Below are 57,490 nucleotides of genomic sequence, written 5' to 3'. Positions count from 1 at the left end.
CTCTGGCCCATTTGTATAACATGAACACATATATTCATACACAGAATCATACTGCTATTGGTAGTGTGATGTCAGCTTGGGAAGACACAAACAATATACGGATACCCCATAATGTTGTCATCAAAGCGTATGAACATTTTGAGGCCTTGACGGACCATGATTATACTTTCAATTGTGTAATTTGTGGCAGTAACCCGCCCGTCATCATTACTGATTTGCAAAGAAAGGCATGCTTCAGGATGGATGGTAAGCATGTAGTGTAGTGAATATATTTAAAATATGCAACGTTAAGTTAATTGCTAATATGAGGTCTAAACATATGTTTAGTTAGAGATGAAATACTGCAATGTTGAGTTTTCATTCAAATGATTTTAATAAACAATAAACCCTACATTATTTTTTTCTAAGTGTCTAGTCTCAAATTACCGGATGTTTGTGAAGATTCTGATAAAGTTGATGTTGAAACATTCTGGAAAAAGATCGAAATGGAGAAGTTAGTGAAACCGCTCATTAGATGTAAGATACATATTTTATTATAATATAATTACCCAAATGATTGTTTGTATTTTTAATGTTGTAATGTGACATTGTTTTGTATACTAATTAATGTGTCTTTTTGTTTTCCCACTGTTTTGCTGGCAGTTCTTATGATATCTTTATTTTGGTTCGTTCCTAGCACAAACATAAAGATTATGTAAATGTATATTATGGTTATATTGTTACAGATGGCGAAAAAAATCCATTCCAAATGACACCATCCTATTCAGCATGGGCACCATACATTGGACGAGCTACCCGTGGGGAAACAGTATGGAATACAGAGCACAGAAAAGTGATAAGAGAAACTGAAAGACTTGAAACAGACTGTCGTGATATGTCCGAGGAGCGTTTAATAGAACTCCTGAATTCTTCAAGCATCACGGTAAATGATGTTTACTATTATTTAACCACAAAGTAGAGAAAGTAGACCAGACTAATTCCAATTCATATTTGTTATTATTTTGTATGTACGGTGTGTAAACTAATGATATTTGATTTGTACTGATAGACCTGAACTGACATTTAATATACTAGTATATGAATTGAAACATATGCTAAGCTTTCATATTAATATTTGTTTCGAAAGGTTGCAAAGGTGAAAGAAATATGTTCAACTTGCAATATTGCAGCAACCGGATCAAAATATGATATGGTATTGCGTATTCGACAGGCACTGATTAAAAATGATAATATAATGAACAAAGTATTCCAAAAGATATGGGGTGCTTCTGGTACGTACACTTTGAAATCTATGCACAATTTACTAAATATACTATCGAGCAATACTCAAATTTAAATATAGACCCACGAAAACAAAATTAGGGAATAATAGAATGCATAATGTAACTATTGTTAATGGAAAATTTATCATTGACCAAATTTTGTGCGGAAAAATATTCATATATGTTTGTATTTATTAAGGTGGATGGCTTTCAGCAAGCTGCCCTCATCGTATCGTATATGCAGTTAAGTTTCTTATTCGGGCTGAGAGTCCGCGAGATCACGTTGACCTTATTAGATCTTTCAAGGTTCAACCATCTGTTGTTATCGTTGATATGCCACATATGGTAGCAAGACATGGAAATATTAGATATCCGCAGATGTTTCATCCCTATGACGGCAGAGTTGCAGAAAGCACATCAGAAAATATTATGCTAGCAACAGAAGGAAAATTGGAGGTACACCTACCTTGGCTATATGGTCGGCAGCAGTCCAGTCAAGGAAATCATGTACTAGGAGATGATGTTCATCTGTGTTTATATGATGTATTTCACCAGCAAAATACATCCAAGGAAGAGGAAGTATTGCGACGTATTTCAAATATTCCGGAGTTGCACGGCATTGTAAATAGTCAGGTAGCAGAACAAATACACAACTCAAGAAAGAGGGACATTCATTTCCTAAATACTATGGGAGCTACAACACATATATTTATATTAATGAATGTTATTCACTCACATAACATGAAAGTGAACGCCGATACCATGGCCAAAATGACAGACGTATTCAAGGCCCAAGTAACCTTCGATAGCTTGGGACGTGCAGTTATCAGTAAGTTTATTGTTTCACTACAAATGTGTTTACTCATGTATCTATAGTGATTATTTATGTTTCACATGTTAATGAAAGTATGTATTACATACTCGTGTTTTCTTTCCCACACAGGTCATTCGACTTCAAACCATTCCGCTATTGACCACATTTCCAATGTTACCGAACACGTAGACAGTTTATCGGAGCAAGGCGATGTCACAGGTATGATAATTGCATATCTGATTTGGGTTATATTTGATTTTTTTAACTGTAATTGTTAGTTCAGTACATAAATTTCATACTTTTCACTTAAATCATTTCATGTACATGTTACATTTTTATGTTTTCTTTTCCACACAGGTCAGTCGACTTCAAACCATTCCTCTGTTGACCAAATTTCCAATGTTATCGAACACGTAGACAGTTTATCGGAGCAGGGTGATGTCACAGGTATGATAATTGCATATCTGATTTGGGTTATATTTGATTTTTTTAACTGTAATTGTTAGTTCAGTACATAAATTTCATACTTTTCACTTAAATCATTTCATGTACATGTTACATTTTTATGTTTTCTTTTCCACACAGGTCAGTCGACTTCAAACCATTCCTCTATTGACCACATTTCCAATGTTACTATCATGATTTATATTTCAGTCAGTTTGACAGTGGTTGTCATGACATATACTGATAAAGGTTAATGACAAGACCAGATGGCGAGCTGGTCGAAATCAACCAAAAACATCTTATGACTCTGCAGTTTTTAAGATACAAGACAGTAGCTGTAATTCTAAACCAATGTTGTTTGCGAGTTTAAAAAAGGTAGTATCTTGGTGGAATGTTAGTGCGAGATTATTACCCCATCAATATTAGTTAGCGTTGACAATGTATAGAAATGTTTTCTCTAGACAGCTTGACGAGTAATTAATTGATTATGATGTGTAAAACTTTCATGTGATTGGTTGTTTGTTTGAAGGCAAGGCCTTGGAGTCTCTTATACTGATTGTAATTGGTTAAGGGGTGACAAGAAATAAAGATGGATTTAATGCTGTCTCGGGTGAAAACCAGGGACTTGGCAGAGAATCGTTTTGGGAACATGAACGAAGCTTGTGTGTGTCTTTTGTCAGCCTAGCGTGGAAACGACCGAATCCCGGTTACCTAAGTGAAAGGTTTTTAACCATCAAAAATACCTATCACATTACCGTACACGTCGAAAGTTTATCGGAGCAGGGTGATGTCACAGGTATGATAATTGCATATATGACTGCACAACCTTGTTGATTTGAGCCATATTTGATTTTTATAACTGACTTCATCTACGTGTTTGAATTATATGTTTGTTTGTTTATCACATGTTCCTCATAATTTGTATTTCAATCATCCAATACAGATAATATACCAGAGCATTCAGTTATAGACCTTGAAGTTGCAAAGGAGATACTTGGTTCTATAGCAATGGACCAAACACAAGGTAATTGACCATGATATGGAAATACGGAATGTATTCTTGAGATACATCGTTGATATAAAACATATTGGTGTTCACTGACTCGAGAGCCCATTATATTAATAAGTATTAATCTCATTATTTAGGTTACAATAATCAAGTGATTGATATTATGAGGGTTCTGCGTGAGTCACGTGAAACTGCTGAGAAAGAGACAGAGAATATCACTCGTCTGAGGGATGCCCTACTCAGAGAAGGGCTGGAAGAATGCCTACCGCCAACACCAATGGATGGGAATTGCTTATTCCACGCACTGTGTGAACATATTTGTAGAGTTAAGGACATCCCACGGACAGAACTATCTCACTACGAGTTACGCGAACTCATTTTAAACTTCATGTCGGAATCAAAAACTGAGCTTCAGGTAAGAAATAGCATATAGCATTTGTGTTCAGTTACATTCTCATAGATTTCTGTGAGACGAGTCGCAAACATGTATTAACATTACGGCAAATAGTAGTTTCTTCATGCTCAATATTTGAATGACAATATAGTTATTAATATCCAAAAACAATGCAGTTAGTATTATTGAGAGTATATTGAGAGTTTTTATCCTTAAATTTTAATAATTAACATAAGTCATTCCCGATTAAAAAATAATATGATAAATGCAGTTTAGTATCATGTTGTACCGTGGGATTTGTTTGTGTCTTTTTTATTATTATTTGTTATTCCATGTGTCGTTCAACTATGTAAATTATACATAATATGTAACATAATATTTAGGGTTTTGACAGAATCAGAAAATTGTATAAATACAAATAAAGACAGTCATTGCGCATTATTAATACTAAACAATTATTGCATAATTTATTTTTCTCTGATTTTCTAAAGGGCTTACTATGTGTTGAACTACGTAATATGAAAACAACTTTTGAGAATTACATCGACTACATGAAAGGACCGAGCGTTTAGGGTGACCAGATTATACTTGTTGTTGCTTCAATTATGTTACAATCGGAAATTAAGCTTGTAACCCCAACTTATACCAGGATCATAAGTCCGCCACATGACGTACCACTTAATGAGATGATATACCTAGGGTATCTGCCAAACCTTCATTACATGGCGGTTAAACCTTTACAAGGTCAGTGTGTACAATAATCATTCATTTTTAAACTTTCTTTAAAATTCCTGTTCTTTGTAAATTAACAAGACTTCATGCTGTATTGTATTATGCAGAAATTAACAAGGATACAATGAAATACAATCTACGAGTTAATCCATCAAAGGTAATTATACGCAGTGAATGCTGTAAAAAATGTGTAAATCAATCTGAATTACGAATATGAGCTTCATATTTCTCGTTGTTATGGTTGAATGTAGAAATATTTTACACTGTACTAGTATACATCGACGTATTGTTTTATTACAGAAACGCTTTTCTGATAAGTGGATAACAGAGACTGTAAAGAAGAAAAAAACTGCGGAAAGGTACGAAGCTCTAAAATAACAATAAAATACGAGATAACTGTTCTGTAATTTTTCAACACAGCGTGCCAAGGATATTTTAGATATGGTATATACGTTAGTTAATCTCATCTATGTTTGAAATTCTATATTATTTCAGTGACATTGCTATTATTATCGGGGACAGCGAACAGGATCATCAAAAACCAACATTAGGTAAGTAAGTACAAATCTAATGTGCCACCCAAGATAAATTGTGTTGTGCAATTTATTCAGTTTTTGAGCTTACCAAATAATGCAATAACGAATTGAAAGGCAATAAGAATGTATGGTATTTGGCCTCAAATTGGCGCCAGTACAGTCCCCATTGTTCCATTGGCGGCTCCTTTGTAAACTTTACCCCATGACCTCAACTTGACTTCGTGACCTTGATCAGGCCTCTGGGGCACCTTGGTTCTTTGAAACACATGCGAACACCAACACACATTTACATATTAGATTTTTTTTCCAGAAACCTCAGGTCTGTCACAAATGCATAGGCGAAATGATGAAGTACGTATAGATTAATTAATTTCATGAAAATTAATTGCATTTATTGTTACATACTAGTATGTACAAATATACAACCTAAATATATGTACTACCGGGAATTATATGTTCAAGGCATGTCAATGTAATATGTAATATGTGAAGCTAGGCGATTAGGTGCCGTACGCGAGCGCCGGTTCGAGTCACGCACGCAGTACGTGTTTACTATAATTAGACATAGTCTTTACCTTGCCGTTTATTCGGTGTTATTTGCTTACTTTACTTCCTATGTCGATAGCAACTATGAATGTAATATGTATATGATTTGTAATCACAATAATTCGTTTATAAACTAATGAATAGAATCCTGATGATGTCAGTACATGTGTCGATGCCAATGATGTAACTGAGGATAATAGTAATGCCATAGAAAGTAGTGAACCAAAGTTTGTATTCCAGAAAAGAGATATCATTAGAGAGGTAGGTTACACAAAACCTGCGAATTAGCTAACAGTCAATTCAATAAATTCAGTCATGCAATATCGGAATATTCAAACTTAGCGAAAGTGAATATCCCTGTCTTATAAATGTTTTCTTGCATATTATTTCTTGATAGTTACCTTCTTATCATTGGTATATGGAACATATAATAATGTCACATTGTGAACAGAAAAGGTAAATTATATTTTAATACTTTTATGTTAGCAGTTTTAAGTACACACACATTTTTCTTTCGCATACTTCAGAATAGTTTTTTCTCAAATTTGACGGTTTTTCTTTGATGTTTTGACAGAGAGTTGCCTGAGGCAAAAAGACATGTAGAATGTCTCGAAGGTGACAGAGAGAAAACCCGCCTGAAGTATTGCTTTGGACTCGATCTTTTCACCCTCGAGGTAAGCTGACTATAAGCTAATCAGTGTTGCTAACTTGAATCTGTTTAATATAGAATAGAGACTTAACAAGACCTGGCTTTAATTTGTTACAGGCTGTGGATTCCCTTATTGAGTATTTAAATAATAAATGTGTAATAGTTAAATCCGGTCCCAGGTATGTTAACGAGTTATTTTGTCATGAGTTATTCTTTAATTTTTATACTCACTTTTGTAAATTTGTTTGAAAATTTGTATTTTTCGTTCTCATCCAATAATTTCACAACTCTTATGTTTGCTCTATACAATAGAACCTGCGATTAGGTTTACTTCTCGTGGGCGTGCAATCAAATTTTCCAAAATCTCGAAGCAATTTAACTTTGAAACACTCCCACTAACAGAAGAGTGGGGACAATTTGTACTTTAGTGGTTTCATACGAAATATAGCTTTTGTTGTTTAATTTCGAAATATTGACAACATGAACGCCAATACCATGTCAACATAAATGAAGAACGAACATTATCCAAGTGTCCACGAACTTTAAGATATACCTCAAAACTTCTATTTCAAACGATAGTCAATAGAGGATACCTGTTAAAAATTAGGCAATACTTTCACAGTACAACTTCAGCATTAAGCATGGACAAGTTATTGAATGCCAATTATTGAATTATACAGATTGTACGACAGATTCTCTACGATAAGAACACCCTCTGGCAAGAGTGATGATATACTAACAGAAACTTTCAGAAATGGGTCAGTATGTTAACATATTTATATATTGAGTTTCATTATCATTTAAGTAAGATTGGTTAGTAATTGTGATTGTTTTTTACAGCCCACCATCGATGGTAACCGCATATATGTTTCAAGTATTATCAAAAGAAATAATGATTAAACTTGCAATGGAAAAACATGGATTTACATACACTGAGGCCGACCAACATTGCTCATCGACAGAAATCAGTAACAGTATGTACGATTAGAATCTAAGTTGCAATCAATTTAGTATTTCTGTACTAATATATCGACTATTTCATATAATTTTATAGAATAATAAGGTTGATACAGAGTTATGTTTTAATATGCCAGATACATTGTTATAATTTATGTTACCCTTATGTTCTTTATACGTGTTTTAACTGTAATCATTTATCTGCATAATATTAAATAAATTCCAGTTAAAATTGTTAATAGAGTGTTGTATCTACCAGGTACATTCATATAACTTAACTGCACATTTTGCATTGTTGCATATAATAAATGTATAAACTAAATGTCGTTTTGACTATTTATTTGATACAGAATTTTTAATATAATGTCACATTCAAATAGTTACTACTTTATGTGACCTAATACACATCATGTAATTCCATACTCATTCAGAGCACGGTAGTTATAAGTATTTATCAACCAATATCAATCCTTAACGTGTCCATGCAATACCATAACTATCTGATTTTTGTTTAGGTAAACAGTCTCGTCGTATGAGATCAGGAATCAAACATATGAGTAAGTATTTTACATGACCGCATTTAGATAATAAAAACTTAGAGTTAAGATTTGGGAATATTGCGTTTACTTTTTTATTGTGTAGCCTATGAATACGAGGGAAAATCGACGATTAACATTGTTTACATAAGTATCGATGAGGTGGTGGATTGACGAACATCTTGCCGACTGAGGGCAGTGTTACATTAGCTAACTAAGTTATATTCCGTGTTAATTATTTCAGGTGTAATCAGGACAGAAGTATCCACGGAAGCAATATACGAATCTGAGTTCGAGAAAGCAAAAGTTGACACAGCATAACATTGTATCAGTCTCATTATTCTACAACAGAAATCACTATCTGTGTAATTTCTTTCACGCATTTTTTCAATAAATAGATCACGTTTCTGTAACAAATCGTTTAGATTATTACATGTTCGAGCATACCGAATGGTTTCACCTTTGATAAATTCATTTGAATACTGATGTGGAATGACAAAAATTACGTTTATTGAAATATTGAAACGTTTCCGTTGTCTTGCGTTAGGGAATATTCAAATGTGAGCCGGTATTTTTTATGAAGCATGTTGGCTTCCTTAACAAATGTGTTTAATTCTAGTACTAACATGAAGATGTCATTTCGAAAGCGGTACAAAGTTTTGATATTTTGAGCACTGAGTAGTAAAATTCGATTTTCCAGTGGGTGGAATGTTATTATGTAAGAAATCTCAGGCGAAGCTGGTGATCCCATGCTAATTCCGCATGTTGGGGTAGGTATAGAATAGGTTAGAATAACGTGCCATAGTTTGAAATTTATGAAAATAATGGTTTCAAATACTCAATCCATATTATCACGGCGCACCTTTAAACTCGTACAGGACAGGACTGACACAGACAATACTCTAACTCATGTATAAAAATTAGATCACTGTGTGTCCTTTTCGAGACACAATATATACAGATTTTCACTCAACGTGAATCACTATGATGCACGTTGTTGTTCGTAAATCAGAAGAAAATCAGTTCAGAAAATAAGTGTTGACACCGTTATTGAAATGTACAAAATGTTATCTATACAGATATGTTGAATAAATTGAAATACACTATTAATAGTAAAAATGCATTGCTCATTTATTAAAAGTTAAAGGCGCATGTTAATTACGTATATTTCCATAACTATATATATTTCCATAATCTTTGTACAGAAAACTTACTTTCTGACCTCAGAATGTAGCATATTTGTATCGGGTCTGTGGTTACGCTCACTTGTGAACAGTTTTCCGTAACGAATACGACGACCAACACTCGTTTGTCGAAATAGGGTGGTCCTATGACATTGGTGCTAAAGTGTTTTTTGTTTTTTCTGGCCCTGAAATCACCACCGTAGGGTATTTGTGTCGGATAATTATATATTTCGCATGGTTCATTCATTTATTCACATTTTTCTGCAAAAATTATCGAAAACGAACAATTTAGGCCCAAATTTATACTGTGAAAAATTATTATATTGTTTTCAATGTTTATTGTGCTAAGGAACATTTTACTACAAACATTTTCAAAATTGTCTGTAATTGTGTCGATTTTATAATAGCGTTCGCTAGCTTCACCCTAGTTGCTCTACTATTGAGGTCGGTATGTTAGGGCATTGAAACAATACTAAAATGAAGCCCTTAAAAGTTTCCCAATTTAAAGTGCTAATCAGCACCGGCTTGAGATCATTCATATAGAAGTAAACCGGACCATACCGTACCGAGCGTCAAAATCCTGGCGAGCGTCGGTTGAGTAAGTCGCTCGGGGTTAGATCGAAGTCACAGTAGAGGGCGCATCGCTCTGTAATAGAACGCGCTGTAGTGGAACAGCGCGTTCTAATAGAATGGCCGGAGCCAACTCTATTTGGACTTGGATGCCATTGAGTATTGAGTGTTCATTTTACAGAGATGATTGTACAGATTTGGGTTAAATTTCGTACACCGGCAATACAATGGGTTAAATGTTGTTTTCAGTTATTTTTCGTTTTCATCGAAATTTAGCCAAATGCATGAACTGTTGTAATGTGACCTGAGTACATGAACTGTTGTAATGTGACCTGAGTACATGGACTGTTTTAATGTGACCTGAATTCATGAATTGTTGGAATGTGACCTGAGTACATGAACTGTTGTAATGTAACCTGGATGCATGAACTGTTGTAATGTGACCTGAGTACATGAACTGTTGTAATGTGATCTTAATGATAGAACTGTTGTAATGTGACCTGAGTACATGAATTGTTGTAATGAGACCTGGGTACATGGACTTTTGTAATGTGACCTGAATTATTGAACTGTTATAATGTGACCTGAGTACATGAACTGTTGTAATGTGACCTGAACATATGAACTGCTGTAATGTGACCTGAATACATGAACTGTTGTAATCTGATCTGAATGATTGAACTGTTGTAATGTGACGTGAATGCATGAACTGTTGTAATGTGACCTGAGTACATGAACTTTTGAAATGTGACCTGAATGCATGAAGTGTTGTAATGTGACCTGAGTACATGAACTTTTGAAATGTGACCTGAATGCATGAAGTGTTGTAATGTGACCTGAATGCATGAACTGTTGTAATGTGGCCTGAGTACATGAACTGTTGTAATGTGACCCGAGTACATGGACCGTTGTATTGTGACCTGAATGCATGAACTGTTGTAATCTGATCTGAATGATTGAACTGTTGTAATGTGACGTGAATGCATGAACTGTTGTAATGTGACCTGAGTACATGAACTTTTGAAATGTGACATGAATGCATGAAGTGTTGTAATGTGACCTGAATGCATGAACTGTTGTAATGTGGCCTGAATAAATGACATTTTGTAATGTGACCTGAATGCATGAAGTGTTGTAACGTAACCTGAATGCATGAACTGTTGTAATGTGACCTGAGTACATTGACTGTTGTACTGTGACTTGAATGCATGAACTGTTGTAATGTGACCTGAATGCATAAACTGTTGTAATGAGACCTGAATACATGAATTGTTGTAATGTGACCTGGATGCATGAACTGTTGTAATGTGACCTGAGTACATGAACTGTTGTAATGTGACCTGAGTACATGGACTGTTGTAATGTGACCTGAGTACATTAACTGTTGTAATGTGACCTGGGTGGATGAACTGTTGTAATGTGACCTGGGTGGATGAACTGTTGTAATGTGACCTGAGTGCATGGACTGCTGTAATGTGACCTGAATGCATGAACTGTTGTAATGTGACCTGAGTACATGTACTGTTGTAATGTGACCTGAGTACATGAACTGTTGTAATGTGACTTGGGTGGATGAACTGTTGTAATGTGACCTGGGTGGATGAACTGTTGTAATATAACCTGAGTACATGAACTGTTGTAATGTGACCTGAATACATGAACTGTTGTAATGTGACCTGGATGCATGAACTACTGTAATGTGACGTGAGTACACGAACTGTTGTAATGTGACCTGAATGCATGAACTGTTGTAATGTGACCTGAATGCATGAATTGTTGTAATGTGACCTGAATGCATGAACTGTTGTAATGTGACCTGGATGCATGAACTGTTGTAATGTGACCTGAATGAATGAACTGTTGTAATGTGACCTGAATGCATGAAGTGCTGTAATGTGACCTGAATGCATGACATTTTGTAATGTGACCTTAATGCATGAAGTGTTGTAATGTGACCTGAATACATGAACTGCTGTAGTATGATCTGAATGCATGAAGTGTTGTAATGTGACCTGAATGCATGAAGTGTTGTAATATGATCTAGCTGAATGCATGAAGTGTTGTAATGTGACCTGAATACATGAACTGCTGTAGTATGATCTGAATGCATGAAGTGTTGTAATGTGACCTGAATGCATGAACTGTTGTAATGTGATCTGAGTACATTGACTGTTGTAATGTAACCTGAATGCATGAACCGTTGTAATGTGACCTGAATGCATGAACTGTTGTAATCTGATCTGAATGATTGAACTGTTGTAATGTGACGTGAATGCATGAACTGTTGTAATGTGACCTGAGTACATGACATTTTGAAATGTGACATGAATGCATGAAGTGTTGTAATGTGACCTGAATGCATGAACTGTTGTAATGTGGCCTGAGTACATGAACTGTTGTAATGTGACCCGAGTACATGGACCGTTGTATTGTGACCTGAATGCATGAACTGTTGTAATCTGATCTGAATGATTGAACTGTTGTAATGTGACGTGAATGCATGAACTGTTGTAATGTGACCTGAGTACATGAACTTTTGAAATGTGACATGAATGCATGAAGTGTTGTAATGTGACCTGAATGCATGAACTGTTGTAATGTGGCCTGAATAAATGACATTTTGTAATGTGACCTGAATGCATGAAGTGTTGTAACGTAACCTGAATGCATGAACTGTTGTAATGTGACCTGAGTACATTGACTGTTGTACTGTGACTTGAATGCATGAACTGTTGTAATGTGACCTGAATGCATAAACTGTTGTAATGAGACCTGAATACATGAATTGTTGTAATGTGACCTGGATGCATGAACTGTTGTAATGTGACCTGAGTACATGAACTGTTGTAATGTGACCTGAGTACATGGACTGTTGTAATGTGACCTGAGTACATTAACTGTTGTAATGTGACCTGGGTGGATGAACTGTTGTAATGTGACCTGGGTGGATGAACTGTTGTAATGTGACCTGAGTGCATGGACTGCTGTAATGTGACCTGAATGCATGAACTGTTGTAATGTGACCTGAGTACATGTACTGTTGTAATGTGACCTGAGTACATGAACTGTTGTAATGTGACTTGGGTGGATGAACTGTTGTAATGTGACCTGGGTGGATGAACTGTTGTAATATAACCTGAGTACATGAACTGTTGTAATGTGACCTGAATACATGAACTGTTGTAATGTGACCTGGATGCATGAACTACTGTAATGTGACGTGAGTACACGAACTGTTGTAATGTGACCTGAATGCATGAACTGTTGTAATGTGACCTGAATGCATGAATTGTTGTAATGTGACCTGAATGCATGAACTGTTGTAATGTGACCTGGATGCATGAACTGTTGTAATGTGACCTGAATGAATGAACTGTTGTAATGTGACCTGAATGCATGAAGTGCTGTAATGTGACCTGAATGCATGACATTTTGTAATGTGACCTTAATGCATGAAGTGTTGTAATGTGACCTGAATACATGAACTGCTGTAGTATGATCTGAATGCATGAAGTGTTGTAATGTGACCTGAATGCATGAAGTGTTGTAATATGATCTAGCTGAATGCATGAAGTGTTGTAATGTGACCTGAATACATGAACTGCTGTAGTATGATCTGAATGCATGAAGTGTTGTAATGTGACCTGAATGCATGAACTGTTGTAATGTGATCTGAGTACATTGACTGTTGTAATGTAACCTGAATGCATGAACCGTTGTAATGTGACCTGAATGCATGAACTGTTGTAATCTGATCTGAATGATTGAACTGTTGTAATGTGACGTGAATGCATGAACTGTTGTAATGTGACCTGAGTACATGACATTTTGAAATGTGACATGAATGCATGAAGTGTTGTAATGTGACCTGAATGCATGAAGTGTTGTAACGTAACCTGAATACATGAACTGTTGTAATGTGACCTGAGTATTTTGACTGTTGTAATGTGACCTGAATGCATGAACTGTTGTAATGTGGCCTGAATGAATGACATTTTGTAATGTGACCTGAATGCATGAAGTGTTGTAATGTGAACTGAATGCATGAACTGTTGTAATAATCTGAATGCATGAAGTGTTGTAATATATCTGAATGTATGAAGTGTTGTAATGTGACCTGAATGCATGAACTGTTGTAATGTGACCTGAGTACATTGACTGTTGTAATGTGACCTGAATGCATGAACTGTTGTAATGTGACCTGAGTACATTGACTGTTGTAATGTGACCTGAATGCATTAACTGTTGTAATGTGGCCTGCATGAATGACATTTTGTAATGTGACCTGAGTGCATGAAGTGTTGTAATGTGAACTGAATGCATGAACTGTTGTAATAATCTGAATGCATGAAGTGTTGTAATATATCTGAATGTATGAAGTGTTGTAATGTGACCTGAATGCATGAACTGTTGTAATGTGACCTGAGTACATTGACTGTTGTAATGTGACCTAAATGCATGAAGTGTTGTAATGTGACCTGAATGCATGAACTGTTGTAATGTGACCTGAGTACATTGACTGTTGTAATGTGACCTAAATGCATGAAGTGTTGTAATGTGACCTGAATGCATGAACTGTTGTAATCTATCTGAATGCATGAAGTGTTGTAATATATCTGAATGCATGAAGTGTTGTAATGTGACCTGAATGCATGAAGTGTTGTAATGTGACCTGAATGCATGAACTGTTGTAATCTATCTGAATGCATGAAGTGTTGTAATATATCTGAATGCATGAAGTGTTGTAATGTGACCTGAATGCATGAACTGTTGTAATATATCTGAATGCATGAACCGTTGTAATGTGACCTGAATGCATGAACTGTTGTAATATATCTGAATGCATGAACTGTTGTAATATATCTGAATGCATGAATTGTTGTAATGTGAACTGAATGCATGAACTGTTGTAATGATCTGAATGCATGAATTGTTGTAATGTGAACTGAATGCATGAACTGTTGTAATGATCTGAATGCATGAAGTGTTGTAATGTGACCTGAAAGCATGAAGTGTTGTAATATGATCTAGCTGAATGCATGAAGTGTTGCAATGTGACCTGAATGCATGAAGTGTTGTAATGTGACCTGAATGCATGAAGTGTTGTAATGTGACCTGGATGCATGAACTGTTGTAATATGATCTAGCTGAATGCATAAACTGAAATTACATGAAGTGATCTGAATGCCTAAAATCAAGTGATGTGGAATATTGTGATGAAAAATGCAATACAGTGACAGAATAAACAATATTACTGTCATATCAAAACAGCAAATAGTTTTAGTAACCAAAGAATTAATATTACCGCAAATCAAACAAGAGTCTATTGTGAATAAAACAAATTTAGACGTATTAAGTGTTGTGTATATTGTACTCGGTAGATGTAATGCATTGTGGATGCAAGTAAATAGATGAATCCTTTATTACCATTGGATTGAACAATGGAATGAGAACTTTTTTTTTTCAACGGTCTTTTGCCAAGTTTTAACCAATTTTGTCTTCCAAACAATTGATGGTTGTCTGTATTATTTCTCGAGTACGTCCACATCTGATGTCACTGCTGCAAATCACTTTTGCAAGTTATTAAAAAGTTGCTGACTGTCAACTGTCGACTGTTTTTGTCATATTACCTCAAACCCTGCAAATGGAAGTGTGCATGGAACCATGGGAAGAAACGGTGTGCATTGCCGTGTGATAACTGTCATAAAGGTGATTGACAGGTCATACTTGTTTTCAACTCTGAAAGGACCAGATGTGCTTGTGATTTACATAACAAAGTGTGTTTACAACTTTGGAAAGAGAATTTGAATCTACCAAGTGTGCTGTTTGAATAACAAATGATGTTTATGATCTACCGAGTTGCCTACTTGGCACATCAGCTAGCAAGATCACATTCTGATTGGCTCATGTCGAAACCCAGGTGGTGTCACCGAATCATGCCTATAAATTAGACAGACTCAGAACAGTTGAGTGTCCATCATTTCAATTTGGTATCCTGTGTGTGCTGCTACGATATTGTGTGACAAGTGGTACAGGCTACAAACATATCATTCTTTGTGACTTGTATGAACTGCTCTTCGATCTACTGCTTTCAGCGGTGTCCTCCAGAATACTAGCGTTCCTCTGCAAGCAATACTTCTGTATTTCCTCCTTGTTTTGTTGAAGAAATAATTGACTGTCGTCCATTATTACATCCTGGAACTGTGAGTTATCACCAATGCACACTTCCCTAAGCAATCCCCTATTTTAGTGACTTTATTCATTGTATTTCTCTTTGCTTTATTTCTTGCAATTTATTTGAGAGGTAATAAAGCCAGGCGCTTCAACTCGATATTTTGGTGTATGTGTATTGCATTTCCAGTACTACTGTCTTGTCTACCCCATTCTAGCAGTAAAAGAACCCCTTGTCCAGTATGAGTTCTGTGGGTGCCCTTCTCAATTGCCTTACACTGATACTTTTGACTATCGCGTGGATCGACATATTTATTCACATTTTCGAACTTTTAACTATGGGAATTGTTAATATAATATCACAGGTAACAGTCACAAGTGAATCTACCAACTTTGCAATCACTTTTCACAACTATGTAAGCAGTTTGTGGTCGATTTGTCAGTTCGGTATTGCGATAATCTGCTTATATATGGGGCATTTCCCATATATTTACTTTATGTTTACGAAATTTAACTGTAGGGTTGGCATGACTATGACTTAGGTCAAATATACAAGCAACTCAGCCATCTTTTTAATCAATTTTTTGCAACTTTGCACGCTGTTTTCTGACATTTTACAGTCGGCTCATGTGAACAACTTCTAATGTAGGCTGCTTTCACGCTTTAAATAAATAGGGTTCTATATGCCAACAACTCAGACCATATATACAAATACATCTACCAACTTTGAAATCACTTTGAACAATTTTGCGCGATGTGTTAACAGCTTGAAATCCACTACGTGCCGACAACATCAAGAACTTGTTCTTTGAAAATCAGGGAGAATTGGAAAACTTTCATCAATTTAGAAAATTACAAAAATACCATCAATCTCTAATACAAATGATTGACATCATAGTTAGAAAGAATGAGCGAAAGTTGCCTCATATCTTTTCTATGTGTGCGATGAAACTAAAAAATCCAACAGCTTGTTTACACAGGGTGCACGTGTCTCCCACGCCAGATTGTGCTTTACTTTAGACATTTGTTGATCACTTAACCACACCGCTGCATGTGAAATTTACTCAAATTGGCGGCTATTTCATGTTTAGAAATGTTTTAAGATTGCTATCGTTTGCACAAATAATTTCTTGAATTGACCTATGACTTCTATATGCTTCGCGTTTCACTGCGCTAATATAACGGCAATTTGCGACATATTTATTCACATTTTTAAACTTTTAACTGTGGGACTTGTTAATATAATAATTGTTTGGGTAACAATCCCAAATGAATCTATCAACTTTGCAATCGCCTTTCACAACTTTGTAAGCAGTTTGTCTCCGATTTTTCAGTGCGTTATTGTGATATTTTCTTAATGTTTTCGAAATTTAACTGCGAGGTTGGCATGACAATGACTTAGGTCAAATATGCAAGCAACTCCGCCAACTTACTGTTTTCTAAACTTTCCATTAATTTGAAAAATTACAAAAATTCAACGATTCTGTAATATAAATGTTTGACATCAGATTAAGAAAGAATGCACGAACGTTGCCTTGTATCTTTTCCATGTGTGTGATGAAACAAAAAGGAAAATTCCAATAGCTTGTTAACTCAGTGTTAAACTATGAGCATATGTGTACTGATAATTATTAAATGTTTTTGTGTGTCGGTGGACAGGTGATGCACACATATTAGCTTCTAGATGTTGTCTTTTTTAAAGGTTGCATAAGCTAAGTTTCTTGGGTAGCTGTCGCGTATGTCTATATAGAAGGTAAGTTTATTGGGTAACTGTCGCGTATATCTATATATATAGAAGGTAAGTTTATTGGGTAACTGTCGCGTATATCTATATATATAGAGTGTAAGTTTATTGGGTAACTGTCGCGTATATCTATATACAGAAGCTAAGTTTATTGGGTAACTGTCGCGTATATCTATATACAGAAGCTAAGTTTATTGGGTAACTGTCGCGTATATCTATATATACAGAAGGTAAGTTTATTGGGTAACTGTCGCGTATATCTATATATATAGAAATACGCGACAGTTACCCAATAAACTTAAGTTTATTGGGTAACTGTCGCGTATATCTATATACAGAAGCTAAGTTTATTGGGTAACTGTCGCGTATATCTATATATATAGAAGGTAAGTTTATTGGGTAACTGTCGCGTATATCTATATACAGAAGCTAAGTTTATTGGGTAACTGTCGTGTATATCTATACACAGAAGCTAAGTATATTGGGTAACTGTCGCGTATATCTATATATACAGAAGGTAAGTATATTGGGTAACTGTCGCGTATATCTATATATACAGAAGGTAAGTATATTGGGTAACTGTCGCGTATATCTATATATACAGAAGGTAAGTATATTGGGTAACTGTCGCGTATATCTATATATACAGAAGGTAAGTATATTGGGTAACTGTCGCGTATATCTATATATACAGAAGGTAAGTATATTGGGTAACTGTCGCGTATATCTATATATACAGAAGGTAAGTATATTGGGTAACTGTCGCGTATATCTATATACAGAAGGTAAGTTTATTGGGTAACTGTCGCGTATATCTATATACAGAAGCTAAGTATATTGGGTAACTGTCGCGTATATCTATATATACAGAAGCTAAGTATATTGGGTAACTGTCGCGTATATCTATATATACAGAAGGTAAGTATATTGGGTAACTGTCGCGTATATCTATATATACAGAAGGTAAGTATATTGGGTAACTGTCGCGTATATCTATATACAGAAGGTAAGTTTATTGGGTAACTGTCGCGTATATCTATATACAGAAGCTAAGTTTATTGGGTAACTGTCGCGTATATCTATATATACAGAAGGTAAGTTATTGGGTAACTGTCGCGTATATCTATATACAGAAGCTAAGTTTATTGGGTAACTGTCGCGTATATCTATATATATAGAAGGTAAGTTTATTGGGTAACTGTCGCGTATATCTATATACAGAAGCTAAGTATATTGGGTAACTGTCGCGTATATCTATATACAGAAGGTAAGTTTATTGGGTAACTGTCGCGTATATCTATATATATAGAAGGTAAGTTTATTGGGTAACTGTCGCGTATATCTATATACAGAAGCTAAGTTTATTGGGTAACTGTCGCGTATATCTATATACAGAAGCTAAGTATATTGGGTAACTGTCGCGTATATCTATATATATAGAAGGTAAGTTTATTGGGTAACTGTCGCGTATATCTATATACAGAAGGTAAGTTTATTGGGTAACTGTCGCGTATATCTATATATATAGAAGGTAAGTTTATTGGGTAACTGTCGCGTATATCTATATACAGAAGCTAAGTTTATTGGGTAACTGTCGTGTATATCTATACACAGAAGCTAAGTATATTGGGTAACTGTCGCGTATATCTATATATACAGAAGGTAAGTATATTGGGTAACTGTCGCGTATATCTATATATACAGAAGGTAAGTATATTGGGTAACTGTCGCGTATATCTATATATACAGAAGGTAAGTATATTGGGTAACTGTCGCGTATATCTATATATACAGAAGGTAAGTATATTGGGTAACTGTCGCGTATATCTATATATACAGAAGGTAAGTATATTGGGTAACTGTCGCGTATATCTATATATACAGAAGGTAAGTATATTGGGTAACTGTCGCGTATATCTATATACAGAAGGTAAGTTTATTGGGTAACTGTCGCGTATATCTATATACAGAAGGTAAGTATATTGGGTAACTGTCGCGTATATCTATATATACAGAAGCTAAGTATATTGGGTAACTGTCGCGTATATCTATATATACAGAAGGTAAGTATATTGGGTAACTGTCGCGTATATCTATATATACAGAAGGTAAGTATATTGGGTAACTGTCGCGTATATCTATATACAGAAGGTAAGTTTATTGGGTAACTGTCGCGTATATCTATATACAGAAGCTAAGTTTATTGGGTAACTGTCGTGTATATCTATACACAGAAGCTAAGTATATTGGGTAACTGTCGCGTATATCTATATATACAGAAGGTAAGTATATTGGGTAACTGTCGCGTATATCTATATATACAGAAGGTAAGTATATTGGGTAACTGTCGCGTATATCTATATATACAGAAGGTAAGTATATTGGGTAACTGTCGCGTATATCTATATATACAGAAGGTAAGTATATTGGGTAACTGTCGCGTATATCTATATATACAGAAGGTAAGTATATTGGGTAACTGTCGCGTATATCTATATATACAGAAGGTAAGTATATTGGGTAACTGTCGCGTATATCTATATATACAGAAGGTAAGTATATTGGGTAACTGTCGCGTATATCTATATATACAGAAGCTAAGTATATTGGGTAACTGTCGCGTATATCTATATATACAGAAGCTAAGTATATTGGGTAACTGTCGCGTATATCTATATATACAGAAGGTAAGTATATTGGGTAACTGTCGCGTATATCTATATATACAGAAGGTAAGTATATTGGGTAACTGTCGCGTATATCTATATACAGAAGGTAAGTTTATTGGGTAACTGTCGCGTATATCTATATACAGAAGCTAAGTTTATTGGGTAACTGTCGCGTATATCTATATATACAGAAGGTAAGTTATTGGGTAACTGTCGCGTATATCTATATACAGAAGCTAAGTTTATTGGGTAACTGTCGCGTATATCTATATATATAGAAGGTAAGTATATTGGGTAACTGTCGCGTATATCTATATACAGAAGGTAAGTTTATTGGGTAACTGTCGCGTATATCTATATATATAGAAGGTAAGTTTATTGGGTAACTGTCGCGTATATCTATATACAGAAGCTAAGTTTATTGGGTAACTGTCGCGTATATCTATATACAGAAGCTAAGTATATTGGGTAACTGTCGCGTATATCTATATATATAGAAGGTAAGTTTATTGAGTAACTGTCGCGTATATCTATATACAGAAGGTAAATTTATTGGGTAACTGTCGCGTATATCTATATATATAGAAGGTAAGTTTATTGGGTAACTGTCGCGTATATCTATACACAGAAGCTAAGTATATTGGGTAACTGTCGCGTATATCTATATATACAGAAGGTAAGTATATTGGGTAACTGTCGCGTATATCTATATATACAGAAGGTAAGTATATTGGGTAACTGTCGCGTATATCTATATATACAGAAGGTAAGTATATTGGGTAACTGTCGCGTATATCTATATACAGAAGGTAAGTTTATTGGGTAACTGTCGCGTATATCTATATACAGAAGCTAAGTTTATTGGGTAACTGTCGCGTATATCTATATATATAGAAGGTAAGTTTATTGGGTAACTGTCGCGTATATCTATATACAGAAGCTAAGTTTATTGGGTAACTGTCGCGTATATCTATATACAGAAGCTAAGTATATTGGGTAACTGTCGCGTATATCTATATATATAGAAGGTAAGTTTATTGGGTAACTGTCGCGTATATCTATATACAGAAGGTAAGTTTATTGGGTAACTGTCGCGTATATCTATATATACAGAAGGTAAGTATATTGGGTAACTGTCGCGTATATCTATATACAGAAGGTAAGTTTATTGGGTAACTGTCGCGTATATCTATATACAGAAGCTAAGTTTATTGGGTAACTGTCGCGTATATCTATATATACAGAAGGTAAGTTTATTGGGTAACTGTCGCGTATATCTATATACAGAAGCTAAGTTTATTGGGTAACTGTCGCGTATATCTATATATATAGAAGGTAAGTTTATTGGGTAACTGTCGCGTATATCTATATACAGAAGCTAAGTATATTGGGTAACTGTCGCGTATATCTATATATATAGAGTGTAAGTTTATTGGGTAACTGTCGCGTATATCTATATATATAGAAGGTAAGTTTATTGGGTAACTGTCGCGTATATCTATATATATAGAAGGTAAGTTTATTGGGTAACTGTCGCGTATATCTATATACAGAAGCTAAGTTTATTGGGTAACTGTCGTGTACATCTATATAGAAGCTAAGTTTCTTGGGTATCTGTTGTGTGTAACTGCCTAAATGTTAAGTTTCTCGAGTAATTTATGCGTACAGGACACGGCTAGTCGCAAATATTTTCTTTGGTTCTTGAGAACCTGTCGCGTATAGACCTAACTTAATGAGTATACATTTAGCTGTGTTTTCTTGCGTACTGTTGCCGAATACAAAATGTCTATCAGGTATATATTGCGTACTTATTGTGTAGAAGGACTTTCCATAAGGGAAGTGGACCGAAACTTGCAACAGATGAAACACTACAGCCTGATTTAGGAAAACCGAATGGACCTGGAAGACAAGGTGTCCCTCTTGGCCCAGGCGTTCCTGGTGGGCCGAAATGACCAGGTTGACTAGTTGGACCTGGTAGACCTACTGGTCCAGGGGGACCCAATGGACCTAGGGGACCTTATGGACCTGGTGGTCGAGGCGGACCAATTCCAAACCCAGAAGAAAAGAAAATATACCAGAAAATGTGTCGGGACCATTAGGACCAGAAGGACCTCGAGGCCAAGGTGGCCTAGGAGGACCTGATTTAACTGTTCCTCAAGACATTTACCAGACATTTGAACCAGGAGGTCATGAAGGCCCTAGGGGGCAAGAGGACCAGTGACTGGAGTTCACAAGTTAAAGCATTGACAATCTACCTTCGGGACTGTACACGTGGGTTTCCTTTTCAGTTGGACATCAGGCTTTGATGTTAAACAAGGGGTCCGGATTCACTCACTGGATTTTAAGGTTTCCCAATACTTGAGCCCTCCCCGCCAGTTAAAATCTTAAGCAAGACAACACGTAATTTCTTATGATGAATAAATACATAATTAAAATGCAGACACTTTGTGACAGTATTCTATTCTAATTTTAAACAAAGTTGGGTTTTAATACATTTTTATTTTTGTGATGTATGCATGCTACCCTTTGTACATGTCCTTTTAAATACGATATTCTGATAAATTGCTTGTCTGCAATATGCATAATTCTAGATGTTAAATATTATCATGGGACGTTTTCTCTGACCTTAGATAGTATAAATGTGGGGCATTTTCATATACATTTTTTCTGTGAATTAACTTTGTCTTAATGGTGAAGCAAATGCATAATCAGTATCTACATTTTGTTAATATTTTTGCTAATACCTTATCTTATCTGCATACCAAAAATGAAAAATTATCAGTATTGTTTTGAATTTGTATATCAGTGAATGATAAATGTACACTGAAGTAAAAAGTAAATGTGTCTTTTGGGAATCTTGGTGGCCAACTGAAACTGTCCTTAGTTGTGTAGGTAGATGATGTAGTATTGCATTGTGTGGTGCAATTCAAGTCTGGGTGTATATTATTATATTGAATAAGATATCGGTAGTATTTATCCGGGCATGTATTCATTGTTATGCTTCATTTTGTATGTTATCAGCAGCTATGATTTTATTATAAATGATTGTGGTCAGCTGGTGTCAATATATCATATCATTACAGTGAAGTGAACATTGAGATGATAAAGCTGAGACCAATGGGACATGGCAGGGCGTCAACAGTTGCACCGTCTCAGGAGAGTACAGCGAATGTGTCTAGTGGATCCTAAAGATCGGGTTATAGTTGTCTGAAGATTCTTTATAATAATGATGCATTTTTATGTACTATTCACCTCTAAAAAAGCACGTGCAAACCTAACAATCTATCTATTTTGGGGGCAGAGCTACGTTACAGAAATGTTGAATGCTGCTTAGATGTGAACAACTGTATTATATATTTTTATGTGTGAGCTGCTGTATAATGTCCATCGAAAAAAGCTGAAGTATGATAGTATGCAAGCATTACCAATTTGATTGTCGTATAGCACCAGTAATATTCTAATTTTAAATACAGACGTGGTGGTATCATTTCAAAATTCCAGATGTACAATGTTCTACAAGATGCGACTTGTTTTGCTGGAAGTGGAATTACGTCATTTTGTGAATTGTGTTTGTACTCAATGAAATATATGGTACAAACAGCATTTGTTGTTTTCATATTTATGCAAATGATGTTTTCTCAGTCCAGTTTTTTTGTGTTTCTTCTTTCTTGCAATGCACAAGTAGCTCAATTTTGTATTCTCGGAGGTGGACATGCTGGCATTAATTTTCACTCTCTGGCAACCATCGCGGTGAGAACAAAGGACAAAAACTCTCAGAAAACTGTATATTGGACTATTTGTTAGGACTTTCTTGGCCAGTTTTACAAGTTTTCACCAGCTCCTCAATCAGCATTTCACAACAGATCGCACAACGCCAATAGAAATGCATGGTACAGTGACATAGCTTCGCCTCGAGAATATAAGATACTGAGACGATCATAAGGTGAAGGTCATGTGACTATCACTGTAAAAAGCACCATGTTGCTTTCAATTAGTATCAATACATAACAGCAATCTCAAGTATTTTCTGTCAAAATGTCATATATGCTGTGTTTTGTCTAGTTCGTGTTTCCAGCCATAGCAATCCCTATTGAAATATTGGACAACTAAAGATGTAGACTGGCTAAGGTTGTGTCCAATTTGATGGTCTAACCTGGTTGTATTTAACCTCAGTACAAATAACTGGTGGTATTGACCTAGCTAAAGCACATAAATTCATAATTATCTGTAATAATATTATCGGTGTATTATATTTAATACTTATTTTGATATTTTAAATGTGGACTAGATGATTATGTAATGTATCAGTGGCGTATTGTCACTCTTAGAGTAATTAACATCTGTCAATGACAAAATATAGGGAGTGATTTTAGTGTTAGGGCGCCCTCTGGGAAACGTTAACTGTGAATGCAGCATTAATACATTTAGTGGTAATTCGGACAATTAAAGGTACAACCAAAAACAGACAAAGTTTTCTAAAGTAAAGTATTTATAGTGGAAAGTGAAGCATGTTTCACTGTGACAGCTAAAGTGAAAGTACATTCAGAAAGTTTTGAAAGTAGACAAAATGTAGAGAAATTAAACTTAAGTGATCATCAGGCTGATGTCATGCAGTCTAGAATGGATCCCCTTCTACGTGTATTTTGGGTGTAGAGTGGAGTCAAGATATCTCATTTCAATCAAATGTCATGATTATAGTCAGATGTAAAATCAAATTTGATATGATAGTTGAATACAAATTTGGCAATGATTAAATAAAACATTATTGGACATAACATTTTATGTCTTTTTAGAAACTTAGAGCTGACATGTCACGTTTTACAAGTTTTGCTATTTGTATTGAACCGAACTTGTTTAATAACATGTTGTTTTTTGGCGTATATTCAATTAATGTATATGCGATAAGTAATCACAATTTTAGCTGCGATTCTCGAAGTTATGTCTGTTACGGCGACAATATTTAGTTTTCAACTAGTCATTAGCCACGCAACCACAATATTATTAGAAAGACTATGTAGGTTTTTCACCTATCTTAACCAACTTTCCAATCGCTTTTCACGACGTTAAACGTCATTGACATTATTGACATTACGTGCAAATTTAAATATTTTTTACGATATTGTACAAAAATGTTCATATCAAATATCACACATCAAATTGAAATATGTAATTTCAATGTGTGACACAAAATTTAAAAACAAATAGTTTCGCGAGGTAATTTCCTCAGATGGTATCCCATGCAAGGACTTGCATCTACAGATGATGTTTAACATCTTACACTGGCCGGTCACATGATCATTTTGCTGTAGAAGAATGATGAGTTTATTTCCAATTTCCGGTCATTTAATGTTCTGAAATGTTTCAAAATCGATACTGATTGCACGTGTATGTTTCGATCTATGACCTCTATATGCTTTTTACGACATTTCGAGACTCGTTTGTGAAGATTGTTTCTTCGGTTTTTCAATCTCTCATAGCACGTTTTTAAAATACAATCATTTGTGTTTCCCAAAGTAAAGCTAGCAACTTTGTAATCATTTTAAACAACTACTGTACGCTAGTTCTCAAATCCCGTTCTTCCGACTGAAAATCAGCACAACACTATGTATATACCATTCATTGTGCAATAGACATGACCGAGGCCCAGAGCAAAACAAAGGTGTACACATTTGTTAAATACATAATGTATAATGATTTCTCGTGAAAATTAGCAAATAAGTAAACGTTATCTAATTTATTCAAATGAGTCTCAATTCAATCATTTTTTTCATAAAAGTGTGTATAATTCAAGCACAATATATAAGACGCACAAATGACATATGGGGGTCGATGTCTGTGATAGAAATGACAATTTCTCTTGTCAAATAATTTATAGAAATGCACACACGTTTATATTTTATTGTTTTGGGAATAACTTCTTTATAACAGTGTACATAAGTCAAAAATAATAAATATGCTGTGGGATCTCTGTGGGTGGCAGAAATGATTTTTTCATCAATATGTTATAGCAATGTAAAACAACTTTTCAACGTTATCTAATTTATTAAAATGTTACTTGTTTTTAACCATTTTGGCAGCAATTTGTTCTCATATGTTTGTATAATTCGCAATTAACAAAGCATGCGGGCATGTCCAGGCTATTTTTTGTTGTCTTACAACGATCAATTAGTGTTTTCAAATATGTGTTATTGCTGTAACAGTTAATATGCGATGTACATATGATGGTTTGTTCTTATTTTACAATAAAGTGGTCGAAAATGTGTTCCATTCTAATGCACTGCATATACCTTTTTCACAAACGAAATAAAACAGTATTCATTTTATAATGTTCCCAAAACGGTGACTTTACTAGTGCATGTCAGTCCGGGTCGGTAAATCGGACATGTCCTTACTGATCACCTTCAAATTGCACACATTCATACCTCAATCTTGGAAAACATACACGTGTATTTTTGTTTGTGGTTCAATTCAAAGCGTCCACCACACTCACTACTGATAATTCATTAAATCAAGCAACTCTAAAATTTTGAAACCAGATTTCAATTTATCATGTTGACATATTTCGTTCATATTTGGACATGTGTTAAATACTGATATTAGGGGAACTGGGTGAAATCACTTTGGACTAGGATAAAAAAAAGAGCCCTTTCTTTTCCCGCCAATGGGCCCACCAAAAAAGTGGGGGTAGCGCTATAGCGGTATATTGTCTGTCATAACAGAACCCACACAGATGAATTATTTATAATTGTTTATTCACGAACTCAAGAACAGTAATATTCACGAACGACTAAACATCCCTTGCATCTCCTAAACAAAAAATGAACATTTAGACATTTTCTTCTATACAGCCATATTACAGTCACTTTTATGGTTGCATTTTAAAGGGAGATAAATCTGTACCGCTGTTATTTGTAACTGACTTTGCCAACAATAATTACACTGAGTAGTCATACTGAATGTTGGCTGTTAAAGGTTGGAGCATTTAGTGCTGAGGCCCGACGACCGTAGACCGAACGCACAGAATATCAGATCGTCCCACCACGGTTACTATTTTTAGTAACCGTGGTCCCACAGTCTATAGACTTTGGTCCGTCCCTACATTCTATATGGTCAACATTTTGTTTTATTCTATGCCATTCTAGTGCCACATCTCGGATATGTCTGAACCGATCAGTTATGTCACACATTTTAGGATATATATGCACTCGTATTCGTTTCATTATTCTGATTATTCAATGCAAGATGCTAAGACACTCGTCAGACAACTAATAAACAGACTGGCAACGCTATTGTTTAGAGGTGTCAATATGCCTAATCCCCGGCAAACATGTGTCCCGACTATTATAGTGTCTGAGGACACTCTAATTATAAGTTAAATCACAGTCCTTCTAGATAGAGGGACTGTGGTTAAATATACCGTAAAATACTTTATTATAGATGGAATAAATGTTCGCTGAAAAGACTTTTTGAGTGTTTTGAATGGACTTTATTTTCACTGATTTTTCACGAGTTGAATGTAAAATATAGAAAAAAAAGGTATATTCGCTGGATTTTATTTTCCCTAATTCATTCCTTCAGAGGAAATAGCGAAAATAAAGTATTAAGTAATCCGTTTTATAGCGTACTTGGTGTAACGTGGACACAACTATACGGTTGACAAATTGACAGTAATCCGTAGGCTACCTACAAACGGAGCAGACGGAGTGGCAGCTCTCGTCAACTTACAGGGTCGCGAGAAATTTAAAATTGCGATCTAAGTAATCGACTAAAGTACGTGAGATCATGGTAATCAAATCAAATCAATATCCCAGTGTGTGGGATCATGGTAATCAAATCAATATCAAAGTGTGTGGGATATTGGTGAAAGAAACATGCGTGAAATCCCCGGTTGAACCCAGATAACCCTTTTCATCATTTTCGAAGGACGTTGTGTGTTCTCAATAAATGTGAAATGTGAGTGTACATTGTAATTCTCGCGGAGTTATTTCTAATCTCGCGATAGTTGTGTCGTCACTTGAATATGGCGACTATGTTATATTTTTTATCCCAAAACGGATCGTTTACGACACTTTATTCGAACAATCAAAACCTGGTGAGCCTGTGACCCATTCCGAGTGAGTAGGTGAGAATATGTATGATGTCTAAGAGCTTGTGTGTGAACACTCGTTCAGGAAAATCACCGATGAGTCGGTCCGCGGTGTTATTGTTGATAATTATTGTTGATGTCCGGGTACACATCCTCACAACTTTTGACCATGGGCCCGGTATACGCCCGTGTATACGCAGCTTGGTCGATGTTCAGGCCTTTATACTGACTGATATAACACAAGACATGTTCGAATACCAAGCACCGACAAACCATTGATAGACTTGAACTGTTTTCGAATCTTCAACTTTCTCACGTCATGTGTGTACACTTGTACATATTATTGGGCTTCACAAGAGATACTTGTTGCAGGGAAAAGCAAACAAACAACAAATGTGTCAAATCCCTTGAATAATAATAATAATAATAATAATAATAATTATTATTATTATATTTTCAACAATACACGGGTTGAGAGAAATTGCAAGACAATCTGGAAAAGACATTATCCTAACTCTAACCTTAACCCCTCCCCCAGCCTCCCCAATATTCAATTGTATGTGTATATGCCCCTCTACATAACCATAGTCCCTGCGACTGTGACATAACATTACAGTTGTAATCAAGAAAGGCATGTACAATTATTTTGAGGGGGAGATAAAGGGTATGGTTAGGATAGAGAATATCACATGATGGCAGTACAGCGATAGGGATTGATTTTGTTCCTGTGTGCATATTTTGCTGTATAATTCTTATGATATCTCTAGTATTATAATACATGTTTATCTTGTTCCTGCATGAAGTTATACTATAGTGACGTTTATGTCACAGCTCTCATCACGTGCTGAGAGTTGGGACAGCGTCGGCATGGCGATGGAGGGTAGTGCAGCTAGATACAGTTGCATGGATGCTGTACTAATGAATGAATTTAATTCAGAATGTTTGTGTATCTTCTTGAAATGCTACATCGACATGAAATAATAACTCTTCTTTGAATACTGTTTTGCCATTCATGTGCACAATGACAATATCAATATCAGCAAATGAATAAGATTCCGATAAAGCAATTATGAATATCATCATAATCGTATCATCTGCAAGATAAAGAACATGAAGGAATAAATATTTCAACACGAGATGAGATCCTGTAACATGAACGTAGCTTATTATAACACTTCTGCATTCAATTTTAACAAAGAAATTTTTTTGAATGTGACGTCAATAGTCTTGAATAGAGGGACTGTGAATATATCAATGTTTGTGATGTAGTTTAACCCAAATGAAGGGAAATTTGAATTTTTAAATAAGTTCTGACTTGTTTTAGAACAGTAAAAATTGCAGCTTTTAACAGAATAGTAATTTCTATATTGTTTTCGGGCTCCAGAAATGGCAGTAAACATTGATTCTATGTCCATCCCGCGCTTCTGCAGCCAGTCTAGACAATAGTATCAATGAAGTATTCAGGCAGAAGGTATCGCAAGTTTGATTGAACTCGTATGGGAATATGAATTACATATTCAATTATGCAAAGCATAACATCAATAAAATCTTTGAAATAAAAGTAGCAAACATTGCATGTATCTATGGTGTACCTTTTCAGATTTGAAAAAAATCAATTTACTGTAGAATACTTTATTTTTGCTTGGAATTTATTTTTGCTGAAGGGATGATTCCGTGAAAATAAAATCCAGCGAATATACTTTTTTCCCTATATTTCACATTAAACTCATCAAAAATCAGTGAAAATAAATTCCATACAAAACACCCAAAAAGCCTTTTCAGCGAAAATTAATTCCAGCGAAAATCAAGTATTCCACAGTATTAAAAATCAGTAATGTAGTCTCTAAGATTACTGTAAAATGACAAATATTCACTGGGTTTAAATTTCGCTGATTTACCATTTCACTCATATTCAGTGGGTTTTAAATTCACGGTTTTATCATTTAGATAATGTGTTCTATGCTAAATTTTAAATATTCACTGGGTTTTAATTTAGCGCATTTTCCAGTCAGCGAAATAAGCAAAATTAAAACACAGTGAATAATTAACCTCTTTACAGTACTTTTAAAATGTTGCTAATCAACAATAACAAACAGATAAACATTTGTCCTGATCCTCACGATATGCAAAAATCATTTGTCTTTACTTCCTCTTTATATGTTGAAGCTTATAATTTATTAATAGCTTTTCATTTCACTCAAGCTTTGCTACAATGCTACTAATATTTCACAGTCAGCTAATTACCATAGGTTTCTCTCGATGAATGAAATTCAAAGATTCTATATTCAGGGAGGGGGGAGTATGCTGTGCTTGTCATTTAAACTGGCCACTTCACACTGACTGTGTTGTATTTTAAGACATACCATAGTGTTTGTGTTAGTGAAGCACCATAACACTACATAGATATATTGTAGTTTACATCTGTCTTGGAGAATATCTTTATTGTAAAAGTTATCACAATAAACCCATTGTCCAAAGAAATTGTCTAACACATTGTAAACCTAGTTCATGTATTTCAGTAACTTTGATGTACACTGCACATCTTATGTTGATTCATTTTAACAGATTTCTTACATTGGAATACAACCTTAACTAAAGATGCCTGCTGAAGGGAAGAAGAAGCTGTACGTTGCCAGGTCGATGGAAGAGCTCAACAAAATGGCTGATCATCAGTTGGTAAAAGGCTGGAATATTAAAAAGTGAGTGCACATTAATTACTTTGGATTAACAAACTTTATGTATGATGTTTGCTTTAATACTGGGTAATGAGTGTATGCCAGCATATGTATTTAATTAAACAAGTTTTGTGGTTATAACCTTGCCAATATACTTACAAGTTTAAAATTTTGCCTTGCACATTTTTTTGATAGTTTATCAGGTAAGCTGGCATGCATGCATTCCATACACAGTCAGAACATACATGAAACAGTAAGCTAACAATGTATTCTTACGGTACATACAGCATGTACAATCTATGCTTACAGTCTCATAGCACCACCCTTTGTACTTTTGATGACAAGTGTTTTTATATTCAGCAATAACAGTTTATTGTTATTACTATAAGAAATTCATGATGTTATGTATCATAAAATATCAATTCACTGTTATATTGCATGTACAATGTATGAATATCATTTGCAAGACATCCAAGATCATGGTTACATCCATTTGATTTACCTTAGAACTGCAGTATGTGTAGTGACAGTTTTTATCAAACAATCTGTTTATTACATGATGTACACTTTAAAATGGGTGCTCTTGAATGTGTATACACAGTATCATGGGAACTTTGGTAGTATAGGTAGGAGTGTTCTGCAAAATCAAAAACAACCCTTTTCTACAGATTTTCAAATATTTTTGAAAAATCAAAACACCTTTAAATTTCGAGAAAAACTGGAAAGATACATTGCCTTTCCATTCTGTTCAAACATCTGTGTGCATCTCTGTGTTCTCTCTTGACCTACGAGTAACTGTCTGTCTTTTAAAAAGTACCCCATGCAAACTTGGATTTATAAGTATACTCTTTTCTCAGTGAATTCTGAAAGCATATCAGCCCAAATCTCTTCAGGTATAGTATCTACAAAATGTGACTCACACTTCTATAGATTTGCTTATTTTTGTAATATTCCAAGATATTTTCAACACTACCAACAACCAGGTTTAGTTCCCTTACTATACTCTTCATTATTTTGGGTCTTTGCGGCCAGAAACCTTATTTTCTGAAAACATTTTGAAATTGGGTATTGGTTGATTTCAGTTATTGTAGTTCAGCTTCTAAAGTGTTCAGTGCAGCAGAACAGCAGTTCAAACTGGGAGATGAAGAGAAATCATATGTGCTTTATATGAAATATTTTAATATTGTGAAGCAGATACATAAAACTAAGGAATATAAAGCAGATAAGGTAAGTTACTTTTATTATTTTTATCTTCTAAATACAAGGACACTGTTAAGAACCACTTATTAAACCCAGTGTTGACCAGAGTCACACATCTGGTCTCAACCTTGATTACTATGTTTAAGCCTGAGGTGTAAAATAAGATCGCAGGGCTTAAACGTCTTCTTGCTGTGACCTATAGTAGGTGAATAGGGGGCGATAGATGTGAGTGAAATATAAACCAATAAGACATACTGAATGCAGGTTTAGCCCACTATTTAAGGAATATTATTATACATCTGTCACCACAATGCCATAAGTTACAGCGTGCAATAATTTTGCGGTATTTTATGGGGTATTTTCATCCTACCATATAAGGAAGTGGAAATTCCAAATATGGAATGATTGAGCACGTAAGCGTCCTCTCTTAAAAACAAACATGGCTGCCATTCGGGTTTGGCCGGACTCCACACACAAAGAAGTTCGCTGATTCTGTTATAAACTTTTTGAATTTCAGCATTCCCATGATGTATCCTTGGAACGAAAAGATGTATAATAATAAGGTTAATACGAGAATACCCCAAAGTATGCACTCAGACAGTACGCCGCCGTCTTCGTGCATACTTTGAGGTATTCTCGTAATAAGCTCATATTATACAGAGAAACCAATCATTTCGTTTAAACAGTTTTTGGAAATATATCGGTAGTACACCAGTAGAGACTGGTGGAAATTTTGTTTTTAGATTTTTTGTACATCCTTACTCATTTCATTTATTGTTTTTTATTATCAGAAATTTTTTACTTCTCTGCTTGGCCAATCTAGTAGCATCATAGCAATTGAAAAAGCTGAGATACTGGCTGAACATCTGAATAAAAGGTAAGTTATTTGACCAGACGTTTCTTTCATGAATAAAATAGTTCTGTTTAGATCATTCCCTGCTCACTGCGAGATCCCACGTTGTGTGTGAAATCAGACACACCTTGAAACATGACAAACAATGGTCATATAGTAGTAGCAGCAGCTCTAAGCATCGTGTGGATCCAACAAATGTATTTTGGGATATTTTCATGTATATTAATGTACTTTACACATTTGATGATAGTCAATTTTAATGAAGTAAGAGTATAATAAAGATATAGTCCTCTCTGAATGATTGGAATGTCAACATTCAGCTATAAGAAAACAAAATTTTGAATTCAAAATTAAGGTATCGGGACTATTATTTGCATACTTGTTTTCATCCTCTAATTGTGATAAAATGACTACAAATAGACCCAGGAAAGTATATATTTTTGGAATCGCCAGACTTCAAGCTATTCACAAGTGTATTTTGCATGCCGGTATCTGCATTCTACGATGCGTTACTCAACCAAAGGTGAAAAATTACTTTTTCTGTAAAAAAAATATTTACGCATTTATGCTGGCTATAAGAAGTATTTTTTTCACTTTTCTTAGTTGTTCAATAGTCTGGTAAATTGAATGTGTCTGGTCAGTTTTATTCAAGCAACGCGTTTTAAAAAATAGTGTGCTGAATTTCAATTACTGTTTTAGTCGCATTGCCCCCAACTCAAACCACAACTCGTTGGTAAATAATCGATGAAATAGTTTGTCTGGACACATTCAAGTTACTCTCACTGTCACCTTAAAGTGTGAAAATTTGGTGTTAATCCGATGACAATAAGTATACGTTATTTTTTGTTAAAGACCTTGTATTTTGAAAAACATAAACTCCTAGAAAACGTCCATGAAGGAACAGCAAAGATTTTCAAGCTTGTTTATCGGCACGATCAATTTGTTTTCCCATCAAGGTCTGTTTTAACATGTGTAGGGACATCCAAATGTGTAAGGCTATTGGAAACCAAAAAATAAAGGAATGGGATAGCTATAATTGGATAAATTCGGCATATGAAAACACCAAAATCAATGATTTTTTTCAGTGGCTGTGTGACCTTGTGTCTGACACATTCATATGCAAATGACTAATCTGTGAAACAAATAGGGGCGGAGAAAAACCACTAAAATGTTTGGAAACACTAATTGTGTGTCAGATAGCTACTGATAACACATCCTAACATTGCTTTGTCTTGAGTTAATCTTTGAAACTTATAGGCACACAAATTAAACCTGTGTTGTTGATTTTGGAAAACACTACTGAGGCTGCCTTGCTTCCCTTCAGAAAATCTACATTTTAACCAACTTACATGACATTCTATGTTATGTTGACTTTATCAGATGAAAGTTTATGGTGCATTTCATCAATTAATAAATAAATGTGAAAATCTTAATTTTCAACACAAATAATAGTCTCGCTACCTTAAATCATTTAATTTTTACGTTAAATTTTGCACTAAAGATAAATTCATCTATTTCATTACAGAACAGTAACAAACAATTATTCCAGGTAGAAATTATCCTAATTAACATACTCATTAAAACATAATGCATACAATTATTTACTAACAAATCTCTTATTACATAAAGAGTGAAACAACTACACACGAGTTTTCAGCAATTTATCAGTTTGGTTAAAAAGTTGTAGAAATAAACCATGGGATAATAACTGTGACAGTGTTAAACCATTATGTTGGTAAAACAAAGTGCTGTTTGTAGCCTTTGGAGAATGCATGTTAATTCCCATCATGGCACGCTTGGTGATGATGTCATAATTATTCCCAGATACTCTGAATTTCAAGAAGAAGAAGAACTTAGAAAGAGGATTGAAGATGAAGAAAGGATGAAGTTGGAAACTGAGAACGATGAAAAAGAAGATGAAAAAAATAGCAACCATGAATCTCTAGAAATAGGTGAGTAATGTACACTATTGTTTTTATTAATTATCATAAAAGTGTAATACCCATAGTGTGTGCAATGATTACCTAAAGCATCACTGGACACATACTTTCATATTCCTATACCTACCCAGGGATGTCACCAGCCCAGCAGGAGTGCCAGTTGGTCATGAATATTAATGAGCTATGTGAATATTAATTGGTCATTGAATATTAATGAGTTTGGTTGCAGTGCAAATATTTTTTTATTGGAGTTAAAACATTATGTTTCACAATTTAGAAGAGGTAAGCTACCTATATCAGGGGTTAAGTTATTCTATGGCAAAAGAATGAAAAGAAAACCACATGTATAAGCTGGTGATTATTGTCAGCTTTCCAGTATTGCATCTGACATCACTCCAGTGAATCAAACATAGGCGAGTAGTTGAGGTTTGATAACATAAAAGAACTTGGCTTTCTCAGTAGAAAAAGAATGACGCTGAACAATCTAGAGATATACAAATTGTAACATGGTGCCATGAAAACTACACTATTGCAAAGCACTGAACAGTGTGCCAAACTCCTTGGTCACACCTTACTTGCATTTCAATGAAATGGAATGGTGAATATTCATAACATTAGCTGACTTATTATTTAACCTGTACTGAAAGCCATTTATATATGAACATCTGCATAGTGTTCACTATCTACTACCTGATCCAGAATTGTCGTCACCAGATTATACTTTTAGACAATTATGAATAATAATAATAAATTTGATAATTTTGAAATGTTTTTATTTATTTCAGTATCCACATGTGCTGAAGGTGAGATTACACCAGTACAACTTTATAGTCTCTTTGAAGATGAAGATGCGTCTGTTCTTCTGATGGATGTTAGACCGTCAACTCAGTTTGAGGTCTCACGCATCACACACAGACAATGTATTAATGTTCCTGCTGATATTATAAAGCCAGGGTAAGTTGAGGCAAAACAAATTTTGTTTGCTTTTATTGTGTACATGAAAAAATGTAAAATCCAATATTGATGTTGACAGATAAAATTAAAATAATTGATTTTGTAATGTATTGCTACAAAGTGTATGACCGCTTCATTTTGTTGATTTCTAGAACATTAACAAGTGCGATAGAGAAAGGCTTATCAACTGACGCCCTTGAGCTTTGGAATAAACGAGGATCTTTTGATTACATAATTTTATTAGATTGGGACAGTGATTTGTCATCAGTGACTGTTGGGTCAACTCTCCATAGTCTCAAAGATGCTATATACAAGGTGTGTTATCCTTTCTAGTATGAAATATTACCCACTCCAGTAATTCTAACCACCTTCACATGCTTTCAATCAAGATGTTTTATATTTGCAAGATATAAAACTTTCTTGATCTATTCTGAAATTACTTTCATTGCCATCTTTTTTTCTACAATTATGGTAATACTGACTAAAACTCATCTAAAAAAATGTAATTAATTTTTTTCTTACAATTAAGTACAAAAATGACAAGGTCTCAATGTGCAAAGTAATATTAGAAATGCTGCAATCATCATGCCACATTTCATATGGGTTTCATGCAATGTATAAAATGCTTTTAAAACGTACACAGTCAGCATGGCACTTTATGTTCAATCTCTTATACCATGTGTTTACATGCTGCCATTGTATCTTAACAGGTGGACTTTGTAGTGATTCATACATTCTGCCGTTAACCACTAATTATTATACATATACATCACTAAAAACAATGAGATTTGCACAAAAATCTGTTCTAATTAAAATTGCCCTTATGTCACCAACATGTCATACTTAAACATCTACCTTTGATTACATCGGATGAAATAAGGGTTATAAGACACAATGAAATCATAATCCTGTCACCGAATGCAAATGTTCACACACCACAAAGCTTTTTTTGTTGCTATTTTGAGCTATACTGTAATTGAATGAATGAATAAACTTTATTTCACCAAAAAAACAAAAAAAAAACAACAGTAAAGGTAGAAGTTGCACAGGTAGTAAATACATATAAATAAGTAAATAATTAAATAAATAAATAAACAAATGAATAAATAAATAACGAATTCTACTTAGATAACTTTTCTTTTTTTTGGTGGGGATTACAGATATAGTTCATCAGAACTAGTCGAGTTCGTAACCCCTGATAATCAATATGAAATTATGATAATCAATAGGAAATAGGCTTTCAGGAGAATACCACACTGTATGCTGTCAGGCAGTTTAGGATTGCACTGACCTCCATTTTGCAGTAACCTTGTAATAAATTCGTAGTATTTTATCTCAACAGTGGGACTCTGTAGTGATTGTTAAAAGTAAACCTTTAATACTGGAAGGTGGTTATGATGCCTGGCTGCTACATTATCCACAGTTTACAACCAATCCATCAATACCAAGACCACCAAAATATAGAGAAGTTGCTGCCATCACCACACTCTGTAAGTTATTTCCATGTTTGTGGGATATGCTTTTATTATACATGTATTATAGTTTGTGTGCTTTCTCACTTTATGATATTGTAATTAAATGCACAATATATTGTTATTACGGTAGTTTATATGAACCCTATATGTAGGGCATCTAACCTTTTTACCACATGTTCCCTCATTACATCTCAAATTTACTAAAAAATTCTGTTTACACTTTTCTACAACAGATAAGAACAAGAATCGCCAAATTATTTGAGTAAAAACTGAAAATTGATCACATTTTGTCTCTTGGCTCCAAAATCAGTGTTTGTTTCCAGAAATATTGAAAAATATAAAAAAAGTGAACAGGTTAGAATATGGATTACTTAAATAGGAGTTGAAGTCAAAACTCTTTTTACTTACCACTACACTACTATCTGCCCATAGCAACCTTTTTAGTGCAAAAATTATCTTAATTCAAATTTACATGTGAAGTAACGTGTATATAAAAGAGACCTGCTTAATGAAACCAGTCACTATTCTGTGTATAATGGCCATAATGATGAAAGATGATTGCACTGTTGCCAATAAAGATGTTCATAGTGTTCATATTAAAGACATTGCTCACTAGATTAATGACCATATATAGTCATGTAACCTCATTAAAAATGCATAGTATGTCTGGAGCATTATTATAAAGAAATTAAACCATTCCGTTATTGAATGCATTGGGCACAAAATTTGATCAACATTTAATAATCATATATGTCATGTTACTAATTAAAAGTTCATAACTATCATATCTGGAGCACTATTGCAGACACTCATTCAGTGCTTGTAATCAAATGCCAAGGGATCTGCAGTCTATGATGGCTTTCTGATTTATTGATTCTTCAGCTGCAAATATCTATTATAAAATTGCCTCTTAAACTAAAAAGTTATTGTCATATTTCTATTAACAAATTGATTAATAAACCATCATTTGAAGACCACCTTTCTTAAAAAAAATTGTTTATTAAAGTGCCTTTAATTGTATTACACCGGTGATGTAGTCATTTATATGACTACTTTATCATGTCATGTGTGCTGATACCTAAGACTATGGGGATACATGTGAAATGAAACATCAACTACAATTTTCTTTTATAATTTCTTGTATATTTGTTTTCTTTTTAGTGGATTTTGATTACCCTACTCTGGAGGATGAGCCCCCTAAAAAACCACTGACTTCCTCGGAAAGCCTGCATGACAATTTTAATGGTTCGCAGTCTAAAGATTTGGTTCCTGGTATTCCTTCCAGTAATTCCTTACCAGCTGTGGCTCCAATGCCTCAATTTGATAGATCAAATAAACCCAAATCATCAGAACCATCACCTGCCATTCACAGTGTAAGCATGCCACAGCTGAAATCTCTTTCTCTGGATGATCAGTCAGCAACACTTACCAGAAATCCCTCTGTAGATAGGAGTAAGAAACCCAACCTTTCTGATGGAGTTGTCAATGATACTGGGAAAAGCCCTGAGGAGGAAAAGTCAAATATAATGGAAGAAATGCGTGTACAGCAAAGAGAACTGGAAGAAAGAATCCGTATTGAAAAGGTACGCATAAAGGAAGCTGAGAATGCAGCAAAGAACCAGGAGATGCGACAGAAACAAGAAGAAGAGAAAGCTCGTTTAGAGAAACTTAGACAACAAGCAGAAGAAATGAGAAAGGAGAGAGAAAGGAAAGAGAGAGAGTTGGATGAAGCAAAGAAAAGGGCTGCTCAGCAACAAGAAGACCGAGTGAAGCAAGAAAAAGAGAATGCCTTGCGAAAAGATGCTGAGATGCTAGCAAAAAGGAAAGATGCAGAGATGCGAGAGAAAAGAGAGGCTGCGAAGAAGGATGCAGAGATAATAGCAAGAAGGGAAGCTGCAAAGAAGCAAGAAGAGCAGGAAAAAACAGAACAAGAGGCTTTGAGAATAAAAGCAGAACTGGCAGATCAAGAGGAGCAACAGAAAAGAGAGAGAGATCAAGAAGAGGAAAAGAAAAGGCAACAAGAGGAGCATAGAATACTGGAGGAAAAAAGTAAACAAGAAGTAGAAGCTGCACGTGTGAAGGCGCAAGAAATAGAGATGAGAAATAGAGAAATAGAACTAGAACGTCAACGTAAGTTGAGAGAAGAAGAGTTAGAAAGGATGAGGAAAGCAAAAGAAGATGATGAGCAACGAAAAAAGCTGAAAGAGGAAGAGGAGAAAATGCAACAGATGAAAGAAGAAAAGATAAGAGCTGAACAAGAAGCAATTAAAATCAAACAGAGTGAACAGAGATTGAAAGATGAGCAAGAGCAATTAGCAAAACAACAAGCTAAAGGAATGAAGAAAGTACAACTTCCAGCTGGATGGGAGAAAAAATTGGATTCCAATACTGGTAGATATTACTATATAGATCACGGAACAGGTACTACGCATTGGAAGTTGCCTGATACTGTCACACAAAGTGGAAAGCCTAGAAACCGGGACTTATCATCATACAAAGTTCCTCTAGAGAGTGAACCAAAAAGTAATCTAAAAAGATCACACTCATCACCAAATGTTGCTCAGTTAGTGGACAGTGATTTAAGAAGACCAACGCCACAATTTGACAGATCTAGCAAGCCCCTCATAAGGTAAGTTTCAGTTCATTATGGTAGGGACTATGATAACAATGATAATGTTTGTTTATGAAGCCATTCACTGTAATTTACAATACATGTATGTGTACCCGTGTTTTGTTTTGTTTTTTTATTTTAATAACCCTAAACACTGTATGTATGTAGACATAACTATCTGTTTGAAAACCACCCATAATATGCAATGTTGTGCTGCTGCAGGCATTACAAGTGCCCCTCCTGAGATATTTACACATGATTATATTGCCTGTTTATCATATTGACTAAATATGTGACAAATACCATTAAATCTGTATTCACCATTCCTCATAGTTGTAGATTCTCTAATAGAAGCTGCACCTCTCTGTTGTATTATACCATTTTAATAGAAGCCACGGCTTCTAATACAGATTTTACAGTACTACCTATCTTCACCTTATAATTTAGCCATGTCAAGTTTGTTGAGTTATAATGTATGCATGAAATGAAACATTTTTTGAGCATTTTCTTATCACACATAAATTGTAAAGTGTAAAATTGATTGTTTTTCAGACCTTCGCGTCCCAATGTAGAAATACGTACTTCAGATGTATCAGCAGCCCAAGTGAGGAATCTCAATCCAGTATTTGGTAATCAGGTAGGTATATACAAGTAACATATTAGTCTCCATGGTAATATTATTTTGATACAGCACAGTGTGCTGGTTGGGGATATAGTGGTAACTGACATCCCTCTGTATGTCTTTACATTTGTACAGTCATCATATCAAGACCATAGGGACATTCACACAATGTTATTTTGAAGACATTTCACTAGATCTTATCAACATATTTAATGACCATATATGGTCATATAATCTCAATAAAAATGCATAACTATTAATCTGATGCTGTAGTGCAGATATAAATGTTCAAGCTTATAATAAAGATGCCTGGAAATCTGCCATCTCTGATGGCTTTCCTTTACTGTCATAGACAAGATTTCTAAAAGTCAACATTTGTTACATATTTCTTCTTTGTGTATTGCAGGGACGTGCACTTACCGGCCTCAAGAATCTGGGAAACACATGTTTTATGAATTCAATTATACAAAGTTTAGCAAATAGTACTCCATTAGCTACATACTTCATAGAAGGATCTTATAAATACCACATTAACAGGTGAGATGTGTTACCTAGTAGTAATCCTGTGAGTGTTTATGTCATAAATCCAATAAACTATCGAAGTAAGGATGAAGTTAATAGAGTAAACATATTCATATACTATTTGTATTATTGCAATGATTTGTACATGCTTGTCTTCAAAGATTCTGAGTTGTGAATCATTTAACAAGTAAAATGCTGCCTGTGCAATATAAAATACAAGTTATAAATCATTGCAAAAGCTGTTTATTAAAGATGTATGTTATGGTTGCCAGGGTAACACACTTACAGATGGATAATTTCATTGATGCATGCTGTATGTATCTGAAAAAAGATTACCCCTCCCCAATCTCCAATAAGAGGATCCTCCTCCAAGGATCTCTGTGGACTCTTTTTCCTTCCCTTCACACACCTTTAGTTTTCAGTATCACATATGATTCCCAGTGCTTATTTTAAGGCAGGGTTACAAAATTGCTTGCTGAATAGGAAAAAAAGGGCATCAATAGGCATTGTGTTGAACTGTTCCATTGACTTTACCTTAGATGTACTTCAATGTGATAAACTATTCAAACCATCTTGAATAATATATTTTATTTCAACAGGGAAAATAAATTAGGTCGTGGTGGTAAAGTAGCAGAAGAGTTTGCAGTGGTTATCAATGCTATATGGTCTGGTCACTACCGATCTATATCACCGCGTGATTTCAAATTAACAGTCAGTAAGTTTGTACCTCAGTTTGCAGGATATGAACAACAAGATTCACAGGAATTTTTACTATTTTTATTAGATGGACTTCACGAAGATTTAAACCGGGTAAGCATCTTGTATTACTATTAATGTCATTTATTAGTGCTCATTATTACCTCGATGGTATTAACCATTTTACCACTATTTCCCTCTTTTCATCAACAATTTTCATTATAGTTTCGTTTATAGTCTGCGCTTTTCTTCAGAAGATTGCCTTAAATTTTTTCTGTTTTCTCTTGTTGAATATTTAAAAAATATAACAAAAAAATGCAGAATAATTTAGGAGAGAAAGTCTAGTGGTGAAAAGGTTAAGTAAACATATATCAATGTGGAGCATTCCAGACTGGACTTGTACCACTGTTCACCAAGCGCCACTACCATATCTCATTTTTACATCTGGCTACAATAAATTGTATCATTATTGCCATCAATGGCGAAAATGGTCACCATTTAAAAGCATGTCATCATCAACATAAATGTGTATGTTACAGTATCACATTTCAATTTTCTGACAAATTTATGATTTTTAATTTCTTCCCTTTTGTGAAGTAGCTGAACTAGTTTGAAATTGGCAAAACAATGTTGTAGCATTAGCATATGTGATGTCAGAAATAAACACATTCTTAATAATCATTACCCGTACTATGTATTCCTGTAGAGAAGTACTAGTACAAACAGAAGTAGATGCCTTTGATATTGTTGTACTGACAAGAATTGAACCAATATTCCTCTTACTGTGAGATTATGGTTCAGACCAAAATGTCCTAATACCCCTGTAAAGCAAGTATTGTTAGAAGTTACCCCCGCAGTAGCATTAGTTCCCTATTTTTTTACTTTCTTGCATTTATGAGTGTTTTTGTATCATATGAACACACAATCACTGACATTTCGTAATAACAACAGGTTCATGACTGGCTTTTTCTCTCAATAAATATGGGATGTTAATGTTAACTATTACATATATCTATTGCTTCAGGTAAAGCATCGTAAGTACATTGAAGAAAAAGACAACACGCACCTTACAGATGATCAGGCAGCACAGCTTGCATGGAATAATCACAAACGTTTAAACGAGTCAATCATGGTGGAGTTGTTCCAGGGACAGTTCAAATCCACTCTACAGTGCCTGTTCTGTCAGAAGAAATCAGTTACATATGATGCATTTATGTACCTATCTTTACCACTACTATCAAATAACAGATGTTCATTATATGTAAGTAGATTCCAGACTTCTATGTATAGCGGCTGTCTAGATTCAACATCACATCACTTCCACATCCATTATGGATTGCACTGTGTGAAGATTAAAACAGTATGTGTGTGTGATGGGGTGTTACCAATTCATTTATGCAGAACATGCAATGCTATGTAGAACCTACTTATATATTTGGATAAGCTAGCTTAGGCAAATATAAAATTGAGAAGATCCTCGGCCGGGTTGAGGTTTGTCACTGGTGGCTTGGCCTGAATTAGGGTAGGTCACTGGTGGCTAGGCCTAAATCTGGGTATGTCACTGGTGGCTGGGTCTAAATTTGGGTATGTCACTGGTGGCCAGGTTTAAATTAGGGTAGGTCACTGGTGGCTAGGCATAAATTTGGGTATGTCACTGGTGGCTAGGTCTAAATTTGGGTATGTCACTGGTGGCTAGTGGCTAGGTCTAAATTTGGGTATGTCACTGGTGGCGAGGCCTAAATTTGGGTATGTCACTGGTGGCGAGGCCTAAATTTGGGTATGTCACTGGTGGCTAGGTCTAAATTTGGGTAGGTCACTGGTGGCTAGGTCTAAATTTGGGTATGTCACTGGTGGCTAGGTCTAAATTTGGGTATGTCACTGGTGGCTAGGCCTAAATCTGGGTATGTCACTGGTGGCTGGGTCTAAATTTGGGTACGTCACTGGTGGCTAGGTCTAAATTTGGGTATGTCACTGGTGGCTAGGTCTTAATTTGGGTATGTCACTGGTGGCTAGGCCTAAATTTGGGTATGTCACTGGAGGCTAGGCCTAAATTTGGGTAGGTCACTGGTGGCTGAGTCTAAATCTGGGTATGTCACTGGTTGCTAGGCCTGGATTGGGATAGGTCACTGGTGGCTAGATCTAAATTTGGGTATGTCACTGGTAGCCAGGTTTAAATTAGGGTAGGTCACTGGTGGCTAGGCCTAAATCTGGGTATGTCACTGGTGGCTGGGTCTAAATCTGGGTATGTCACTGGTGGCTGGGTCTAAATTTGGGTGTGTCACTGGTGGCCAGGTTTAAATTAGGGTAGGTCACTGGTGGCTAAGCCTAAATCTGGGTATGTCACTGGTGGCTGGGTCTAAATTTGGGTATGTCACTGGTGGCTAGGCATAAATTTGGGTATGTCACTGGTGGCTAGGTCTAAATTTGGGTATGTCACTGGTGGCTAGGTCTAAATTTGGGTATGTCACTGGTGGCTAGTGGCTAGGTCTAAATTTGGGTAGGTCGCTGGTGGCTCGGCCTAAATTTGGGTATGTCACTGGTGGCGAGGTCTAAATTTGGCTATGTCACTGGTGGCTAGGCCTAAATTTGGGTATGTCACTGGAGGCTAGGCCTAAATTTGGGTAGGTCACTGGTGGCTAGTGGCTAGGTCTAAATTTGGGTAGGTCACTGGTGGCTAGGTCTAAATTTGGGTATGTCACTGGTGGCTAGGTCTAAATTTGGATATGTCACTGGTGGCTAGGTCTAAATTTGGGTATGTCACTGGTGGCTAGGCCTAAATCTGGGTATGTCACTGGTGGCTGGGTCTAAATTTGGGTATGTCACTGGTGGCTAGGTCTAAATTTGGGTATGTCACTGGTGGCTAGGTCTTAATTTGGGTATGTCACTGGTGGCTAGGCCTAAATTTGGGTATGTCACTGGAGGCTAGGCCTAAATTTGGGTAGGTCACTGGTGGCTGAGTCTAAATCTGGGTATGTCACTGGTTGCTAGGCCTGGATTGGGATAGGTCACTGGTGGCTAGATCTAAATTTGGGTATGTCACTGGTAGCCAGGTTTAAATTAGGGTAGGTCACTGGTGGCTAGGCCTAAATCTGGGTATGTCACTGGTGGCTGGGTCTAAATCTGGGTATGTCACTGGTGGCTGGGTCTAAATTTGGGTGTGTCACTGGTGGCCAGGTTTAAATTAGGGTAGGTCACTGGTGGCTAGGCCTAAATCTGGGTATGTCACTGGTGGCTGGGTCTAAATTTGGGTATGTCACTGGTGGCCAGGTTTAAATTAGGATAGGTCACTGGTGGCTAGGCATAAATTTGGGTATGTCACTGGTGGCTAGGTCTAAATTTGGGTATGTCACTGGTGGCTAGTGGCTAGGTCTAAATTTGGGTAGGTCACTGGTGGCTCGGCCTAAATTTGGGTATGTCACTGGTGGCGAGGTCTAAATTTGGCTATGTCACTGGTGGCTAGGCCTAAATTTGGGTATGTCACTGGAGGCTAGGCCTAAATTTGGGTAGGTCACTGGTGGCTAGTGGCTAGGTCTAAATTTGGGTAGGTCACTGGTGGCTAGGTCTAAATTTGGATATGTCACTGGTGGCTAGGTCTAAATTTGGGTATGTCACTGGTGGCTAGGCCTAAATCTGGGTATGTCACTGGTGGCTGGGTCTAAATTTGGGTATGTCACTGGTGGCTAGGTCTAAATTTGGGTATGTCACTGGAGGCTAGGCCTAAATTTGGGTAGGTCACTGGTGGCTAGTGGCTAGGTCTAAATTTGGGTAGGTCACTGGTGGCTAGGTCTAAATTTGGATATGTCACTGGTGGCTAGGTCTAAATTTGGGTATGTCACTGGTGGCTAGGCCTAAATCTGGGTATGTCACTGGTGGCTGGGTCTAAATTTGGGTATGTCACTGGTGGCTAGGTCTTAATTTGGCTATGTCACTGGTGGCTAGGCCTAAATTTGGGTATGTCACTGGAGGCTAGGCCTAAATTTGGGTAGGTCACTGGTGGCTAGTGGCTAGGTCTAAATTTGGGTAGGTCACTGGTGGCTAGGTCTAAATTTGGGTAGGTCACTGGTGGCTAGGTCTAAATTTGGATATGTCACTGGTTGCTAGGTCTAAATTTGGATATGTCACTGGTGGCTCGGTCTAAATTTGGGTATGTCACTGGTTGCTAGGCCTGGATTGGGATAGGTCACTGGTGGCTAGGTCTAAATTTGGGTATGTCACTGGTGGCCAGGTCTAAATTTGGGTAGGTCACTGGTGGCTAGGTCTAAATTTGGGTAGGTCACTGGTGGCTAGGTCTAAATTTGGGTAGGTCACTGGTGGCTAGGTTTAAATATGGATATGTCACTGGTTGCTAGGTCTAAATTTGGATATGTCACTGGTGGCTCGGTCTAAATTTGGGTATGTCACTGGTTGCTAGGCCTGGATTGGGATAGGTCACTGGTGGCTAGGTTTAAATTTGGGTATGTCACTGGTTGCTAGGCCTGGATTGGGATAGATCCCTTGTTGCTAGGCCTGGATTGGGGTAGGTCACTGTTGGGTAGGCTTGGATTGGGGTATATAATTGGTGGCTACCTCTGGATTGGGATAGGTCGCTGCTGGCTAGGCCTTGATCTGGACAAGTTGATTGTAGCTAGGTTTTGATTTGGATAGGGTGCTGGTGGCTAGGGCTGAATTGGGTCCCTGGTTTTTAGGGTGTTATATATTTTTTTATTGCCAAAATTTGTATTTCATAACAAGTCTGCCAAAATAGTAGATACATGTAAATTTAATTAATAAATTGGTTGATCTAATTTAGTCACTTACAATAAATTATATGCTCTGTTCTAGGACTGTGTTAAGAATTTCACCAAGTTGGAAAAAGTAGGCGGTGCTGACAAGTGGTTTTGTCCAAAATGTAAAGTTCACAGAGAAGCTAATAAACGTATAGAAATCTGGAAATTACCGCATATCCTGCTTATACACCTCAAACGGTTTGTCTTCTACATAAGCTCATATTTGAATATTGGTGTAATTGTAATTTGCTAAATTAACTTCATTAACATCTTTAGGTAGCATCCATAATGCCAGCTGTTAATGTACAAGCCTACTCATAAATGCAAAAAACCCAGAATTCATTCATTTTGCAATAAATTGTATTTCCATGAAATTTAAGGATATTGACTTAAAAAAGTTGGGGGTTACCAGCTTAATTATCAAGAAAATTATGGTTGTATTTTAGTGAATAGTTGCCATTTTATCAGTATTATAGTGCTTTTACCATAGGTTCCCATGGCAGAATTATTATGCCATATCTCAAATTGTAGGCTGGTGACATAGGCTGAAAAATCATACTGTACTTGACCATGTTAGCGCCCAGTGTCCTCAACTCAGAAAATCATTATTGTTGAGGTGTGGCGGCATTGTTAAAGAGTAGTTTATGCACGCTACCGAGGTCTACACATTCACAACTTATTCACGGCGGTCAATATCCTTGCTGTATCACATAAAAATAATTACTAGTATTAGTTAAGCAAGTTTTATGATTACACAGTCAAATTGGGGGCAATTTAAAAGGGGATAATAACCCGAAAATAAAAATGTCCCAAAAGTGGTGGGGGGGGGCGCTTAGCTGGTCGAGTACAGTATATTGTGAATGATGGGATACAATGTGGGTTTATTTTTGAAAGATATTACTGGTAGGATAAGTTTCTCAAAATATGTCATTGTTAGCACACAAAAAATTATATTTTATAGTGCCATGGAACAATAGCTTCATGATTTTATATAATAAACCAATGAATATTGTCATGTGATTAATGACCAACTTTCTGAAAAACTGTCATCATAGATGACAAATTACAGATAATTATATAATTGTACATGTATATTTAAAAAAAATACAGTTTTGTGTTAATTACCCTAAATGCTATTTTTGAGCAATTAGTTTATCTTTATTTGTACTACAATTGTTTTACTGTATTTATTTTGTGTATTGTTTACTAGTAATACTTAATTATATAAATTTATATTCATTTCAGGTTTTCCTATGAAGGAGTCTGGAGGCATAAACTACAAACAGATGTAGATTTCCCTATAAATAATTTAGATATGAGTTCACATGTTATTGGACCAAAGAAACGTAGTAGTTATAATCTTTATGCAGTATCAAACCATTATGGTACTATGGATGGCGGCCATTGTAAGTAAATATGTATGCATAGTATCATTTCCCTTAGACCTTCTTGTGCAGCACATTTTATTTGCATAGCAATGTACTGATACATTCATGAGGCATTCTACTATCCGCATTACATTCATTTATAAGATTTCTCTGGGGAATACTTTGGTTGCCATGGGTCACAGGTGTGACATCTCTCAGGCTGCTTGAGGCATCACATCAAATATTCTTATGTGTTGATGATGTTACTGACTCCAGCCAGACTGATATACAGTTTCCTTTCATTCATAAATTGAATGAGACAAGGGTGTAATTGAATGGTGAATTGATTGGGCAGAAAGATTTTCTACAACGCCAAGCACTGTCTGAATGTATGCAATAAAGGTATGCAATGAAGAAGTCACCCGAGTTGCAATAAGATTCCAAGATTGCAAATTGCAAGAGAAACTTAAATTTTTAGTATTCCTAAACTCAATCGAATTGTAACTAGTGACAATATTGTTCAGAACTGCAATCGATGATGCACACATTACGTGAACGTTTCAAACCTCACAAAACATGGTTATGAAAGTTGCATATCCTCGTCTTATTTAAGTCCTTGCTTCAGTATGTTAATTTTGTAAAATTCACTATTGGTAGGTGTTGACCTTTACCAGTTGTTTGTAACATGCGAGTCTTCCGGGGGTGGGGGGGGGTGGGGGGTTTGTAATTGGCTGTCATTTCCACTACCATGGCCATATTATTTTTGTTTGTGGACAGCAGAAAAACTATATATCTGTTTCACTGGAGTTAGTGTTATTGAATTGCATATGATGAAAGTTATTGTTGGTTTTATATAGTTGTATAATTGCATGCATTGTGTATTTGATAATCTAATATGTTTATTTTGCTGCCACATAGATACAGCATTCTGTAAAAATGCAATAAGACAAAAATGGTATAAATTTGATGACACGGAGGTCTATGAAATGCCAACACGAAATGTCAAGGTATAACACAATATTTATTCATAACATATAGACATATTAGTTTACTGCATTAGAACAATACATTGTTTTCTTGCTGGGTGCTTCATATCCGCGGCATTGAGCCCTTCTGAGTTTTTACTTAGAAGTATTTAAAGCGAGGGCACGCTGGGCTTGGCATGATATGGAAAATAATTGTCCTGATGTGAGGACGCACTTCCCATAGCATTATGAGGTCAGGCAATACAAGGTATATAATAATCATCATCTATGTATGCTCAACCCTTTAAATGCCAAGTCAAGTTTTGTCACTGTTCACAGAATAACATCTGCATAATTTTTTATTTGAATATTTTTTCCAAAAATATTTTTCAAGACTTTTAGCTAATTGAAAATCATCTTCATTTGGTTAAATGAAAAAAAATATCTAAAAATGTGCAAAGCGTTGTCTCCTAAAATTATATCGTAGTTCGTATCAGTTATAATAGAGCTTATAATATGACTGACATGAACTTTCATAAACACCACTATGCAGAATATTTTTAGATTTGGATTATTTTATTACAAACTAATTACAAATATTACAAAGTAATCAGAAAAAAAATTACAATTATTGTCATATGGATTTATATTTTGAAAAAGTATTCCTTACATGCATAAATTATATTAATTTTTTCTGCTGAGCCACGCCTTTAAAATACTGATTTAGAAATAGTTTTATCAAGGAAGACTTGCAATAGTTTTTTATATTAGTCTGCATACTTGTTTTAATGATAGATATTCTGTAGCATAGAGACTGAGGAAATCAAAACTCAAACTGAACACTAACTTGTTATTTTCATTTTCATTTCCAGTCGTCAGCTGCATATATCCTCTTCTATACCTCAATTGAACTTCCACCTCCGGCAATGCATACATTTTGATGTCACCACCAAGTACTGTCATGTGTGCATCAAAGCCAGTAGTACCAGGATTCTGAACATGTTTACAGTAAATGTTTGCATTCTTCTTCTGCTACCTGTTTCTGCTTCCATCATTAAAATGGAAGGGAAAATCAACTGATCTAATCATCATAAGATTTTTAAGTGGACTTTATAATTGGTAATTGGGGTTCAAAAAAGTAGAATGAATCTAAATGGTATAGTGATGACGAATAACATTCAGAGGTTTGAAAAAATGTACATGTTTAGTTAGGATACAATAACTCTCATCTGTTCTGGCAAATTTTGCTGACAATTTAACTCTTACTTTTATGACCATTATGTCTTGAGTACAAGAGCACACTTTATATGGCCTTTTTTTCTACTGCTTCATTCTAAATGTATAACTATATGAAGTATTTCTTGTATTTACAAATGCTAAACATTATTTATGACACACTCAATATTGTAAACAGAACTTTATTTGGCATCAAGGGGGGGCACGCTGCTGGGACAATCTGCCTGTACAAAGTTGAAAATGACTGACTGCCTAACAAACTATAACTAAGCTATCTAAGATAACGTGTCCCACAGCGGGCCCCCCAGATAGGTCAGTTAGTGACAGTACTAATGACCTTTAGCACCTGGTAACAAAACATACAGAAAACTTCTTAAAAACAAACTGCGATAAAGATAAATAAATGTTAACTATTAGTAATCAGTAATGATTATGAGGTGAAGCTGTGGTAGCTGAGATAAGACTACCTGGTAGAACAGCGAAGACTATTGACTACCTGAGGTAAGTAAGTTATCAGTAGTGCTGCGGAGGCTGCACATACTAGCAGAGACAGCGTAAGCCGAGACCACGTAAGGGTTAGTAAGGCAGCGGAAGCTGCCTGGCAAGGTAGAAATGGCGGAAGCCATAGCTACAAGTATGGTAGGTTAATATACATGAGGATGAAAATAAATACATACTATATATAAACTAAGAGAAAACACTTGGGTGAACTATAAACACAAGGATGACAAAAATACATACTAAAAATAAACTAGGAAAAATAAATCTTGGGGGAACAAATGAGTATAATCCACTAATATGAAGCCCCCTGGTGGTGGTTGGGGCTGGTGGCGGTTCGTACAGAATCCAGAAATAAACTTCAACTTGCAACAAACATAACCGCTGACGCAGATAAAACTGAGAAACTGATGCCAACACGAGATTATGCAAATCACCGTGTGATCATAAATACAGTCTAACATAAACATTAGACTCCCATTTATGACACACTCAATATTGTAAACAGAACTTTATTTGGCATCAAGGGGGGGCACGCTGTATACAAGGGGAAATAACATTTGTGTATTTTGTATTTATGTAAATTAACCTATGTTTAGCGTTGTGCATGAGGCAGTGCAACTGATTGCTGAATCTTTCAATTTATTCATGGTATAATCCTGAAACTGAAAAATGTGGGTTTACAGATAAAAAAAATCCCACTGTTTTGTTCAGAGTCTTGTAAATTGCACTTGAATTGGTGCTCTTACTCAATTTTCTTGACTGTAACTAAAAACTGTATATATACACTTTCTTGTGGTGTTTCCAATATTTAGTGATGTCTGGTTACAATACAGTTTATAGTACATTTTTGCATTTACATATATGATATTGATACATCAATTAGCTTTGATCCTTCAAAAGTGGGAAACACTGACGTCATTGAACTGGAATGTCACAAAAATAAAACTCCAGAGCTGTCTATTTCACTTCACTTTGCTTATTTTTGTTGTCATTTGTCTTAGAGCTCATCCTCATTCCTTTTCTATGCTAATTTTACTACCGAGTAGTCCTAATACAGGGAAATGTCCCTGCTTCTCTCAGTCTTGAGTCAAACTCTTATAAGGAACTAACCTGTAAGAATTCTTCATTTTAGCATAAATTTCCCTTTTTAGCTCTTTGTTTATTACCCGTAAGCATTTCTTTGATAGTTTCATTCAAACATTCTATGATTATTTCACATCTTCTTGTTTTGTGATTTGATAAACTTGCATACAGTCTCTTTTCATTTTTTGGTGTTTTTTTCAATAAAATAAAAAATTGTATGAGTGTATAAATGCTGAAAGCTGAGTTAAATAATATTTTATTGAAAAAACACCAAAACAAAAACAAGACACTGTTTGTAAATCTATTTATTTGATTAAAATTTTAGCTTACTGGTGTCCATTCAAAGTCAGTTAAAGCAAATCTATCAGTGTTTTGGATCAAACCATTCTTCCCTATGTGACTTACGATATGTTGCGATGTTACAAAATTAATTAAGAAATATCAACTATGCAAAGATCTATTTTCAACAAAGTGTTGAAATAAGTTTAAACAGTAAATATTCAACACCCCTCCCTTTGTGTAGCCATTCTATTGATCACCACAAAGGAAATGAACATGGGCCTGTTTTATATAATTTTGTACATAAATTGTAATTTATAATGTTAACTGTCCACTCATTGCTCATTTAAGAAAGTTGCTGCTCTTTATTTGTAATTAATTAATAGCTTGTGACTTGTTCCATTGCAATTAGTATTTTGTAACTGTATTACTAAAAGTAATGTCATCATAACCTTGACTTTTGGTTTTGTCAATATAAGTTTCAGATTTGAATCATGTTGAAAACATGCATGTTGAACTGTTCTGTTTGAAATTAACATATTGTAATTAAACAGATGTACCAAACTTATTTATTTTTTGTCTAATTTATTTGTTAGTCCTATTGTTATTGTTGTACTCGTAGATATATGAGGCAATGGACTTCTAGTGCTTAATGAATTCCTTTGATTATTAGATGGGATTCTACATACCCCAGTAGATGGTTATGTTAGGGACAACATCAAAAGTTCAATGTAGGATAAAAAACTTAATTCCTTTAGTTTCTCACACCCCACCCCCACCCCCCACTGAAACTTAATTGATAAATATTGATCATGGCGTCCGACTACATTCTCAAATTGATAATCGGACAGTAGTATTGCATAGCAGTTGGTTGTCGGGTGGGTGTAAATAGACTTTACAAATGCATCTAAACCAGAACAGAGTCTACAGCAACAAGTATTTTGCAGTTTGGTTGATTGTGAATGCAGTGAAACCACTATTCTGATTATATAATAGCCCTAGAACAAAGTGGACTATAACATTGCAAGTCAGTTTACAGTCAACAGTTCTGCTGAGGTTAAGAAAATCAATTGGTTCACATGTTTTATTTTTTGTACCTTGTTACGCCAAAAAAAATTACCATACAAAATTTAAACCCTCTTGAAAAACCGGTATCAGCACAGGCATAATGATTACATAATAGTTGCATCAACATACAAACATGTAACACCAGTGTCCATTGTGAAACTAAATTTGAGGGTCAAAACGTAATTACCAGTAAGTTTGTCTTATTTCAAAGTAGGCAGACTTGCAATGTGTGTTAAATTTTAAGATGAATTATGGTTGTTGTATTATCATTGTTAAACTCGAAATATGCCATTTGGGTCCAACAAAGAGCTAAAACAATTAATATGTGGTATATATAATTTAATGACATTTTATGTGGCCAAGAAATGTTAAATATTGTTGCTTGATTGAAAAAAATACACAAAAGACAGAGATACCGGTATATCATGGAGCAATGGTTATTGCCCTGTGCTAATCTGATTAAAATCTGATGTATTGTATGGCGTGTATTTTATTTTATATATATTATTTTACTTTTACCATTTTGTAATTATTTTGTTTTTGTTCTTTTAAAAAAAATGCCAACAAAAATAAGTAATAAATTAAAATAAAGAAAATGTATAAATAATTAATTAAACACAAATTATAAATCAAAGAAAGCTTAGAAAGAACTCACATGTGCTGAGAGTATTGGAGACACATTAAATATAAATTGAAATTACTTAGCTGAAAACTAATTATGCAAATCAGAAAATTAACATGAACAGATTTGATTGTAAAACTAATGAGGTCTGCGCAATGTAACAAAAACTCTATGTACCAAGTTTAATTGAAATGTGATTAGAACCAAAAAATTATGAATTATTATGCTAATTAGGGAAATAATATGAACTGAGTTTTACCCCAAACTAATTAGGTTTGTACATTGTCCTAGAGCATCTTTGTATTAAGTTTCATTAAAATGGAAATTAGTACTTTAGATATCAGTGTGAAAGCTTAAAATTGGTTAATTATGCAAATTGGGTAATTAATATGTACAGATTTTAACCCACAATTATCCAGGTCTGTCTATTGTCCTACAGCATCCATGTATAAACATTCATTGATATGTGATGATTAGTACCTGAGATATCAGTGTGAAAGTTGGAAATTAGTTAATTATGCAAATTAGGTGATTAATATGCACAAATATTTACCAAAAACTAATTGGGTCTCTGCATAATTCTAGATTCATTGAAATGTGATGATTAGTACTTTAGATATCAGTAGAAAAGCTGAAAATTAATTATGCAAATTAGGTAATTAATATGCACAATTATTTACCCTGAAACTAATCAGGTCTCTGCATAGTCCTAAAGGATCTATGTACCAAGTTTCATTGAAATGCGATGATTAGTACTTGAGATACCCGTAGAAAAGCTGAAAATTAACTAATTATGCAAATTAGGTGATTAATATGCACAAATATTTATCCGAAACAATCAATCTCTGCATAGTCCTTGAGTATGTAAGTACCAAGTTTCATTGAAATGTAATGCTCACTACTTATATCAAAAGCTGATAATTAATTAATTATGCAAATTAGGTAATTATATGTACTGATATTACCATAAAAACTATTAGGTCTGTGCAGTGTCATATGACATCTATGTACCAAGTTTCATTGAAATGTGATGATTAGTACTTGAGATATCAGTGGAAAAACCGAAAATTGACTAATCATTAGGTAATTAGTATCCACGGATTATTACCAAAAACTAATCAAAACCTAGCATTAGTTCAGAGCATCTATGTACCAAGTTTCATCAAAATCCAATGAGTGGTTGTTTAGATATCAGTGGAACAGTCATGGAACCACTAAAAAATAGCTAATTATCATGCAAATTAGGTAATTAATATGCACGGATTTTTACCAAAAACTAATCAAATCTGCGCATATGTTCAGAGCATCTATGTACCAAGTTTCATCAAAATCCAATAAGTGGTTCTTTAGATATCAGTGGAACAGTCATAGAACAGCTAAAAATTAGCTAATTATCATGCAAATTAGGTAATTAACGAGCATGGATTTTTACCAAAACCTAATCAAATCTGCGCATTGGCCCAGAGCATCTATGCACCAAGTTTCATCAAAAACCGATGTATGGTTCTTGAGATAGCAGTGGAACAGTCGGACACACATACACATACACATACACACACATACACACACACACATACATACATACATACATACACACACACACACACACACACACACACACACACACACACACACACAAACACAAACACAAACACACACACACACACACACGCACACGCACACGCACACGCACACGCACACGCACACGCACACGCACACGCACACGCACACACACACACACACACACACACACACACACACACACACACACACACACAAACAAACAAACAAAAACACAAACAAAAACACAAAAACACAAAAACACAAAAACACACACACACACAAACACAAACACAAACACACAAACTGCAAAGACTCCCATTTTGTGCTTCGCACATGGGAGTCAAAAAGTAGGATCTTATTTTAACCAGATGGTACCCTGACATTGCAATCCTAGGGTTGTGAGTTTGAGTCTTTGCTATGTACAATGGTTATCACTCTGAGAAATTACTAAGTACAGTGAGTCCTTCACCCTATTGCCACAAAAGGAAATGATTACCAGGCATCATGGGTAAGATCTAACAAACATATTTGTAAACTTTGGAGTATTACAGTTTTTGTATACCGATATATATAATATTTTATAAATTTCAAGTACAGTTGAAAACGACTCGGCCTTTATTATTCACAATGTGTTAAGGGATGCATGATGGAATATGTATGAATTTATTGCTGTATCCATTCGAAATTGTTTTTTATGTTTTTTAATTACAAATGCTAATTACACTACCTTTTAGCTGCTGTTGCTTTCTGTATTGTCCCAACTCTCGACGCATCTGACACATGATATAATTCTATATTAATTGCTACAAAATAATATTAAGTGTGCCGTGTGTTTGGGTTATCTTGGTTGTATACATGTAGTGCGAAAATATATAATTGATATGTTCATATTTATGTATATATGCATGTACACTATTGTTTCAGTGATAGGTAAACCTGACGCAAACATTGACTTGTCAGTCTTCGAAGAACCGAAATAACTTCGTCCATATTGGGGGGGGGGGGGAGATTACCGCCCATTGTTCTTATTCTTCTATTTCGTGCATACATAGAATAAAAGTGACATTCGGTGTTCATTCATTAAGAGTTAACAGTCATGAATTTGTAAAGACGATGATAGGCATTTTTTAGACACTTGAAAGTTTATCCTTATATGTGACGATGATCTACAGGTGTCTTAGATTCTGTTCCCCCCCCCCACATCTTTTTTATCTCTAACTTTTCCCTAGAAAGACGAATCCTTTCTCAAATCTATATTAATTGCTGGCCTATATCGTGAAGCCGAAACACGGATGTCTTTTTCTCTGATTGGTTGTGAATATACACTGCCAGTTATGGTTATGTTTATGGTATTTGTGTGTTACATATTTATTTGAAAAGCACACTTGGCTATCTGCTGGTGTAGAAACAGTCATGTGTTCATGTTAGATTCAAATAAACATATATGTTTTACCATGTAGATACTTTTCCCGTAGATATATTATACATATATATTATCTACATATGTTTGTTTATCTGTCAAATTCCCCCCAAAAGCTAGATAGTTCCAAGTCCTGATTGATAGCAATTATATGGGAAGATGTTCGTTCGGAAACAACAAATAATCGTTGGAACTGGATGTTGACTGCGTTGTGAACAAAAAAAAAGACAATAAATCAATGTACGAATACAAAGTCATAAAAGTTATGTTTTTCATAATAAAAATAAACCTGTCGTATATCATCGAAGAACGTACCCAAAGGCACAGGGTAATAAACTTTGCTTGTCAGGTAGACTTGCTCAGTCGTCACAATGTTATTAGAATAATAAAACTTTATTATACTGTTCCGTCAGAATTCTGAAAGGATAGAATATTACATCACAGAGTACTTTTCCCCTCTACGCTCTATCCACTCTTCATTCAAGTTACTATCTTATAGTGTGTTTTTTCAGATACATGTACTTTGCTACATGCATGCTACAATTCATAGTTTTACTAAAATGTGATATTTTGTTTGTTGATACAAGAACCGTTATTGATTTATATGAACAAATTTGTAGAATATCTCGTGTTTATAAATTACTAGTATCATATAAAACAATAACATTACCACGGCTGGGCCAATCTACTGTAAAATACTTTGTTTTAGCTGGAATTAATTTTCGATAAAAAGACTTTTTGGGTGTTTTGTGTGCCAGTGGAATTTATT

At 35.2% G+C, this 57,490-nt stretch overlaps 1 protein-coding gene and 1 long non-coding RNA gene across 3 annotated transcripts; both read left to right on the top strand.

Annotated features, from left to right (window-relative positions):
• Positions 1–7,321: 7,321 nt before the first annotated feature.
• On the top strand, positions 7,322–8,296 carry LOC146734947 (uncharacterized). Its single transcript, XR_014931298.1, has 3 exons — positions 7,322–7,360; positions 7,859–7,900; positions 8,124–8,296. It is a non-coding gene; the product is annotated as an uncharacterized LOC146734947 (long non-coding RNA).
• A 19,922-nt stretch (positions 8,297–28,218) lies between these two features.
• On the top strand, positions 28,219–52,616 carry LOC100367006 (ubiquitin carboxyl-terminal hydrolase 8-like). 2 transcript variants are annotated; one of them, XM_085506881.1, is made up of 17 exons: positions 28,219–28,331; positions 30,869–31,002; positions 32,061–32,205; positions 32,970–33,055; positions 34,856–34,983; positions 35,757–35,925; positions 36,078–36,240; positions 37,268–37,415; positions 38,562–40,029; positions 40,564–40,648; positions 41,040–41,170; positions 41,755–41,965; positions 42,876–43,112; positions 46,673–46,815; positions 47,863–48,023; positions 48,903–48,991; positions 49,822–52,616. In XM_085506881.1, the coding sequence occupies exons 2-17, from the start codon at positions 30,902–30,904 to the stop codon at positions 49,888–49,890; spliced, it is 3,534 nt and encodes a 1,177-aa protein (XP_085363007.1). In that variant the 5' UTR covers positions 28,219–28,331; positions 30,869–30,901; the 3' UTR covers positions 49,891–52,616. The 2 variants fall into 2 exon arrangements, with proteins under 2 accessions (XP_085363007.1, XP_085363006.1); XM_085506880.1 differs by having other exon boundaries at positions 28,219–28,339.
• Positions 52,617–57,490: the final 4,874 nt, after the last annotated feature.

Source organism: Saccoglossus kowalevskii, chromosome 13, assembly GCF_978046115.1.
Source record: "Saccoglossus kowalevskii chromosome 13, keSacKowa6.1, whole genome shotgun sequence".
In the NCBI taxonomy this organism is placed as follows: Eukaryota; Metazoa; Hemichordata; class Enteropneusta; family Harrimaniidae; genus Saccoglossus; species Saccoglossus kowalevskii.
The sequence above is the reverse complement of the archived record's forward strand: the minus strand, read 5'-3'. Positions and strand labels throughout refer to the sequence as shown.

Bases quoted from the DNA above. Each gene is read 5' to 3' on its own strand.
- LOC100367006 (XM_085506881.1), top strand. From the start codon at position 30,902: ATGCCTGCTGAAGGGAAGAAGAAGCTGTACGTTGCCAGGTCGATGGAA. The intron at 32,206-32,969 runs GTAAGTTACTTT...TTTTATTATCAG, and splicing joins AGGAATATAAAGCAGATAAG to AAATTTTTTACTTCTCTGCT. The intron at 41,171-41,754 runs GTGAGATGTGTT...TTATTTCAACAG, and splicing joins TATAAATACCACATTAACAG to GGAAAATAAATTAGGTCGTG.